Here is a 72,089-nt window from a genome sequence, read left to right on the forward strand (position 1 = left end):
TAGAACTCCCCTGTGAAACCATCCAGGACTGGACTTCTGCTTGCTGAGAATGTATTACAAATTCAATTTCACTACTAGAGGTCAGTCTGTTCAGATTGTGTATTTCTTCTTGATTCAGCCTTGGAAGATTTTATGTTTCTAGAAATTTTTCTGTGTCCCTTAGGTTGTCCAATTTACTGGCATATAACCATTTATATTACTCATTATTTTTTGTATCCTTATGATATCAATTGTTATTTCTTCTCTTTCATTTTTCATTCTTTTGTTTGGGCTTTCTTTTTTTTGGAAGAGCCTGACTAAAGATTTATTTGTCTTTTCATAAAACCAACTCTTGATTTCATTGATCTTTTCTATTTTTTATCTCTATTTATTTCCTCTCTGATCTTTATTATTCCTTTCTTCTGCTGACTTTGGACTTTGTTTGATTCTTCTAATTCCTTTACATGGTTGGTTAGGCTATCTATTTGAGAATTTTGTTTCTTGAGGTAGCCTTATATCACTATAAACTTTCCTTTTAGGACTGCTTTTAGTGCATCCCATAGATTTTGGAAAGTTGTTTCCACTTTGATCTGTCTCAAGGTATTTTCTGACTTCCTCTTTAACTTCTTCATTGACCCACTGGTTTTTCAGTAGCATGTTAGCTAGTCTACACATACTTGTGCTTTTTCGACTTTTTTCCCTGTAATTGATTTCTAGTTTTATACCACTGTGGTCAGAAAAAAACATGTCTTTTGATTGTGGCATTTAGTCCATTGACATTTAAATTGATTACTGATAGGTACACTCTTATTACCATTTTGTTACTTGTTTTCTGATTGTTTTTAGAGTTCTTCTCTGTTCTTTTCTTCTTTTTTTATTTGCTTGTAGTTTGATGATTTCCTTTAGTGTGTTTGAGTTCCTTTCTCTCTAGTTTTTGGATATCTATTGTAGGTTTTTGATTTGTAGTTACCATGGGTTCATATATGTTGACTTATAATTTATCTACTGGTTTTACACTGGTAGTTATTTAAATTGAAACACATTTTAAAAGATCTACATTTCTCCATCTCCTCTGCCACATTTTATGTTTTTGGTGTCCTATGTTACATCTTCATGTTCATCCTCTTATTATTGTAGTTACAGCTGTTTTACAAATTTCTGTCTTTTAATATTTATACTAGCTTATTCAAGTGGTTGATTCTCAGCCTTTAATATCTGCCTTTACTAGTAGGAGTTTGCTTTTCCTATAGATACTTACTTCTTGTTATAGCCTTTTCTTTTCCACTGAGAGAAGACCCTTTAACATTTCTTTTAGGGTCAGTTTAGTGTTGATGAACTAAAAGTTTTTGCTTGTCTGGGAAGTTCTTTATCTCTTCCTCAATTGTAAATGATAATTTTGCTGGGTTGAGTATCCTATGTTGCAGACTTTTCCCTTCAGCACTTTGAATATATTATGGCACTCACTTCTAGCCTGGAAGGTTTCTGCAGAAAAATCAGGCCATTGACTTACTGGGGTTCCCTTGTATATGATTCTTTCTCTTGCTGCCTTTAGAATTCTCTATCTTTAACTTTCACCTTTTTAATTACAGTATGTCTCAATGAGGTCTGTTTGGGCCCACCTTATTTGGGACTCTCTGTTTCCTTTACCTGGATATCTGTTTCCTTCTTCAAATTTGGAAGTTTTCAGCCATAATTTCATCAAGCACATTTTTTTACCTCCTTCTATTTCTCTTCTCCTATCAGGGGTCATAATACAAATGGGTACGCTTAATAATGTCCCAGAGATTTCTTTCTAATTTTTATTTGTTTTTCTTTTTGCTGCTCTGATTGGGTGATTTCTATTATCCTGTCTTCCAGATCACTTATGTGTTCTTCTGTATAACCTAGTCTGCTGTTAATTTCTTTTAGTGTGTTTTTCATTTCAGTTATTGTGTTCTTCAATTCTGACTGGATCTTTTTTAATATTTTCTATTTCCTTGTTAAGTTTCTCACTGTGTTATTACATTCTTTCCCCTAATTCAGTCAGCATTATTACTAGTAATGCTTTGAATTCTTTTTCTGGTAAATTGTTTATTTCTGTTCCATTAGATTTATTCAGGGGTTTTCACTTTCAGTTGAAATGAATTCCTCTATCATCTCATTTTGCTTCACTTTCTCTGTCTCTATGAAATTAGGAAAAACAGTTACCTGTTAGCTATAATCTATCGATTCAACTCAATCGTCATAAAAACCTAACTGGCTTTTTCCCCCTAGAAACTTATCTTTAAAAGGCTTAGAATATCAAAAGAATGTTTGAGAAAGAACAAACTTGAAGAACTTTCACTTCATTTCAAAAAACTACAAAAACCCTACAATAATCAAGATAGTGTGGTATTGTCACAAGGACACTTAATGGTAAAGAATCAAGACTCCAGAAATAAACTTACATTTGTAGTCAGTTGATTTTTGATAATCAAAATGCCAAATCCAAAAATGCCAAGACAGAGGAGGAGAACAAGATGGTGGAAGAGGAGGTAGAACTCACCTCCCCCTACGAACACATCAAAAATACATCTTCACGTGGAACAATTCTCCCTGAAAACTAACAGGAGACTGGCAGAAAGATTCTTGTACAATCAAGACTATAAGAAAGATCCATACAGAATCAGATGGGAAGGGAAAAGATATAATCAGTTTGTGATCTGTTCCCCCAGGAGGGGACTCAGAAAAGGAAGTGGATTAAATAGAGATCCTCCCTGGGGAGTGACAATTCAAGTCACAGATTGGGTGCCTTAGCCCTTGGGTCTGACATCAGAAAGATGAGTTCCCTTGGCTGGTTGGAGGGCTAATAGAACTAACAGGAGGGCTGTGGGAAGTCTAGACTTTGCTCATGAGGAATGAACCCACATTTACTCCTAAAACAGAGTGGAGAGTGCACATTGAATCTTAATGTGTCACTGGTCAGTTTTCCACCACCTCCCCGATGTGTACCCCAGCCTGAGCTGAGTGACAGCTTTATGAAGCAGCTCCACATTAGAGCAAGGGCTGCTGAAGCTGAAGATAAAGGTGGCCCATTTCAGTAGTAGCATCTGAGCAGGGTAGGGACAGCCATTACTGGTGCTTACACAGGCAGGGCATTGAAAGTGGTCAGGGTCACTGACTGTGGCCTGACCCCCCACAGCTTGCACCCCAACCTATGCCCAGCACCTGCACCAGCCTCTCTTGCTTCAGAGCTGCTTCCCCCGCCCACACCTCTGAGGTGAGGGTGCTGGTACTTGGAATAGGGAAAGCACACACTTAAAGGAAATGGAGGCATCTGGGACTTGACTCTCAGTGCTTCTACTCCAGGAACTTGAGATCCAGGCCCAACTCAGAAAGGGTAGGGATGGCAACTGAGCAGAGTAGAAACCTCAGCTTATATCTAGCTCATGTCCTAGCCCCTCCATCTCCTGCTCAATCTCCTACCAAGGTGATAACTGCCTGTGCATGCTGGGGAAAGATGTGACATCTGTTCACATCAGATCAAGTTCCCCCTTCAAAGCCACTGGGCACATGCAGATAGTATAGTGTTGCTCTGACACAAGGACACTCCTTAAAGTCTGCAATAGGTAACTGAATTCTCTAATTCTTTCTATATTTATTGGGTGGCATTCTTCTATAAAATAATTGCTGTAGTGAATACTGTGGTACTCTGCTCAGGTCTCTTTTTCAGGGCCAATACATTATCCCCCAGCTTCTGGGAAAATCAGCTATATCTCATAGCCATATCCCTCATTAGGAACTATCCTCAGCTACAGGGGACTGCCTTACTCAAAGTTATGCCTTCACCTCCCCACCTCTGCCCAGGGAGAAGGTAGTATTAAATAAGTGTCTTATGCAAGAATATAAAGGTACAGTCCTCAATTTGGAACAACTCTGAAGGGCCATCCCAGCTCCAGACCTTCCTGTTAGAATGAGTCCTCAGTTGCAGTTGCATTGAGGGTAAATTCTCCTTTTGTCAATCCTATTCTCCTTAACTTCTTACAGTTGTTTCTCCCCAACAAATCTTCTGTATGCAACTCTCCATCTCTATTAACCCAGAACCTGTACAAAGACAATGACAAAGATCTTTCTTTTCTTTTCATCTTTTTTTCATTTGTTTGTTTTTAGAGTATCACTATGAACTCATGTGTTTTTATTTATTTAATGTAGTACAACAAATTGCAGCCATTATCTTCTTGGTGCTCAAATGATCAAATGTGGCCAGTTAAGGCCCTTCATGATGCCTTCTATGTCCTTTGGATGTTAGGCTTTAGGTGTGTCTTTTCTAGCATATGAAGATAACTCATGTTTATCACATGTTCTTTCAGGTCCAGACCTAGAAAATGAAATCACTCTAAAAGTTTCTGTTTCCCTTAGTGGGAATGGTAGTTAAAGATGAAGATTTGGGCACTAAGGATAAACTGTTTTTTTTCGTGGGGTTGCACTGGGTCTTCATTGCTTTGTGTGGGTTTTCTCTAGCTGTGGTGAGCCAGGGCTACTCTTTCTTGCAGTCTACGGGCTTCTCATTGCAGGGGTTTCTCTTGTTGCGGAACGCAGGCTCTAGGTATTCAGCCTTCAGTAGTGCGCTCAGTAGTTGTGGTGTGTGGGTTCTAGGGCACGTGGGTTTCAGTAGTTGCAGCACGCAGTCTTGGCAGTTGCAGCTCATGAGCTTTTAAGTGCAGGCTTAGTAGTTGTAGCACACGGGCTTTGTTGCTCCATGGCATTTGGAATCTTCCCAGACCAGGGATCAGACCCATGTCCCCTGCATTGGCAGGTGGATTCTTATCCACTCTGCCACTGGGGAAGTCTGGGATAAACTGTTTTAATTTCATTTTCTAAATGTCTTTGCTGGTATACAGAAATACAATTATTTTTTAATATAGACATTTCTCTCTGGTCACATTAGAATTAGAACCAAGTTATTCTGAATTTCAAACTCTATTAGTTAGAAATATTTTCAGCTGCAAATAACAGGAAGCTGACTCACAATGGCCTAAGAAAACAAGATGCTTAGTTAGTGCATTTAATAAGGAGTCTGATGATAGCCAGTCTGGAACTGATGCAGTGGCTCAATTATCCTGTCAAGGATCCAGACTGTTACTATTTAACCACTTCTTAGTTTGCTCTCATGCTTCTTTCCTCCTTTTTACAAGATGACTGGGCTCCTACAAGATATTATCTATATTCTAGGCAAGGACAAAGATGAAAGATAAAGAGGTTAATGGTAAAAAAAAAAAATATTCCTCCTTCCCAGGTTTTTACTTTTTTAATTTGAGAAAGATGCCCTCTCTATGTAATTCCACTTAATCATTACTAGACAGAACTCCAGCTCTTGATAAGAGTCCAACTCTTGATATAAGATAGGTGAGAAATTTGAGGGGTTTTATTTCTTAACTTCCAATAACTGTTAAAAGCAAAGTCAGAAGGAGTCAAGAATGGATGTTGATACCTCTTGTGGTATCTGCACTAAAGTCTACATCCTTCCCACTAGATAATTCTGTTAGGTAAAGCTTTGACAAAGTGTGACAAAGCTTGATTCATGTAAAAAAATGATTCCTCTGAATAAAAAGATCTCAAAGTACTTTTATTTAACATGTGCAACTGAAGGCTACAAAAATGTGATCTTTATTCATTGGGGAAGAATTTTTATTTAGTTTTCTCAATAAAATTGAGGCATAATATTAACATCATGTAATAAGAAATTCTAGCAAAAGATTAATTACTTGTTTTGGACCAACTAGTACATGGAAAACAACTGGAAAAATTGGGGAAAACAACTGTTCGAAGGCATCATAGAACCATAGGCATTAAGACTGTACAGCTAAGACTAAGAAGCAAAATGAAGCCAAGAAAGGCTGGCCTTCCTCTCAAAGTAATAACCATTCTGCACAGTCTACAAGTGAGAGCTGTTACTCAGATTTTAGCAGTCTTAGGTGGTTGTTGAAAGTTCAGGGCATGCCAATGCAGAGATATCTTTATAACCACTCCAAGATTTTAACTGGAGTAAGTGTGAACTGAAATAGATCATTATCATTCCTAGGAATGAAGCTCCGATTTAAATTAGCTCAAAAGCCGACTGGATTAAGGTGAGAAGTCACAAATAAATTAATATTGGGAATGAAAAAGGAGTATCACCATAGACATTACAGACACAGGTGGTTTAGTCACTCAATCATGGCCGACTCTTTGCGATCCCTTGGACTTTAGCCTACCAGGCTCCCCTGTCAATGGGATTCTCCAGGCAGGAATACAGGAATGGGTTGCCATTTCCTTCTCCAGGGGATCTTCCCTACCCAGGAATCGAACCTGCATCTTCTGCATTGGCAGGCAGATTCTTTAACATTACACCACCAGAGAAGCAGAGTTTATTCCGGGAAAGCAATAAACTAAACTGGGTTTATTCTGGGAATGCAATATTTGTAAATCAATTAATGCAATATTATAATGACAGAATAAAGGAGAAAAATCACATCTCAATAGACACAGAGAAGGTATTTAATGAATTTAACATCCACTCATATTAAAGCTTCTCTGTGAACCAGGGATAGAGGGAATCTTCCTTAAACTGGCAACTGATTTTTACAGAAATTCTATAGCAAGGACTTCTTCCAAATATGACAGGTTATTGTCTCTCATAGAATTCTTTGGCTGATAGAAACTATGAAAACTAGATAAAACAAGAAAAGAGCACAGCTTTTTAAAGGTATCATAGATAAAGCAAGGAAACCAGCATGAGAGAAGTCTAAATGATTAAGTGAAGGGAAACACATTGAGGTGAGCTGCTTCTTTTTCCCTTGAGGAATTTGTCAATTCCTAAGCTGTGTGGAGCCAAGGTGAAGAGCAAAAGGTAGTGATTCAGAACTTTGAGAAATTTCATGAAATAGGACACAAAAATTGGATTTATGGTTACTAAGAAAGCCAAGACTTCAAGGTCAAGATCCAATTAAAAAAAAAAAAAAGGAACCACAGAAAATTGAGCTCCAAATTTTAAGCACAATTTCTAAACTATGTAAGACAAGATGTCGTGAAATCAAGTGGAAAGCAACAACTAAAAACCTAAAAACTTAAGCAGAGCTTTTGGAAGTCTCATAGCAATAGAGGCACAAAAACTAGAAAACTAAAGGTCAGGGTCTGCCAGGCTTTGAGGTAAAAGTTGTGAACGATTTTGTCCTAGGAGAGGCAAACCAGTTATGGATCAGCCTTCATGAAGACAAAATAGATTCTGAAATCATTTTAATCCTTGATGACTAAGATTATCTGCTCCTACTATATCTGGCCCCCAGAAGAAAAGTAAATTGTTTCTAGAGGATGAAACATCATCCAGAGAAATCTATTAAACTCTTCATATACAATTTATGGCATTAACAACAACAAAATATCACAAACATGCCATGAGTCAGAAGAAGGAAACCAAGATAAAACAGAGAAGATAACAAACCTAACAGTGATCCAAGTATTTGAGTTATCAAATATTTAATACAACTTAAAAAAAAAAAAAAAAACTACGATGACTATGCTCAAGAAATTAGAAGATAAAATTATTGACATTCAGTTCAGTAGCTCAGTCATGTCCGACTCTTTGCAACCCCAAGAATCGCAGCACACCAGGCCTCCTTGTCCATCATCAACTCCTGGAGTCTACCCAAACCCATGTCCATTGAGTCGGTGATGCCATCCAGCCATCTCATCCTCTGTCTTCCCCTTCTCCCCCTGCCCCCAATCCTTCCCAGCATCAGGGTCTTTTCCAAAGAGTCAACTCTACGCATGAGGTGGCCAAAGTATTGGAGTTTCAGCTTCAGCATCAGTCCTTCCTTCAATACCCAGGACTGATCTCCTTTAGGATGGACTGGTTGGATCTCCTTGCAGTCCAAGAGACTCTCAAGAGTCTTCTCCAACACCACAGTTCAAAAGCATCAATTTTTTGGCTCTCAGCTTTCTTCACCATCCAACTCTCACATCCATGCATGACCACTGGAAAAACCATAGCCTTGACTATATGGACCTTTGTTGGCAAAGTAATATCTCTGCTTTTTAATATGTTGTCTAGGTTGGTCATAACTTTCCTTCCAAAGAGTAAGTGTCTTTTAATTTCATGGCTGCAATCACCATCTGCAGTGATTTTGGAGCCCCCCAAAAATAAAGTCTGACACTGCTTCCACTGTTTCCCCATCTATTTGCCATGAAGTAATGGGACCAGATGCCATGATCTTAGTTTTCTGAATGTTGAGCTTTAAACCAACTTTTTCACTCTCCTCTTTCACTTTCACCAAGAGGCTTTTTAGTTCCTCTTCACTTTCTGCCATAAGGATAGTGTCATCTGAGGTTATTGATATTTCTCCCGGCAATCTTGATTCTACCTTGTGCTTCTTCCAACCCTGCGTTTCTCATGATGTACTCTGCATATAAGTTGAATAAGTATGGTAAGAATACACAGCCTTGACGTACTCCTTTTCCTATTTGGAACCAGTCTGTTGTTCCATGTCCAGTTCTAACTGTTGCTTCCTGAACTGCATATATGCATTAGAATGTGATATTTAACTTTGTCTTTCTGACTCACTTCACTCTGTATAATAAATTCTAGGTTCATCGACCTCATCAGAACTGACTCAAATGCATTTCTTTTTATGGCTGAATAATATTCCATTGTGTATATGTACCACAACCTCTTTATCCATTCATCTGTTGATGGACATCTAGGTTGCTTCCATGTTTTAGCCATTGTAAATAGTGCTGGGATGAACAATGGGATACATGGGTCTTTTTCAATTTTGTTTTCCTTGGGGTATGTGCCTAGGCATGGGATTGCTGGGTCATATGCTAGTTTTATTTCTAGTTTTTTAAGGAATCTCCATAATGTCTTACATGGTGGGTGTATCAATTTACATTCTCACCAATAGTGCAAGAGTGCTCTGTTTTCTCCACACACTCTCCAGCATTTATTGTTTGTTGACTTTTTGATGGGAGCCATTCTGAATGGGGTGAGATGGTACCTCATTGTGGTTTGATTTGCATTTTTCTGATAATGAGTGACGTTGAGCATCTTTTCATGTGTTTTTTGAAGCCATCTACATGTCTTCTTTGGAGAAATGTCTGTTTAATTCTTTGGCCTGTTTTTTGATTGGGTCATTTATTTTTCTGGTGAGCTGCATGAGCTGCTTGTATATTTTGGAGTTCAATTCTTTGTCAGCTGTTTCATTTTCTATTATTTTCTCCCATTCTGAAGGCTGTCTTTTCACCTTGCTTACAGTTTCCTTCATTGTGCAAAAGTTTTTAAATTTAACTAGGTGCCATTTGTTTATTTTTGTTTTTATTTCCATTACTCTGGGAGGTGGGTCATAGAAGATCTTGCTGTGATTTATGTCAGTGTTTTGCCTATGTTTTCCTCTAAGAGTTTTATAGTTTCTAGTCCTACAGTTGGATTTTTAATCCATTTTGAGTTTACTTTTGTATATGGTGTCAGAAAGTGTTCTAGTTTCATTCTTTTACAAGTGGTTGACCAGTTTTCCCAGAATCACTTGTTAAGGAGATTGTCTTTTCTCCATTGCATATCTTTAACTCCTTTGTCAAAGATAAGGTGTCCATAGGTGCGTGGACTTATCTCTGGGCTTTCTATTTTGTTCCATTGATCTATACTTTTTTCTTTGTGCCAGTACCATACTGTTTTGATGACTGTAGCTTTGTAGTATAGTCTGAAGTCAGGCAGGTTGATTCCTTCAGTTCCATTCTTCTTTCCACGTAAGTATGTAAGTAGGAAAGCAACTGTGTCTGAGGCATTATATATATGTATCTTTTGGTCTAATTCAGCCTATACAAGTGTTGTTCCATATATGTAGTTACTGGTAGTCCCTGGAGTTTGTGGACAGGCAACTGAGCTTAGAAATAGTGTCTGGGCATCTGAGAGGTGCCTGGGGGTCTATTTTCCCCATGGTGTTACCAGCACAGGTATGTAGACTTACAAAGAGCTATTTTGACCTTTTTCCTAGGCTCAGTACAGTCAAGTCCTCTTGGGTGGCTGAGACCTGTACAGCACGGAGGACAAGGAGGCCTGGAATGGACATCACCCCAGTGGTTCTTAAAAAGTCTTAAGTAATCCATCACTGAGCACCCATTCCTTTACTATTCTCCTCCCTCAGAAGCTCCTGTACAACAGAGGGAGGGAAGGAGTAGGGAGGAACATTGGCTGGGAAGTCAAGTAGATTAGGTCCTAGTCTCAGCCTATTAACAACTCTCTGAAGCTTCCTTTCCCTCCATGGGCTTCAGAGTCTTCAAACCCAGAAGGAAATTAGTGAGAAGCCTCAGTACTGAGATTCAGAGAGCACCCCAATCCTACCCCTCATCCCTGATTATTTGTGTCTCTCTGTGTTCCAAGCAGAAGTCATAGCTGCTAAACTAGAGGGTCTGAGAAACCTTATTTGGATTCATGGTGTATATTCTGAGGACCAGTACATTAGCACCACCTGGGAGCTCATTAGAAACACATACTCTCGGAACCCACCACAGAACTACTGAGTCAGAGTCTGCAATTTGATCCCAAGGGGACCCCTCTGTGCCTTCAAGTCTCAGATGTACTTCTCCAGAGGCCTGGGGGTAAAGACCAATGCCAGCTTGAAAATAAAGAATGGGATTTGCAGTCAGGAGACCTAGGCTCTACTTTGAGTTCTGCCCTTTACTTGCTCTACACAATTCACCAAAATATGTAACCACCCTCATCCTTATTCTTAAATGAGGTTGCTCTCATAACCACTGAATGGAGTAGAGGTTAATGATACATGTTCTGGAGCCAAACTGCCTAATCTTAATTCTTTATTTCATTTACTAGCTGTGAAGCTTTCAGTAAGTCACTTGACACGCACATCCTTCTGCTTCCTTATCTGGAAAGTATAGTATAATAACAAGGGATTCTAGTAATAATTTTAAGTTAGAAGTGAATATAAATAACATAGGACAGTGCCTGGCACAGCCTAAGTCCACAGCACATATTATTACACACTGGCTTTTTATAACATCTTTTAAGAACACAAAGAGACTTTATCCCCTATGGGGTTTGCATGGTGTACACCCTTCTCAACTGAAGGACACAATCACCCAAAGACTGAGGTTCTAACCTCTAGGCCATCAGACATCTGTGAGCTTGGATTCATGCTATTATTTTGGAGCCATCAACCAGTCCCCTGGGGTCAATTCCCATCTTGTCTATTCCAGCTCCACTCACTCCACACACTTTCCTGCCTGTGGGAAATCTGCGGGAGTAGCAGCTCAGAGAGCAATGCAGTCCACCCAGCAGACGAACACTTGAACTGACCTTCCCTTTTCCTACAGAAACTCATGCAGTTCAAAGAGCAGAATGTCATCAAGGCATTGCTCAACAGACCTGTCACCATAGTCATTGCAGGGAAGACTTCCAGGAAGAGGGAGGTACCAGGGAACTTCAGCAGAACCCTATAGCTCAGCAAGAAAACTGCTGAGCTGAAAACCTCAGCTGCCACTAGACAAACCTAGACAGCATATTAAAAAGCAGAGACATTACTTTGCTGACAAAGGTCTGTATAGTCAAAGCTATGATTTTTCCAGTAGTCATGTATGGATGTGAGAGTTGCACTATAAAGAAAGCTGAGCGCCCAAGAATTGATGCTTTTGAACTGTGGTGTTGGAGAAGACTCTTGAGAGTCCCTTGGACAGCAAGGAGATCCAACCAGTCCATCCTAAAGAAATCAGTCCTGAATATTCATTGGAAGGACTGATGCTGAAGCTGAAACTCCAATACTTTGGCCACCTGATGCGAAGAACTGACTAATTGGAAAAGACCCTGATGCTGGGAAAGAAAGAAGGCAGGAGGAGAAGGGGACGACAGAGGACGATATGTTTGGATGGCACCACCGACTCAAAGGACATGAGTTTTAACAAGCTCCAGTAAATGGTAAAGGACAGGGAAGCCTGGTGTGCTACAGTCCATGGGATCTCAAAGAGTCAGACACAACTGAGCGACTGAACAACAATAGCTGCTGCCCAATGCACATCCTCAGAACCTCTGCTCCTCAGAGGTGGGTCAATCCCAGCCTTGCTCTCTGAGTGCTGTTCCTTAGGTTGGCCATCTCCTTACAAACACCAAGCAGATGTACTGCTGAGGGCACAGTCAGACTGAGTTCACAAGCCCCACCCACTGGGATGGTTGTAACAACCAACCTAGGAATCTACAGCAACAATGTGTGCAGGATCCCCAAGGCTTGATGATTCCCTAGTATGACTCAGGACTTGGAAACACCATTATGACTTCTCAGAGTCTGGGAGTATTACTGAGTTGTTATATACATAGTTGATTTATGACAGTGAAAGTAAAATCAGCAAAGGGAAAGGCACAGGGGTGAAGTCCAACGAAAATCAGTTGTGAGATCCAGTTGTTCTCTCCCAAAGGAGTCCCATGGACAACACTTAATTCTCCCAGAAATGATCTGTGACAATGCATGCAGTGTCACCAGTCAGTCACCAGTCACAACTAGAGGTTCAGAGATTGTACTGGAGGTCAGGCATGCAGCTTTCATGTGACCACTTCAGCTACTCAGTCTACAGCCCCCAGATGTCAATTGAACACAGCATGGCCCAGGGCCTCAGACATACAAAACAGATGCTCACCATAAATCACACTGTTAGCAGGAGCTACCTGGTCAGATGAAACAGAGAGGGCTGGAATACAGAAATACCCTACTAGGCAGAACATGCCAGGGTCTTTGGGGTGGCTTCCCAGGAGTGGACAAGGACCAGTCTTCATCAGACAGACTTTTCTTTGAAATATTTCAGTAACTGGGACCTTCTGGAGTTATCATTTACAATGAATTCTAACTTATTAATAATTACAGACTTAATTGCCATGTAGAAATGTTTTCAGTTGGGTAAGAGTGGTGATCCTGGGCAAGGGTGGTGGGAAAGTGAAAGTCCACAGTGCAGGAAGGAGCAGTAATGGGGACTAGCATGCTCCCTAGTGCTGGGGAGAGGACAACAAATGCTGCCACCAATTGCCAGGTGCTTTCTGTGGGCAAAGTCCTGGGCTTGGAGTTCTAGAGATGTTCCTTCAATCATCAGAACTATTTGGATGGGTGGTCCTTAGCTATGATGTAAATGAGGCTCAAAGGGCCAGTAAGTGGTGGAGCCAAATCTTCTCTTCTATGGACAGAAAGATCCCAACAGCTGGGCAGAGTGTGGGCTAGAAGAACACCTTGGCATGTTTCCTGAATCCTGGATGCCCAAGTCACACTAAGAAAAGCTGGCAGTGCGTGAACAACCACCACACGTCCTTCACCAGCCCCTTCTTTCTCTGTGAGCACTCATTCCTGCCAAGTCAGGATATGGGGAGAGTCTGACTAGAACAAAAGACCAGGTCTTTCTGCAATTAGGGGTTTCTCTACTGTCCTCGGGACACTATCACACTAACTCTATTAAATTTCTCCTGCCTCTTGACAGTGTTGTCAGAAAAGGTTATCAGGTCACTTCTTCTGGAAATATGTTAGGATCCCCAAATCTGGCCATCATTTACAAATGCACAAAGAATTTACGGGGCTGGGGGTCCCCATTCACATGACTGACAGTAAACAGACTCTTCTCCTAGGACTCCTACACAAGATTGGGACAGAGTCACTTCCCAGGAGACCTCCAGGTTGTAGATTAAGGCTATGATTCATCCAACTACCCTGGGAGTATCAATTAACTCATAGGGGGAAAGGGAAAAAGAGGGAGAAAGCAATGTGTTCACATGGAAGAATAAATAAATGTATGCTGGATGCCATGGCTGCTTTCCTCACTTGTATCTCTCAACAGTTCCTGGCAGATATTGGCTGTAGCACAGGAGTGGGCGTCCTGAGCCCAGATTCTGCCCTGCCCAGACCAAGTTCTGCTTGCAACCAGGGAAGTGTCACAGGCACACAGAACACACTTAGCCTCTCTCTCCAAGACCCTGACAAGAAACAGAAAACTTTCCTGAAGAGACTACAGGCCTTTTTAGCAGACCACGTTGCCACAGGCTGGCATCATCAGAGAAACAGTTCTCCCCTACTTTACGCTGCATTTTCAAAATGGGCAAAGCCCAGGTTCTCCAAAGATCCCCAGGCTTCAAGAAACCAAAACTCCTCGATTTATTTCAGGACAATCAGGCATCATGGTTTCTTCATTCGTGCATTCTGGCGGTCCAGCAACCTGGCTCCCATCCGCTGCTCCAGGCGGCTTCCCAAACTGTGCCTGACCTCTGCTCTCTGATCTCTGACCTGACACCAGAGCCCGGCACGTACCGGACGGCCCCGCCTCCAAGATGGCCGCACCCGTGTAGGTTGTAGTTATCTCGGAGGCAGTAGCCACCACTACGGTTTTCTTATTCTGATGATCTAAAGAAAGAGGAGAGCGTGGCTTTGCGGGATGGAGGGATGGTAACTACCCAGGGAGCACAGCCACAAGGAGGCCCGGCGGCGCAAGAGGACAAGGAGAGCGGGCCTCGGAGGCAGCGGACCCGGCTCCGCTACGACAGTCTGCGCGGAGCCCGCTTGCCTCCTGCCGCCCGAGACGCCCCCCCCCCCCCCGCCCTCCCAGCCTTTCGTACGACTCGTCGCGGAAAATGGTCGCACTACCTTGTCGCTCCATCTAACCTCAGAGGGAGCCACGTCAGAACCAGCGTCCCTGAAAGGCGCCATGTTTCCCATTGGCCCCTCACCTCCCTTCTGCGCGTGCGCAGCACTTGGGCTCCCAGGGCAACGGGGAGCGGAAGTGTTCTGCTCACCCAGAGGGCGGTGCGAATTGGTGCTGGCTGTTTTACGCCCTCAGACCTCGGGTTCCTGGTAGTTTAGTAAGGGGAGACGAAGTTGGGGACGGGCTGGATGGGGAGGTCGGAGGAGCAGTGGGCCGTGGGTAATGAGCTCCCAACCCCTGGGGTGTTGAGTGACGGCCGTGGGGCGGAGAGGGGACTACGGAGTTAACGAGTGAATGGTTCATTAATTGATTGCTTTAGCAACTGTTTACTTGGTGGTGGTTTAGTCGCTAAGTCCTGTTCGACTCTTATGACCCCACGGACTGTAGCCCGTCTCTGTCTGTGGCAGTTTTCAGGCAAGAATACTGGAGTGGATTGTCATTTCCTTATCCGGGGGAATCTTCCTGGCCCAACTGTTTACTTAGTGCATAGTGAATACCAGACACCCTTGTTTCACGTTAGTCATCACAATAGCCCCATGGGTAGGTACTACGATTCTCTTCATTTTACAGAGAGAAAGCAAGAACAGAAAGTCTCGGACACTTGACCAAAGTCACACAGTAAACTAGGGGGATCCTTTTTCTTTTTTTCAGCATACTATCTATGCATTTCTAACTAATATACCCTGAATTTATCAACTTTATTGCTTACTGTCTCTCCCCTGCTAAGAATATGGCTCCTCAAGATGGGGGAACTCTGTTCACGTAGAATGGGCAAAGTAGGCACTCACCTCTGTTATTAACTGAAGAAAAGCAGTAGAGCAGGTGGTCAGTTTCGTTCCAGAATCCAGACTCTTAGGAAGTAAGGCAGTGCTTAGCTCTTTATCTAATGGTGGTGGTAACTGAGCTTACTAAATGTCAATTCTTAAAACTAGAGGGAGGCACTGTGCCTTCTAGTGTCAAGGGAAACATTTGGATTTTCCTCAACTTCACTCCATCATAGACGTTGCTAACTGCATCTCCTATGTGGTCATTCCCTTTCCAGGGTCAGGGTTCATAACGGCCAACAGCTCACAGCTTCAGACGCCGGCTGATCTACCATGGGCTTCCTTAGTTAGTCTACAGAAGACCCAGTCTGAGACCTTAGAAGGAGGTGAGTTTTCCTTGTCAGAGGTAGAGACATGGTCCTGAAGGGAAGGTCCTAGCAAAGGTATCTTTCTTTGTCTTTGAATCCTTGGGTCCTGCCTCCTTAGTAATAAGACAGCTCATTTGGAAAATTCCCTGATGGTCCAGTGGTTAAGACTCCATGCTTTCACTGCTGAGGGTCCAGGGTTCAATCCTTAGTAAGGGAACTAAGATCCCACAAGCTGAGCAGCCAGACCCAAAAAAAAAAAAAAAAAAAAACCCTAAAACCCAAAAAGACAGCTTCTCCGTGGGAAGTTGGAAGAAAAGCACCAGCCCAGACCTCAGGGAAGAGTGGGGAGACCCACAGAACAGACTCAGATGCTGTGGTTAGAGGGAAGTGGCTCACAGGACAGCAGGTTCTAAGTGAACTGAACCTGCAGTGCCCTCTGTCCCTTCCTTCAGCTGAGAGAGAGCAAGACTTCTAGCCACCATCAAGAGCTGTGTCATGGTGGTCAGTTGAACCCCTATTGCAGGAGAGAGATGAAAGTTATGGATGGATGGAGGGATGCTGTGCTGTGGTAGTGCTAGCAAGGACATGATCAGGCTGGAAAGATTGATTCCCTACCTCCCAGGACTTTCTCCACTCTTAACACATTTGTGCACACACATTTGTGCTCTCCTCTTGTGCTGTCGGCTATTTCAGTCAGTCCCATAGTATGAACAACCCACTTGCCTGTAGCAGAAATGCTGAATCTCCTCTACCCTGACTAAATGACCAGAGAGATGTTTTTGGTTTCTGCATGTCTGTGAAATCTCAGAGTAGTCTCTAGGTAGCCATCACCTAGCTATGCTACCCCATTTTCATGCTAGTAACTGGGTCTGGAAGCATGACTCACTAAGCTCCATCTTGCTGAACCCTATTGCCCTGATACTAAGGCAGGGATTGCTAGAGTGGCAGTGGTTAACAAAAGCTCATTGCTGAAAATTTGTTTTGAGAACTGCCAAATAAGGAAGAGCTTGGCAATCAAATGGCTATGATGGGAAATAAGGAAGAATTAGGGAGGGAACAGGGAGGTGGTGGGCCGGAAGGACCAGGGTCGGGGGGAGCAAAGTCAATGGTTTCCAGTTCTATGTGGACCTGACCAATGCCAGGCCCTTAACCTCCCTCAATCCCCCTACCTTCCGCCCTGCACCCCTTTCCCTTCCGCCCTGCACTCAGCCCTGGTTAGTCTCCTTCCTCCAAACCGCAGCAGGTTGTCCCTGTCTCCAGACTTTGCTCAGGGTTTGTCACCTCAAGGGCTCATTGTGATAATTAGGTGGTTTGTAATAATTTCTCCTTTATATTTTACTAGTAATTAATATTGTCAAAAGTGATAAAATGTGAGTAAACAAAAAAGGAAAGGTGAAATCAACCCTCAAAGGTAAGCAGGGTCAACGTTTTAATAGATGTTCTTCTTCAGTACATGCATATAGCTTAACAAAGGAGACCCCACCCACCTGCTTTCTGGTAACCTGCTTTTAAATATGTTAAGACATGAGAATAGGATTCCATTGCATTTTTAAAGCCCATATGGTATTTCCCATTTTGTGCATCTTATTTTTTTCAAACTTGAGCCACCTTTACTGGAGGTTTAGTTGCTTCCAGATTGTTGAATGGTGGAAACACCTACAGTTAACATCTTTGCAAATAAATTATGATAAATTCCCAGGCATAGAATTTTTGAGAGAAAGGAAATATCAGGTTGTTAATGGCTTCTGAGTAGAAGTTTTTAAACACAGTCATATATCTGTCCAGGAAGAGAAAATCAATTTCCATGGGATTGTGCAAAACCCACGAGATCTTAGCCAAAGGAACAGCCTGGAGCTACCAGGCCTTGTGTCCTGATCATCCTCACTGTGGTGCAGGGGTGATTGTTATTAGGCTGGTGATGGTGGTCTCAGGGCTGTGTGCACTGACCTCAACCCTCCTGATTCTGCCTTCCTAGATCTCCATCCTTGGTCTGGGCAGAGCCAGATGGCCATGTCCCAGGTGAGTTCCTAATTTACCCCTACTTTGTTTCCAGTTAATTTAAGGTAGCAATTAGGAAATTATATTGCAACCTTGAAAAAATATATGTTAGTTCCCTCAGCTTTGGCTGTTTTCTGCTCAACCTGTCATCCACCTCAGGTTTCTCCAGTCCTTCCTCTTTTCACCAAAAAGGCAACAACAACAACAAAAAAAGAACGATATAGAAAGGAAAAGACATTTTTGTCTACTTCTTACTCTTGGAACTGCGCTTCATATTTTTGCCTTCTCAAAGAAAATTGTTTAAATGCATAAACTTATCTTGCTTTTTCTATTCACTTTCACTTTCAGTGCACTTTTTGCCTTTTCATTATGTTTAAAATTGTGAAAGTAAATCCACGTCTCATGTTCTAATATGCATAAAATAAACAGTATCCAAAAGATCCCTATTTCTTCTTCTCCCAGTACCACATTCTTCCTCAGAGATGCCCACTGTTAGTAGTTTGGTGATAAAGTGCTGTAAATGCATTTACTTCAGTTTAATTAACTAAAAATAGAGGTACATGTTGGAGAAGAAAATGGCAACCCACTCCAGTGTTCTTGCCTAGAGAATCCCAGGGACGGGGGAGCCTGGTGGACTACTGTCTATGGGGTCGCACAGAGTCGGACACAACTGAAGTGACTTAGCAGCAGCAGCAGAGGTACATGTAATGTGTGTTTTTTCTCAAATGCCATCACACCCCCATACCCATCTTGCTTTTCCCACTTGATTATATTATGAGTGGTGTTCCCCATCAGTACATAGAAACTGTTTCAGTTCCTCTTTCGTGGCATGGATGTCTCATTTAACTATTTCTCTTTTCATGAATATTTGGGTTTTTTGTTTTATTTTTCTATTGTAAACAGTGCCTCATGAACTGCTTTCTATGTATCTGTTGGCCCATTAGTACAGGTATTTACGGAGAGTACACCTGGAAGAATTTTTGAACCAAAGGTATTCACACTTTAAATTTGCTTTCCCAAATCCTGGACTGATTGGTACTTTCACAAAATTTTAAATACCAGATAATTTCTGTGTTCAACTCTTCCAGGCTGTTGTTGAAAGATTAGAAGGAATCCAGTTCATGCTATGATGCCACCTAAATTCGAGGAAGATACTACAGAAAAGTAAAAAGCGAAAGAGCACTTTTATTTAAGCATATGGATGCGGAAATTCTAAAAATTTGTTCTGAATAGAGCATTAATAAATTGAATTGAGCATTTTTTAAAAAGTACTCTGTACCTATGATAAAACATTCAAACAAACACTTTGTTCAACAAAAGGTGAAAAATAATTTTCTTTCTCACCCTGTTTCCATATCTCCTTCATATTTCATGCATGCTGCCAGAAATCATGTGTGCATATTTATTTGTCTCGATGGAAGAATCCCCCTTTCTTTTATTTTCTTCCTTTTCACGTATTACAGCACATTCTAGTCCTTTCTGTGTCTGTTCCATTTCACTGTGTGTTTGATCAACCTTAACTTTTCTCACCTCAGCACTTTTGACCTTTGGGTCAGATAATGCTATGTTGTGGAGGGGTGCCATGTGCATTGGAGGATATTTAGCAACATCTCTGGCCTCTACCCTCTGGGTAGAGGGATGCCAGCGCCCTGACCCCCAACCCCCCATAGTTGTGACAGTGGGCTAAGGAAAAGTGTATTGTTGCAGGAAACATTGACCTTCAGGGATGTATTTGTGGACTTCACCCAGGAGGAGTGGCAGCAGCTGGACGCTGCTCAGAAGAACCTCCACAGGGACGTCATGCTGGAGAACTACAGCCACCTGGTCTCCGTTGGTGAGGGAACCTCCACAGGGTGACTGGAACACACCCCCTCGTGTTTCCCTCTCTGGGCTGCTGCAGCTCAAGGGTATCTGGGCCCTGAATGAGTCAGGCCTCAGGTTCCCGGTCAGGAATTCCTAATGGCGCTTGCCCCCTGCCCAGGATGGTCATTATCTCGCCTTCTCTGTGGATGGTCTGCACTGAGGGCCCACTGGCTAGGCTCACAGGGCAGTCACCAAAGCCAGACCATCCTAGCCCTGCAAGGATGGGCCTTGGTTCTGGGATGCTGCAGATGTTCATAACCAAGTCCTCTGTCATTTCCTTTCAACAGGATACCTTGTGGCCCAGCCACATGGGATCTTCAGGTTGGGACAAGAAGAAGAGGAGGCAGGGATGGCAGCTGGAGAAAGCCCACTGTGGAGCTGTCCAGGTGAGCCCATGCCAGGCCAGCTGGGCTGGGCAAGGGGACCTTCATGGGTCAGGGAGATCTTGGCCTCAGCAGCACGCCCAGGAACTTATCTCAGAAACCCCAGGCTTGGGGACACAACTCAGGGCTGATGGAACGAGCTGCTGTGATAGCTACATGATGCCCCACCTGCCATCCTCCACAGCCCCTTATTCTTGGGGTTCAGACAGAGGTGGCTGCTATTGTTCTCTAGATCCTGTCCCCACCTTCTAGCATCTCCAGTATATGGAGATGTGCCCAGGTTTGTCTCTTTCCTCTTCTCCTCCTTTCTGAAAGCTGTTAAGCCTTCTCTCTTGGGTATTCACATGTTCATCAGAAGCCAAGCCGATGGAAGGATGAAGTTTCCTCTTTATTTGGCATACTGTGGGCCCTCAAAATCTGAAATGCAGTGTCTTTAACCTCAGGGAAATTATCCTCAGGAAATTATTGATTTATTGGAGTTGGGATGGACATGAGAGCTTTGCTTAGTAACCTTCAGCTCTACCAGGCCAGGTACCACTGTGTCCTTGTCTGCTCTCACTTTGAGGCTAAACAGTGTCAACTTCACACAGGTTTCTGTTTGCTCGTTTCTCTCAGACCATTCCAAATCTGACTTGATTCCACCTGTTGTCAGATTCCTCCTCTTATCAATACTTCCCTCCCACTCAACTCTTTTGTCTTTTGTATTACCTCTATATATTAAAATAAATAAACCCGAGAGCATATTACTTCCACAGCAGCATGCTTCAGTGAACACTGTCTGCTTTCCTGTTTGTTTGTTTGTTTTTGCTCAGGGTCTCTTATGGTGACCGAGGAAGTTTCGAGACATTAGTCTTTGTCTTTTTCTTTCCCTCTCTTAGTGGCCACTCAGTGGCCCCTCCCAAAGAAGTCTGTCTAGATCACTGTTACCCTTCACTGCGCTCCATGGACCAGCAGCCTGGGCATGGCCTGGGCTCAGAGTAGAAGTGCAGATTTGGGATCCACTTCAGCTTTACTGAATCTGCATCTGCTTTTCAGCAGCTGTTCAGAGATTAGTTTCATGACTGCAGCTGTAGTCAGATGGGCAGCTGATTCCAGGTGACTCTCTAGATGGCTTCCCCAGAGCCCACTCCTGCCTGGCAGGTGCACCCTCTCACTCAGAGCCTTCCTGAACCTTCTCCCAGGGACATTTTGGCCTACAATTTACTCTTTATCAATCAATTCCATACCTGCTGCTCCATAGAGATTCATCAGAGTTTCTGGTCTGCTGATGGCCTGCTTTTTACTGCTTCCAGTGTTTCCAGGAATTGAGTCTCATTCTTATTTCAATATTAATTGTGGAAGGAGGAAGTACAGACTCAAAGGCAGCTTCCACCCTTTGAAGTCACGTTTCCCATGTTGAGTCTGAGTGTGCAGAACAGTCTGGGATATGAAGTAATCTCAGTGCATTCCCAGTCACACCTCCAAGGGCAGCTTCTTTTCAAGGTTTCTAATTCCTCTGATGAGCATCTCCAAAGGTCCAGGGAATACCTTCACATCTGCATTTCTCAGTTTTCTTTCCCTCCTATGAAAAGTAAGGATTTAGTTCAATTAACCTTGATCTTCTGCTCTGTAGCGCTTCACAATGTTCGTTAAGTTTTTATTTTTCCTTTCTTTGTTGGCTATCCTTGTAACTTTCAACAACATAGCTAAGCTTCTGTTTTTGCATTCCAGTTGGTAACTTTCTTTAAATCATAGCCAAATGCCTGTGGCTTAATTTTCTACCTGGAACACAAACCCCTAGAGGCAAGAGTCCACATCTTGTTTTCATTCATCCAGGTGTCGGGCTGTAGAGGCACTAAGTAAGTATTGCTTTGATAGTTTTGGACTGGGGCAGAGGAAGGAAGTTTGTTATTCCTCCATAGCCCAGTGGTGAAGAGCTGGGACTTCGGACCTCACAGCCTAGATTCAGATTTTAGCTTTTTCACTCACAAGCTGTCACTTTGTACACGTGGCTTAGCCATTCTTTGCCTGTTTGTAGAATGGGGCTAAATGCTAGAATTTAAAGGACTGAGAGAATTTAATGAGTTGATAAACGTCAAGCACCAAAAAAAAGTGCCTTGGAATAAAGGAAGTTCTCAATATATGTTATCACTCTTTGTATTGTTGTTATTAGCCATTTAGAATATTTGTTTAATGTAATGGTTGTCAACCAGAGGTGTATCACCTATGGAGGCCTAGTTATGTGCATTGTAACATTCCAGATAGTTCTGATATCCATGTCTAGTTCAGATTCATTGCTTCAAATGTCTGCTGACAGGAGGTTCAAAGGACTGTGAGACTTACCAAGGCCGTCACCCAGGAGCATGGGTCAGTCAGATGGGATAGTAAATAAGAGCACACAGCCTCACTACTGGTTAGCTTGGTTCTCTTCCCCCATTCCTCCATTCTTCAAACTACTTCAGGGCTTATATTCTCCTCTGGGCCCTGGATGAAATCTCTCACAAATCTCATAAATTCTCAGATTGTTCTGAGATAATAAACATCTTCTGTCAAGATCCACATATCAAGAGTAGCCTTGCTGTCATATTTATTATTTTCAATTTGTTGAGCTTTTTACAAAAGAACTTTTACCTTTGTTAATTTTCTTTATTGTGTTTTCCATTTTGTTGATTTCTCCTTTTACATTTATTTCCATTTCTAATTCTTTGGGTTTACTTTGTTGTTCTGTATCAGCGTCTTTTTCCCTTCAACATTTTATTATAAAAATTTTCAGACAAAACAAGCAAAATAATTATAGTTTGAACATCCATGTAATATCATTTAGATTCTACAATGAATGTTTTGCTGTATTTGCTTTATTGCCTATCTGTGTGCTAATTCCTCTCTTCTTCCATCAGTCTCCCTTTTTTGTGTGTGTGGAATGCATTTCAAAGTAAGTTGTGGATATCAGTACACTTCACACCTAAATACTCCCACAGGCATATCATTAACTAGAATTAAATATTTCTTAGTATTTTTTCTATCCTTAATGCTTAACAGGTGTTTTCATAAAAGGAAATGCAAAACTAGCACAATATGATAGTGGGTTGTATGTGGTAATGGTTTAATGTAATTTCCAGATGCATTTTCCATGTATTGTCATGATATATGTAACTGCAGTCTCTTCTTGAAAATGAAGTTTGGGTTATTGAGGTATAATTTATATACCATGAAGTTCACCTCTCTTAAGTATACAGTTCTATATATATTGACAAATATATAGTCATTTAAATACCATCACAGTCAAGCTATTGGACATTTTCATTCCCCTAAAACATTCCCTTGTTCCTCTTTACAATTAAACTTCTCCCCTACTCTCACATCCAATCTTGTTTCTTCTTCTAGTTTTGTTTTTTTCTAGAATGTTATATAAATGAATCTCATAGTATATAGCCTTACGCATCTTGCTTCTTTCATTTACCTTAATGCTTTTTAGGTTCATCCGTGTTGTGACATGTTTCAACAGTCTGTTCCTTTCTGTAGTCAAATGATACTCCATTTGCTTACCATAGACCAAGGTATGCACTTTTGAATTTTTTCTTTTTTTTTGGTTATTATGAAAGAAGCTGATATGAACACACTCATGTTTAGGCATTTGTGTGGGCATATGTTTTCATATTTCTGGGGTAAATATCTAGAGTGGGATTGCTTGGTCATCTGGTAAGTGTATGTTTAACTTCACAAGACACTACCAAACTGTTTTACAGTGTAACTGTACCATTTTGGATGCCTACCAGCAACATATAAGAGTTCTAGTGTTTTGCTTTCTTGCCAGCATTTGGTATTATTAGTATTGTTAGTCTTTCTAGACACTGTATAAGAGTAACTCATTGTGCTATTAATTTGCATTTCTCCAATAACTGATATTCAGCATCTTTTCATGTTCTTTTGTTTGCCATCTATATATCTTTGGTGAACTATTTCTTGTAATCTTTTGCCATTTTTGTTATTATTAAATTGTGAGAGTTCTTTATATATTCTGGATGCAAGCCCTCTATCACTGTGTGTTTTCCAAGTCTTTACTCCCATGCTGTGGCTTGTTTTTATCTTAACAGTGTCTTTCCTAAAAAAGACATTTTTAATTTTGATAAAGTCCAATTTATCAAATTGTTCTTCTACAGTTCATGCTATTATACCCTGTATAACAATTTTCTAACACAAGGTAACAGAGATTTTCTCATATTTTTATTTCAGAGGATTTATAATGTTAGCTCTTATATTTATCAGGCTTCCCTGATAGCTCAGTTGGTAAAGAATCCACCTGCGATGCAGGAGACCCCAGTTTGATTCCTGGGTCAGGAAGATCTGCTGAAAAAGAGATAGGCTACCCACTCCAGTATTCTTGGGCTTCCCTTGTCGCTCGGTTGGTAAAGAATCCGCCTGCAATGCAGGAGACCTGGGTTCGATCCCTGGGTTGGGAAGATCCCCTGGAGAAGGGAAAGGCTACCCACTCCGGTATTCTGGGCTAGAGAATTCCATGGACTGTATAGTCCATGGGGTCGCAAAGAGTCAGACATGACTGAGTGACTTTCACTTTCACTTATATTTATTTTAGGCCCATGGCCAATAATGAGATGAATATTTTTACCTGGTATGAGTTAAGGGTCATTGTTTTCCTTTTTCTTGCATATGCAAGCAGCATTTTTTAGAAGACTCTCTCTTCTCCATTGACTTACCTTGGTACCCTTATCAAAAACAGTTGAGCACATATGCATTGATCTGTCTGCCAGTACGGCACTGTCTTAATTACTGTAGCCTACATGTTCACATCAGGTACAGTGAATCTTCCAACTTTGTTCTTTTCATAATGTTTTGGTCCTTGATATTTTCGTATAAGTTTTAAAATCAGCTTGCCAATTTCTGCATGAAAGCCTACAGGGATTTTGTTTGGAATTACATTGAGTCTGTGGATCATTGAAATACTAAGAATATTGAGTCTTCCAATTCACAAACATAGTGTATCTCTCAATTTATTTAGGTCTATAAAAATTTATCTCAGTATCTAAGTAATATTTGGTAGTTTTGAGTGCATAAGTCTTGCATAGAGAATGCAACTGCAATTTAAATATTTCATTTTAAACACACTTATTTGCTTTTTGTCAGTGTCTCCTTTGTTTTTTTTTTAATTTAGTGGTTGCTCTAGCAATTAAGAGATACATGCTTTATTAACCCTTTCACCATATATATTTATATTTTAAGACTTTAAGTCATATGTAGAAAGTTTATAGCAATATAGGTCACTTCCCTTCCCTCCTTTATGTTATGCTCTAGGTTTCAAATGTATTGTATTCCCAACTGTCATACGTATCTTAAAGAATTCAAAAGGAGAAAAATAGCCTGTAGTTTTTTTTTTTTTTTTTGCAACCCCCATGGACTGTAGCCCGCCAGTCTCCTCTGTCCGTGAGATTTCCCAGGCAAGAATATTGGAGTGGGTTGCAATTTCCTTCTCCAGGGGATCTTCCCAGCCTAGAGATTGAACCTGTGTCTTCTGCAAGTCTCCTGTATTGCAGGTGGATTCTTTACTGCTGAGCTACCAGAGAAGCCCATTCTGTATATTTACCCAGATGTTTTTTTTTTTGTTATTGTTAATTAACTTAAATTGGAGGTTAATTACAATATTGTAGTGGTTTTTTCCATACATTCATATGAATCAGCCATGGATGTACAGGTGTCCCCCATCCTAAACCCTCCTCCCACCTCCCTCCCCATCCTATCCCTCAGGGTCGTCCCAGTGCACCAGCCCTGAGTACCCTGTCTCATGCATCGAACCTGGACTGGCGATATTTTTCACATATGGTAATATACATGTTTCAATGCTGTCTCTCAAATCATCCCACCCTCGCCTTCTCCCACAGAGTCCAACAGTCTGTTCTTTACATTTGTGTCTCTTTTGCTGTCTCGCATGTAGCATCATCGTTACTATCTTTCTAAATTCTATATATATGCGTTAATATACTGTATTGGTGTTTTTCTTTCTGACTTACTTCACTCTGTATAATAGGTTCCAGTTTCATCCACCTCATTAGAACTGATTCAAATACATTCTTTTTAATAGCTGAGTAATATTCCATTGTGTATATGTACCATAGCTTTCTTATCCATTCAGCTGCTGATGGACATCTAGGTTGCTTCCATGTCCTAGCTATTGTAAACAGTGCTGCGATGAACATTGGGGAACATGTATCTCTTTCAATTCTGGTTTCCTCGGTGTGTATGCCCATCAGTGGGGTTGCTGGGTCGTATGGCCGTTCTATTTCCAGTTTTTTAAGGAATCTCCACACTGTTCTCCATAGTGGTTGTACTAGTTTGCATTCCCACCAACAATGTAAGAGGGTTCCCTTTTCTCTGCACCCTCTCCAGCATTTATTATTTGTAGACTTTCTGATAGCAGCCATTCTGACCAGAGAGAGATGGTACCTCATTGTGGTTTTGATTTGCATTTCTCTGATACTGTGTGATGTTGAGCATCTTTTCATGTGTTTATTAGCCATATGTATGTCTTCTTTGGAGAAATGTCTGTTTGGTTCTTTGGCCCATTTTTTTTATTGTTACCCAGATATTTTATCATTTTTGTTGGTCTTCCCGTTCACCCTGCAGAAAATCCTGTTTCATTTCTCTTAGAAGAAATCTGATGACAAAATCTCTTTGCTTCAGTGTAGAATTCTGGGTTGACAATTTTTTGCCTTTAGTAATTTTAAGAAGTTCCAGCATCATCTGACCTTCATTGTTTCTGATGAGAACCTCACAGTCATTTGAATAATTGATTCATATGCAATGTGCTTTTTTTTTTACTAACTACATTCAAGATATTTTCTTTAACTTTGCTTTCCAGATATTTGACTGTAATATTCCTGGGTGTTTCTGTGAATTTATGTTGTTTCTACTATGCTGAGCATCTCAAATCTGTCATTTTATGTCTTTTTCCAAATTTGGGATTTTTTGGCCATTATTTCTTCAGACCTTTTCTTCTGCACTAGTCTTATTTCCTTGGAGGACTCCAGTAATGTGAATGTTGGACCTTCTGATACTGTCCCATGGATACCTGATGCTGTATTTCTTTCTTTTATTTTTCTCAGTCTTTTTGTCTCTATTCCTCATATTGGCAGGTTGGATCATTTCTGTCAGTTTAACTCCAAGTTCATTGACTCTTGCCTCTCTTGTCTCCATTCTGCTGCTCAGTTCACCCCAGGTGTTGGTTTGTTTGTCTTTCTGATTTCAGATAGTATCTTTTTTAGTTCTAAAATTTCAATTTTTAATAGTTTCTGTATCTCAGTTGAGAACTTCTTTTTATCCATTCACTTCAAGTGTGTCTGCCTCATAGAACTGTTTCCATAGCTGCTTAAAATGTCTTTGGTATTTCCAGCATCTGGTATCTGTTGATTATCTTTTCTCTTGAGAATTGGTCACATTTTGCTAGTTGTTTGTTACGTTGAATGGTTTTGGATTCTATCCTAGATAGTGGTGATTGTTTTGTTGCTTTTAATCTTTAGTTATCACTTAATAAACCTAGTTAGATTCATATCATTGGTTTTGTGTTGCCCTCTGTGGGTACTGATTCTAATCGATGTGGTGTTCAAAGCCTTTGCTTTGTGTATGCACCATTCAGGGGTTAATTTGAGACTTGAGTGATGGTTTAAGTCTTTGTGCAGTTTTCAGAACCTTTGCTGGCCTGCTTCATGGTTGTCTGAATGCATTTGTCACTCAGGTGTTAGTCTCAGACTGAGCTGTGGTTGAAATATTACTTTAGTTCAGTTCTTGAAGCTTTGGTGTGAGGCTTTTGCTTGGATGAGCTCAGGACTCAGGAGGTTTATATACCATTGGGACAGAGTCTTGTGAAAAAATAATGGGGATTAAAAAGAAATGCCCTGGTATATGGGCTGCTTCTTCACTTTTTGACTCAACCTTCAGAGTCTGCCTGCTTTTTTTTGCTTTTAACTTGTCAGAATCCTGCATAGCTGCTTTACATGTTTTGTCCCGAGTTCTTAGTTGCAATAATCAGTAGGAGAGGGGCTATAGTAGACATACTGCATTGTGCCTAGAAATGGAAACCTTAATTTAATCCATTCTTGCTTTTATCTTTATTATTTCTATTCTCCTGCTAGTTTGAATTTAATTTTCTCTTTTCCTAGTTTCATAAGGTAGAAGCTTAGATAATTCATTTGATAGCTTCCCTGTCTAATATAAGTATTGTGAATGCTATGACTGCCTCTAAGAACTGATTTAGCTGTTTCAGCCTCTCTGTATTATACCACAATATACAAGAAACATACAAGAAACTGCATGTATTTAAAGTGTATAATTTGATAAGTTTTGACATGTAAACACCCAAGAATCCATCACCTCAATCAAGATAGTGAAGTCATAGAATGGGAGAATTTGTATGAAATTGGTGTTATTTCTTCCTTGAATGTTTGATAGAATTCCCCAGTGAAGTCATCTGTGCCTGGAGTTTTCTTTATAGGAAGGCATTAAACTACAGTGTCAATTTCTTTAATAGATACTGGATTATTCAGATTATTTCTTTATGAACAAACTTTGGTAACTTGTATCTTTCAAGGAGTTTGTCCATTTCACCTAAGTTGGCAAATTTATTGGCATAAAGTTGTTCATAGTATTTCCTTATTATGCTTTTAATTTCTGAGGGTCTGTGGTAGTCTCATTTTAGTTTTAAAAAAGTAATCACGTGTAGAAGTGAAAACTATGAACTTCATTTAAAAGGAAATCTCTCCCCCCAGCTAATGCCTCTTTCAGTGCTTCAGGATGGAAGCTCTACCCCCTACTCCCCCTGCCACTCGCCGAATCACCAACTAGGCCATCTCTGGCTCCTTGGGTGAAGCAAGTGAATAAGGAGGGAGTTAGGGCAAAAATAGTTTGCCCTAACTGGTAAAGATATAATCTGATATTGACACCCTCTGCATGTGGCAGATTCTGGAGAGTGATTTCTTTCTGTCCCTGGTATGTTTGGGGCTTCCCAAGTGGCACTAGTGGTAAAGAACCTACCTGCCAATGCAGGAGACATAAGAGACACAGGTTCAATCCCTGGGCTGGGAAGATCCCCTGGAGGAGGAAATGGCACCCCCATGGCAGCCCACTCCAGTATTCTTGCCTGGAGAATCCCCATGGGCAGAGGATATTGGTGGGCTTCAGTCCATAGGGTCACAAAGAGTTGGACATGACTGAGCACACACAAACTGGTATGTTTATGGTTTCCTTGGAGATGCCCCAGCTAGGGCCCTTGATTGCAGTTCCCTCAATATAGGCTGTGCCTCTTTTCCAGCAAGTTATTTAATATATCTCCTTCTTGCCCTCACCAAACAGCACTGTCGTAGACATCCAGTCTCTTTTTGCTGAGGTCACCTTGATGCTAGAAGAAAGTCCCCTCTCCAAAGTAACCCAACCCTGTTTCTATCCAGAAGGTCCACATCTGGCTTGTGGAATGCATGTCTGTGTGATGGGGCCTTGATCTCTTCATCACCTTCCCCTGCCACCCAATGCAACCTCTTTTCTTTGGCCACAGACTGCCACAACCTGCCTGTCACCTGTAGAGTTTTCTAGTCACAAACCAGGTGCCAAGTCTCATGTGTCCCCCAGACTCTAGTGGACATATATAAAGCAGGTTGTCTCCTTGAAGTTTTCCTTACTAGATTAGGGCTGGGGCAAAAGTACTCCTCCTGCCCCTATTGTGTGAGAGAGAAAATGCCACCACTTTCCAGCAGCTCTGTCTGAAGAAGGTTTCTTCCTCAGCTTCTTAAACCTTAATACTCCTACTTTTTTTTTTACTCCTACTTGTAAGGTGTCTTACTGCAGAGGGACTCCAAGTGGCTTTGACCTACTGCTTTAAGTCCTGCAAAGGTCTCTGGACTGCGAAATCACTTGGTAGTATTTTATTACCAGCCTTTGAAATGACTAGGGTTTTTTTTTAATGTTTTTTTTTCTTGTAGTGAGAACTTTTAAGATTCACTCTCTTAACAACTTTCAAATACACAATACAGTATTATTAGCTATAGTTGGGCTTCCCAGGTGGCTCAGTGGTAAAGAATCTGCCTGCCAGTGCACGAGATGCAAGAGACGTTTGATCTCTGGGTTGGGAAGATCCCCAGAGGAGGAAATTACAACTTGCTCCAGTTTTCTTGCCTGGAAAATTCCATAAACAGGAGGAGCCTGGCAGCTAGAGTCCATGGGATCACAAAGAGTTGGACATGACTTGGTCAAGCATACACACAAAGTTATAGTCACCATGCTGTTACTGCTTCTGCAGTATTTGTTTAGAAAGCCCCAGGCTGGAATCAAACTAAGAAAAAAGTCACTGCTGTTTCCCAGTTTACAGTGGAGCTGCCTCCTCACCCCTCTCCCCAAGTTAGTATCACCTTGATCCATGTGTACAGATCATTGAATCTTGAGATGTGGGCAAGAGAAGTGGAGATTGTTGGTAAAAATAAAGGGCTCTACCAACAGTTTTTTCAAAGCAGATGGCCTGCAAAGAGCTGTATTGATACCATGTTAAGCCAGTTCCTTCAGAGCATGGGTTGCAACTGGGTGGCAGATGTAGCTTCTGAAATATCTGAAACTTCTGGTTTTGAACAGGAAGCATCAATGTAAAAATGCAAAGCTTTGTAATCTTATGCAGCCACACTGATGACACAGACAATGCATGATTTAGAGCAGTGCTGCCTAAGAGAACTTTCTACAATGATAGCACTGTTCTCTCTATTTAGAATTGTAGAATGGGCATACTCCTTGGGCTTCCCAGGTGGCACTAGTGGTAAAGAACCTGCCTGCCAGTTCAGGAGACATAAGAGATACGTGTTTGATTCCTGGGTCGGGAAGATTCCCCAGAGAAGGGCATGGCAACCCACTCCAGTATTCTTGCCTGGAGAATCCTGTGGACAGAGGAGCATGGCGGGCCATGACTAACAAAGAGTCAGACACAACTGGAGCAACTTAGCATGTATGCATACATGGGCACACTCTACATTTTGGTAATCTGTTAAGTACAAATTGGTATCTTACTGTAATTTTTGTTTCCCTGATTACAAGTAAAGGTATTTATCATTTCATATTTTGTGTGGACTGGATTTCCTCTTCTGTGGCTTACTTGTTCATATCCTTTGTGTTTTTGTTGGGGGTGTTTGTCTTTTTCACATTTATACAGATTCTATATATAGTCCCAATTCTGATTTTGTATATAGTCAGTATCTTTTTTAAAATTTTTTTCCATTTATTTTTATTAGTTGGAGGCTAATTACTTTATAATATTGTAGTGGTTTTTGCCATACATTGACATGAATCAGCCATGGATTTACATGTGTTCCCCATCCCAAACCCCCTCCCACCTCCCTCTCCATCCCATCTCTCTGGGTTTTCCTAGTGCACTAGCCCTGAGCACTTATCTCATGCATCCAACATGGGCTGGTGATCTGTTTCACCCTTGATAGTATACTTGTTTCAATGCTGTTCTTTCAGAATATCCCACCCTTACCTTCTCCCACAGAGTCTAGAAGTCTGTTCTGTACATCTGTGTCTCTTTTTCTGTTTTGCATATAGGGTTATCATACCATCTTTTTAAATTCCATATATATGCGTTAGTATACTGTATTGGTCTTTATCTTTCTGGTTACTTCACTCTGTATAATGGGCTCCAGTTTCATCCATCTCACTAGAACTGATTCAAATGAATTCTTTTTAATGGCTGAGTAATATTCCATGGTGTATATGTACCACAGCTTCTTTTTCCATTCGTCTGCTGATGGGCATCTAGGTTGCTTCCATGTCCTGACTATTATAAACACTGCTGCGATAAACATTGGGGTACACGTGTCTCTTTCAGATCTAGTTTCCTCGGTGTGTATGCCCAGGAGTGGTATTGCTGGGTCATATGGCAGTTTTATTTCCAGTTTTTTAAGGAATCTCCACACTGTTCTCCATAGTGGCTGTAGTAGTTTGCATTCCCACCAACAGTGTAAGAGGGTTCCCTTTTCTCCACACCCTCTCCAGCATTTATTGCTTGTAAACTTTTGGATAGCAGCCATTTTGACTGGCGTGTAATGGTACCTCATTGAGGTTTTAAAAATATGGAATGCTTCATGAATTTGGGTGTCATCCTTGCACAGGGGCCATGCTAATCTTCTCTGTATTGTTCCAATTTTAGTATATGTGCTGCTGAAGCGAGCACAGTATCTTTTTTAAAAATTTTTATTGGAGAGTATAGTTGATTTACAATGTTGTGTTATTTTCAGAGGTACAGCAAACTGAATCAGTTACACATATACATATGTCCACTCTTTTTAGTTAGTATTCTTTCTTCATCTTGGTTATTGCTGGTGTTTTTTGAGTAGAAGTTTTCTTTGTAATGTAATTTCTTTGTAATTGATTGATTTTTTAGTTTGTGCTTTTTGTGTAATTTCATGTAACTTTTCTCTGACGGAGCTCATAAAGATGTCATGTAATTTTCTTCCAAAAATTCAAATTTTGCATTTTACTTTCTTAAAATCTGCCTCAGTCAGTTCAGTCACTCAGTCATGTCTGACTCTGCTACACCATGGACTGCAGCATGCCAGGCTTCCCTGTCCATCACCAACTCCCAGAGTTTACTCAAACTTATGTCCATTGAGTTGGTGATGCTATCCAACCTTCTCATGCTCTGTCATCCCCTTCTCCTCCTGCCTTCAATCTTTCCCAGCATCAGAGTCTTTTCCAGTGAGTCAGTTCTTTGCATCATGTGTCCAAAGTATTGGAATTTCAGCTTCAGCGTCAGTCCTTTCAATGAATATTCAGGACTGATTTCCTTTCGGATTGACTGGTTTAATCTCCTTGCAGTCCAAGGGACTCTCAAGATTATTCTCCAACACCAGAGTTCAAAAGCATCAATTCTTTGGTGCTCAGCTTTCGTTATAGTCCAACTCTCACATCCATACATGACTACTGGAAGAACCATAGCTTTGATTAGATGAACCTTTGTTGGCAAAGTAATGTCTGTGCTTTTTAATATGCTGTCTAGGTTAGTCATAGCTTTTCTTCCAAGGAGCGAGCATCTTTTAATTTCATGGCTGCAGTCACCATCTGCAGTGATTTTGGAGCCCCTAAAAATAGTCTCACTGTTTCTGTTGTTTCCCCATCTATTTGCCATGAAGTGATGGGCCAGATGCCATGATCTTAGTTTTCTGAATGTTGAGCTTTAAGCCAACTTTTTCACTCTCCTCTTTCACTTTCATCAAGAGGCTCTTTAGTTCTTCTTTGCTTTCTGCCATATATATAGGCATATATAAAATCTGCCTAGACTTTACATAATTCATGAAGAAGGGAACTATTAGTTGACCCTTTTTCCCCATGTGGACATTCACTTGTACCATGCCACATACTGAACCCTTTCAACAGTGGTGTGGGATACCCCTTCAGCTAGAGGTCAAGTTCCATATCTGTGTGGGGCTGTTCCAAGGCTCTCTATTTAGTTCCATTGGTCTGTTTGTCCCTTTGCTATTTGCATATTTTTCTAACTTTATAATGAATTAAAATATATACAGCACTTAAAAGTGCCTAATGAATGCTATATAAATGTCAACTGTTATATCATTCTTACTGTTGTTGATGTTGTTAACAGCTGGTAGGATGATTCTCCTTATCTCTTTGGACCCTTTGGTCTTCAAAAAGGAACCTAAGGATTAGTTTGTCAAGTTCCATGGAAAACTATTGGGGATTTCAATTCCAATTGAACTGTGTTTGGAGATGAGTTGGAAGTAGGCTGGGGTTTGGTATCTTTACTCTATTGAGTTTTACCATCAGTGAACTCTTATTCAACCTGTCCTTTCTGCCATTTAGTAATATTTTGAACTTGTCTTCAGTACAGGCTTGCGCATCTTTTGTTACACTTGTTCCTAGATACCTCCTAGCTATTATTGCAATTGTGATTCGGATTTTATTTTCATAATATGGTTCCTAATTGGTTAATACTAATGTATGACAATGAGTTGGTATCTATACATTCAATTTGTGTACAGAAACCTCTCTGAATGCTTTTATTAATACTAATAGCTTTTAGATTCTCTTGGGTCTTCTATGTAAACAATTATCTTCTTAAAAGCAGTTTTGGATTTCCAATTATCAGTTCAGTTCAGTCGCTCAGTTGTGTTCAACTCCTTGCAACTCCATGGACTGCAGCACACCAGGCCTCCCTTTCCATCACCAGCTCCCGAAGCTTGCTCATACTCATGTCCATCGAGTCAGTGATGCCATCCAACCATCTTATCTTCCGTCTTCCCCTTCTCCTCCTGCCTTCAATCTTTCCCAGCGTCAGGGTCTTTTCCAATTATACATTTTCTTTTTCATTTCCCATTCTATTAGTCAGGGCCTGTAATACAGTGTCTAATAGATATAATGATAGTGAATTCCTTATTTGTTTCTGATTTTAATGGAAATAATGGTGAGGACAATGATAGAAATGTAATGATAGTCAGTGTGTAAGCGTGTGCTGTGTCCCACAAATGCAGTACTCTGTCTGCTTTATATACATTACAGAGTTTAATCCTCTAAATGATCTTGTAAAGGAAACTGGTTATTATTTTATAGATGAGAAACTGAGGCACAGAGAGAGTATGTGATTTCTAAAACGTTCACCATTAAGTATATTTGCTGTGGTTTTTTGAAAAAATACCTTTCATCAAAAGCTTTTATGTCCCTGGTTTACTGAGACATTTAAAAAAATCATGAATGTGTGGTATTTTCTTGAATGCTTATTTTCTGCATCTATTGAGAAGATACTTTTTATTCCTTTAATCTATTAATGTGGTAGATTATATTAACATTTTTCTGATGTTGTACTGTTCTTGCATTCGTGCACTAAACTCTTAATTAGTTTTAAAGCATTTTTAATTGATCGAATTCAGTTTTCTCATGTTTAAGAGTTTTCCATTAATGTTCAGAGTGAGACAGATCTTAGATTTTCTTCTCTTGTGCTGTTCTCTTATTCTGGTATCCAAGGTTATCCTCACTGCATAAAAAAGGCTGTGTACTTTTCCCTTTTTTTTTCTAGTTTCTGAAACTACATTGACTGAATTATACCTGTTCTTAAGAGTTTGATAACAGTCATCTACAACAGCATCTGGATAGGAAACCTTTTTTAGGCAAAACTTTCAAGTACAGAGTACTTGAAATTTATAGAGTAAAATTTACAGAGTAAAATTTATAGTTTTTTTAAAAACAGTTCCTGATTTACTCATGTTTTCTCCATCTTCTATCAGTTCTGGTCATTTTTTAAGATAATCATGTTTCATCTGAGATTTCAGATTTACTGACCTAGGCAATATTCTCTTTTGATTAAAAAAACTTTAATTTTTATCAAATTAAATTATGTCCATTGTTTAAAGAATAAAATAAAGTGATAAAACTATAATGAATGTCAAGGGCATGATACTGTACTTGGTCTTAGCTAACAAGCTGAGAAACAGGGCATGACAAATATAAAATTCAGGGTAGTGATTATCTGAGAAGAATGAAATGAGCACATGAAGAACGTCAAAGGTAAAAATAACTTTTTTAATGAGTGGTGGATATGCAGATAATTTTTGGCATCTCTGTTCTTTATAATTTACATATTTCTTACAGAAATTACTTAAAATTTTCTGCTATGGAAGATGAAGATTTTGCTCACTTCATTGTTTTTGCCATTCACACACACGCACACAAAGACTTCTTTTTTGAATATCAAATTTTTTTCTTTTTTTGAAGTATAGTTGATTTATAATACTGTGTTAATTTCAGGTATACAACACAGTGATTTGATATTTTTATAAATTATACTCCATTTAAAGTTATTCTAAAATATTGGCTATATTCCCTGTGTCTGGTTTTTATTTTATACCTAGTAATTTTTATATTTTAAAAAATATTTATTTGGCTGAGCCAAGTCTTAGTTACAGCATGTGGGATCTTTAGTTGTGGCATGTGGGACCTAGTTCCCTGATCAGGGATCAAATTCAGGCCACCTGCATTGGAAGCACATAGTCTTAGCCACTGGACCACTAGGGAAGTCCCAGTTTTTAATCTCTTAATCCCCTTCTCCTATTTTGCCCCTCCCCTTTCCCTCTCCCAACTGGTAACAGCTAAATTGTTCTCAGTATCTGTAAGTCTGTTTCTCTTTTGTTACATTCATTTGTTTTATTTTTTTAGATTCCACATAAAAGCGAAAACATACAGTATTTGTCTTTCTCTGACTTATTTCATTAAGCAAGACTCAATGGACATGAGTTTGAGCAAACTTCAGGAAATAGTGAAGGACAGGGAAGCCTGGTGTACTGCAGTCCATGGGGTTGCAAAGAGTCAGACATGACTTAGCAACTGAACAAATATACCCTCCAGGTCTATCCATGTTCTTACAGATGGCAGAATTACATTCCATTTTATGGTTAAGTAATATTCCATTGCATGTATGTGTTTGTGTATGTGTGTTTCTTCGTTATCCATACATCTGTTGATGGGCACTTAGATTGCTTCCATATCTTGGCTTTTTAAAATAACGCTGTTTTGAACATTGAGATGCACATGTCTTTTCAAATTAGTGTTTTTGTTTTCTTCGGCTGTATAACTAGGAGTAAAATTACTGGATCATATGGTAGTTTTGTTTTTAACTTCCTGAGGGACTTCATAGTGTTTTCCATAGTGACTGCACCAGTTTGCATTCCCACCAAGAGTGTGGAAGGATTCCCTTTTCTCCACATCTCTGCCAACGTTGGTTGTGGTCTTTTTCATAGTAATTATACTGACAGGTGTGAGGTGATAGCTCACTGTGATTTTGATTTGCATTTCCCTGATGGTTAGTGATGTTGAATATCTTTTCATGTACCTATTGGCCATCTGTATATTTTCCTTGCAACACAAACACTTCTTGTTTGCCCATGTTCCCAGTATGATTATACCATAAATTTGCTTTCCATCAATATTATTGTTTATATAATGACTATATGAACAAAATGACTATATGAACACTATAGACAGCTTAGCCATGTAGTAACCTATGATTAATTTATGTTTTCTGTATAACTTTTAGTTTCCTCTGGTTAATAATTGCCTTATCTCTTTCATTTGCTTCTTTCTCTGAGTCCTTCTCGCTAGTTCAGCTTAAATACTTCATGACCCATGATCCAGAGTGATTTTAAATGTTTACAGAGCTAAAAGTGCTCCAGCAATGTCATATCCCTTAGTGTGTCTGGGGCCCTCTGACCACTCCCTTCTGGGTGGATTATCTTCATTCCTGTTTTGTGCAGCCACCATCCTGACGTCTCTCTTCACCATCATTCTGGGAATTCCCTTCACATTCTCATTGTTGGGAGTCATCATTTGCTTTAATGCCATGCCTTCTTCCACATTTCACTGGAGCTCATGCTTCCAGTGCTTTTCTAAGAAAGAATGTAGGTCCATGGGAGGTAAATTTTTTTTTAGATTTTTGAATATCTGAAAGCGTTTGTTGAAACCTCATCCAAGATGGGGAGTTAAGCTTGGAGTAGAGTTCTAGGATGGACATTTCTTTCCCTTAGACTTATGAAGGCATTGTTCCATTGTCTTCTGACTGAAATTTTCCTTTTGAGAACTCTGAAGCTTCTAAGACTTTTTCCCCCTTTATTTCCTGCTTTCTGACATTTTTTCATGTGTCCCAATAGGGTTCATTTCCACCCATATTGCTGGGCACTTGGTAGGAGACAAATCCCTACAGGGATAGTTGCCCCTTTCTCATGCAAAGCCAAGATGCCGCAGGGCTAGATAGCTGCAGTTCAAGTCCAAGTGGGAAATAAGACTTTTTAGAAAGCCCTTTTCACTTTGTGGGAGATTCTCAGTTGACCCACTAAATAAAAATAGGCACATCCAGGCATCTAAACACCCAGGAGAAAATCAGGTATTCAGTGCCCCAGGTAGGCTAAAATAATCAAAATAGGGAACATTCCACAATATGCATTCCCAAGGAGCCAAGCCTGCCACGTTAACACCTTGTGGGACATTACCTTTACTGGTGCTCTCTATTTTTTCATGGGGATTGTAGTTACTTATACTGTTTGGAACCAAGTTCCAAGTTAGGTCAAGGTAGTAACAAAACTCTGGAGATGGGGCTTTTAGTGGAGCTCCCTTCAGTCACTGTGAGGATGCCAGTTTTCATTCCTTCTGGACCACAGAGTTGAGGAGCCAGGGATCTAGGGTGGAGGTGGGGGTGGGGAGAAGTAACACCAAGTAAAACCACATACTTGGCTGTTCTCAGTGAGGTTCACTGGTGGTTCTTGAATAAATGCTGTTTAACGTGGTGTATGCCTTTGGTTAAGTTTCAAAGTCCTGAAATGATAGATTTTTATAATTTTGCCAATATTTTCATTGCTTTTAAGGGGAAGATAATTTACTAAGGTCCTAACTCCACTGTTCCAGAAGCCCTACTTTAAGGCATTTCTCTTAAAACTGCACAAAAGTATAGAAAGTCATAGTCATAAGAAATACTGTTGTAGTTACCTTCCAATAATAGCAAATGCTAAGATTTTGTCGTTTGGTGGGGATGTTTTTTTGTTTATAAAAGAAAGAGGTTTACAATAAAGGTGAAGCCTTCCTTTTCCCCTCCTGAGTCCTGTTGCCTTCATTCCCTCCATAGGCAAATGGTATCATGAATTTGGTGAGTATACTTCTAACCCATGTTTTTATTTGCACCGGTAATCAATAAATTTGCACTGGTAATCAATATAGCATTCTTTTTGTAAATTTACCAGATTAGTGCCCTCAAAACCAAAGGAGGTCTTTCTACAACTAATTTTCTGTATTCAGTATTCACCTTTGAGTTTACCTGTGTTAGATTTAGTTCATTTGTTTTAACTTCTGTATAGCATTCCAACATCTCAGTATCAAAGTCCACCAATCTAAGCCTCTATTGGTGGGCATTTAGTTGTTTCTAATATCTTGCTGCCATTCTTTTACATGTACATATTTGCAGAATTTCTCTGTGGTGCAACTGTAAGTAGAATACATAGTAGAATATATACATTTTCAACATTATTCAGATGTCTAACCTTTTTTCTCTCATAAATAGAATCAATTTGTCATGTATATTTAAGAGTTTTGCATCTATGTAACTGAAATTGCTTTATAATATTCTCATATTCTGTCCTTATTTGCTTTTGGCATTCAGGTCATTCTGTTTTGTATAACATAAGCATTGTTTTACCAATTTTCTTTTTTTATTAAGTGCCAGGTGTGTCTGTCTATGATCTTAACATTTCCCATTTTGTTGTAATTGTCTTTTAAAAACACGTGGCTGATTTTTAAAAGCACAATTTAATATGGTTGGCCTGTATTTAATGGGGTTAATATGTATTTATTGCTCTATTACTGTATTTGTATTTCTTCTTTTAGAGGAAATTGTATTTTCTAAAGATCCTGCTTTTCCTTTACCTCTTTTCATGCCTTTGCTGGATTTTCTTTACCTTCCCCCCATACCTTTTTCCCCTTTACTCATTGTCCTCCTAAATAATTCAAGTACAAAGCATTATTCTTAGCAGTCTTTGTGTGTGGCAAATTCTCTGTCTTTTCTTGTCCAAAAGCATCTTTATTTTGTCATCTTCCATTGCAATAATTTAGCTGGGGATAGAGATATCTAAGGTTGTCTAAGGTGACAGCTTCTCTCAGGACTCTGAAAATATTCTTTTGGCTTATTTTTTAGCTGATAAAATCTGTTGTTGATCTAATTGTTTCTTTATAGGTGATTTTTAAATTTCTTCATGGTAGCTTACAATACTTACTTTCTTAAAGTCTTACAGTTACACAGAACTGTGTCTCACCACACTCAGGACTCTGGATATTCAAGGGTAGGATATAGGGGATATATGTATACCTATGGATGATTCATGTTGAGGTTTGACAGAAAACAACGAAATTCTGTAAAGCAATTATCCTTCAATTGAAAAATAAATAAATTTTAAAAAAGGGTAAGATACATGACAGAAAATTCTCATTCATTATCTCTTCAAATGCTGCCTAGATTGGGGGTCCCCCAAGACCATTGCCCCATTTGGAGATTCTTGAGAGGGACTCCCAGGCCTCGGCATCTAGCTGTATATACAGCTAAGATTATTACAGCTATGTAGTAAGGATATACAGGCTTCCCCGGTGGCTCAGCAGGTAAAGAATCTGCCTGCAATATAGGAGACACAGGAGATGCAAGCTCAGGCCCTTGGTCAGGCAGATTCCTTGGAGGAGGAAATGGCAACCCACTCCAGTATTCTTGCCTGGAAATTCCATGGACAGAGGAGCCTGGCAGGCTATAATCCATAGGGTCTCAAAGAGACAGACACGACTTAGCGACTGAGCAGTAACAAATAAGGATATACAACTAGAGCCTAAGGGGAGAAGGCAGGAGCAGAGTCTGGAGGACTCCATGTAGAGTTCCTTATGTTCTCTCCCTCCCATCTAGGGTCACACAGCACACACTTCTCCCAGCATTGAAAAGGCAGCAACATGTGTGTGTTTGTGCACAAAGAAACCCAATAGAGACTCAGCATCTATACATACACCAACTGCCCTGCACATACCAACATTCCGGACTCCCAGAAGGAAAGCAGATCACCTTGTTTGTATAAGCAGCCTTATCAGTTAGCGAATGGTGGGGACATTCCTGAACTCTAAATTCCCAAATGGCAGCCAAGGGTCAGCCTTGCAAGTTGGACTTTCTAAGTATAGCAGTCTCAGTGTTGCTCTAATAACCCATTTCTTGGCATATTGCCTCTCCCTTTTTCTCTAGTCCTCTATTTGGATTAGCTGTTAAACCTATTCTGGAAATTATCATTTCTCTTACCATATTTCCATTGTTAGCTCTTCATGCTACATTCTGGGTGATCTCAAGGTCTGTCACCTAATTTGTTACATCTGTCTTTATCTGTGACTAGATAGAAAGTAGGTAGAGTTCTTCCCTTATTTCTTTGAACAGTTGAAATATATTTATCTTGAAGTCCACATGGTTTTACTAGCTGTAGTTCTAGAAATGGGGGTATCTTTAGATATATCTGCTGCTTCTCTTTCATAGTAGGTAATTTCCTTGTGAGGTTGTTAATTTTTTACTGTTAACTCTTCAGTGATAATTGGTATTCCATAGACATCCTGTGAGCCCTAAGCTATAAAAATATAAAAAATATATCTTTTGGAAGGTGTGCCACCACTGGGAACCTGCTAATACAGGACCAATTTTTAGTCTAATTTTTTAGCTTAGGGGTCTCTCTACTACACTTATAATCATTTGGATTGAGTTACAGAACTAGGCTTTTGGTTTTTTTATGTTATTAGTGTATAATTGACTTACAATGTTGCCTTACACTCTGCTGTATAACTGAGTCAAAGTGACTCAGTTATACATACATATATTCTTTTTTATATTTTTTTCCATTATGGTTTATCACAGAATATTAGATATAGTTCCCTGTACTATACAGTAGGACCTTATTCATTCATTCTATACATACTAGTTTGCATCTCCTAATCCTAAACTCCCAATCCAACTCTCCCCCACCCCCCCTCCCCCCTGGCAACCACAAGTCTGTTCTCTATGCCTGTGAATCTGTTTCTGTTTCATATATAGGTTCATTTGTATCATATTTTGGGAGAAGGCAATGGCAACCCACTCCAGTACTCTTGCTTGGAAAATCCCATGGATGGAGGAGCCTGGTAGGCTGCAGTCCATGGGGTCGCTAAGAGTTGGACACGACTGAGCGACTTCACTTTCACTTTTCACTTTCATGCATTGGAGAAGGAAACGGCATTCCACTCCAGTGTTCTTGCCTGGAGAATCCCAGGGACGGGGGAGCCTGGTTGGCTGCCGTCTATGGGGTCGCACAGAGTTGGACATGACTGAAGTGACTTAGAAGCAGCAGCAGCAGTATCATATTTTAGATTCCCCATATAAGTGATTTCATATGGTATTTGTCTTTCTCTGACTTCACTTAGTATGTTAATCTCTAGGTCCATCCATGTTCCTTCAAATGGCATTATGTCATTCTTTTATGGCTGAATAATATTCCACTTTGGGATATATATCTTTTTTACCCATTCATCTGTCAGTGGACATTTAGGTTGTTTTCATGTCTTGGCTATTATAAATAGTGCTGCTATGAACATAGGGTGTATGTATTTCTTCGAATCAGTGATTATGTCCAGATATATGCCCAGAAGTGGGATTGCTGGATCATATGGCAACTCTTTTTAGTTTTTAGAAGAACCTCCATACTATTTTCCATAGTGGCTGCACCAATTCACATTCCCACCAACATTATAGGAGGATTCCCTTTGCTCCACACCCTCTCCAGTATTTATTTGTAGACCTTTTAATGATGGACATTCTGACCTGTATAAGGTGGTATTTTGTTGTAGTTTTCATTTGCATTTTTCTGATAATTAGCGATGTTGAGCATTTTTTTCATCTACCTCTTGGCCATTTGTATGTCTTCTTTGCAGAAATGTCTATGTCTTGTGCCCATTTTTTTTTGTTCAGGAAAAATTTTTTATTGCCATATAATTGCTTTACAATGTTATGTTAGTTTCTGCTGTACAACAGAGTGAATCAGCCATATGTATACACATATCTCCTCCCTCTTGAGTCTTCCTCCTCCCCTCCCCATTCCATTCTTCTAGGTCAAAACAGAGCACCCAAGCTGAGCTTCCTGTGTTATACAGCAGCTTCCCACTAGATATCTGTTTCACACATGCTAGTGTATGTATGCCAGTGCTATTCTCAATTTTTCCCACCCTCTCCTTTGCCCCTTTGTCCAGAAGTCCATTCTGTACATCCACACCTCTTTTCCTGCCCTAAAAATAGGTTCACCAGTATCATTTTTCTAGATTCCAGATGTATGCATTACTGTATGATATTTTTCTGACTTACTTCACTCTGTATGACAGACTCCAAGTCCATTCACATCTTTATAAAATAACTCAAATTCATTCTTTATAGCTAAGTAATATTCCATTTTATATATATATGTACCATATCTTTATCCCTTTATCTGTTGATGGACATTTAGGTTGCTTCCATGTCCTGGCTATTGTAAAGAGTGCTGCTTTGAACATGGGGTGCATGTGTCTTTTTTGATTTTTAAATTGGAACTCTAAAAATTTATTTGTGCATGTGTGCTCAGTCATATCCAATTCTTTGTGATCCCATGGACTGTAGCCCACCAGGCTCCTCTGTCCATTTTTCCCAGGCAAGAATACTGGAGTAGGGTGTCATATCCTTCTCCAGGGATCTTCCCATCCCAACGATCAAACGTGTTTCTGGCATCTCCTGCACTTGCAGGCAGGTTCTTTACCACTGTGCCACCTGGAGAGCCCCCAAAATGAAATGTGTTAGTTGCTCAGTTGTGTCTGACTCTATGTCATCCCATGGACTGTAGCCCACCAGGCTCCTCTGTCCATGGGGATTCTCCAGGCAAGAATACTGGAGTGGGCAGCCATTCCCTTCTCCAGGGGATCTTCCTGACCCAGGGATCGAACCCAGTCTCCTGCATTGCAGGAGGTCTCCACCGTCGAGCCACCAGGGAAGCGCCCCCCCAATTTATTTGTCCATTTATTTGTTAATGGATGTCCTGGGTCTTTGTTTCTGTATGCAGGCTTTCTCTAGTTGCAGCGAGCAGGGGCTACTCTAGTTGCCGTGCAGTGGCTTCTCTTATCATGGAGCTCAGGCTCTAAGCCCATGGACTTTAGTAGTTGCAGCATGCAACTTCAGTAGTGAAGGCACATGGGCCCTGGAGTGTTCAGGCTTCAGTAGTTGCAGTGCACAGGCTTAGTCGCTCCACAGCATGTGGGATCTTCCCAGACCAGGGATTGAACCCATGTCCCCTGCTTTGGCAGGTGAATTCTTAACCACTGGACCACCAGGGATACCCAAAATACACTTTCTTCTTACCTGAGAACAGTTTTTTGAACACTCAGTTACCAGCCTTTCTGTGTCTATCCTTTTTTCAGGAAGGCAGAAAGGATCCTTAGAAACAACACCTCCTTGCATCCCAGGGCCCTCCCTTGACACAGTACTCACCAAGGACAACCTGAACCACAAGATGACCAGCATGACCCTTAGGCCCATTTTTTGATTAGGTTGTTTTCTTGTTATTGAGTTGTGTGAGCTGTTTGTATATTTTGGAAATATACAAATATAGTTTGTATATTTAAGCCCTTGTCAGTCTCATCATTTGCAAATATTTTTTCCCAGTCCATAAGTTGTCTTTTCATGTTGTTTATGGTTTTGTTTGCTGTGCAAAAGCTGGTGGCTGAGATGGTAAAGCATCAGCCTGCAATGCAGGAGACCTGGGTTCAATCCCTGGATTAAGAAGATCCCCTGGTGGAGGGCATGGCAACCCACTCCAGTATTCTTGTCTGGATAATCCCCATGGACAGAGGAGCCTGGTGGGCTACAGTCCATGGGGTCACAAAGAGTTGGATACAACTGAGTGACTAAGCACACATGATTTCATTTGCTGTGCAAAAGCTTATAAGTTTCAGTAGGTCCCATTTGTTTATTTCTGCTTTTATATCTATTGCCTTGGTAAACTGACCTAAGAAAACATGGGTACGATTGTCAGAGAATGTTTTGCCTATGTTCTCTTCTAGGAGTTTTATGGTATCCTGTCTTATATTTAAGTCTTTAAGCCATTTTGAGTTTATTTTTGTGCATGGTCTGAGAGTGTGTTCTAACTACATTGATTTACATGTCATAGGTAATTTGATAGGTATTGCATTAAATCTGTAAATTCCTTTGGGTAGTATGACCATTTAAACATATTAATTTTTCCAATCAAAGAGGATGGGAGTTTTTTTCCTTCAGACCATCTTCAGTTTCCTTTATCAATGTTTTGTGGTTCTCAGCATATAAAGTCTTTCACCTCTTCGGTCAAGTTTATTCCTAAATATTTTATTTTTTGATGTGATTTTAAAAGGGATTTTTTTTTACTTTTCTGATATTTCACTGTTAGTATAAAGAAACATAACCAGTTTCTGTGTTAATCTTGTATCCTGCTACCATGCTGAATTTATCAGTTCTAGTAGTTTTGTGTGGAGTATTCAGGGTTTTCTATATATAGTATCATATCAAACTTTTAATTTCTTATATATAATATCATTCTTTCCAGTTTCCTTGACCAGTGGGGAGTCTTTCTAGTTCATGTTTAACAAGCATGGATACCCTTTGTGGTTCCTACTTTAAGTGAAAATTACATTCCAGTTTCCTGAACATTTGTGCCCTGTGGTTTGGATTCCCCAGTAAATCCTCAAGTTTCAGTTTCTGTTTACCCCATCACCTTAAATTCCCATTTCACTTTTGATGTCTAAAATTTATATTTTCTTGGTCTTGAGCTTGACTGGGAATTAAATTATTTTTGTTAAATATAGGCCAGCATTTCTTTGTATTTACAGTTGAGGGAAGTGGTGGAGTATAGGGAGGGTGGTGGAATATAGGGAGGGTTCATTCACATCAGCTCAGGTCCATTAATAGGAGTTCACAGCAGGGCATTTATGAATGAATTTTGTCCCATAACATTATCATAGAAATACTTACAAGTTTGATGAATCATTGCATTTTTCCCTAGAATTCTGGAAAGTTAATGACCAGACAGATAACCACAAGGAAAGCCAAGACAAACCTCTATGGCAAGCTGCATCCATAGATAAGGAAACACTGAAGGATAAAAGTGGCCAAGAATTTGGAACATATGGAGAAATCATTTATCCAAGCACAGGCTTTGTTTCTGTAGGACAAAGACTCACTAAATATTATTCATGGGGAGAGTGTTCAAAACATAATTTCATTTTTCTTAGTCAAAGTAGAAGCTGTGTAAGAAAGAATGGTAATGAATGTAAGGCATATTGGAAATTATGCTTCCATTCTAATCTTGATAAAGCTCAATCTGGAGAGAAATTCTTTGAGCCTAATGAACATGGAAAAGCCCTCCACCATAAGCAAGCTCTTAATAAAAGTCCAAGAATTCAAAATGGGGAGAAACTCTATCAATGTTCTGAATGTGGAAAAGTGTTTATCCAGAAAGCAAACCTTGTTGTCCATCATAGAACTCACACAGGAGAAAAACCTTATGAATGCCGAAGGTGTGGGAAAGCGCTTGGTGAGAAGTCAACCCTTATTGTACATCAGAGAACTCGTACAGGAGAAAAACCCTATAAATGCAACGAATGTGGGAAAGCTTTCAGTGAAAAGTCACCACTGATTAAACATCAGAGAATTCATACAGGAGAGAGACCCTATGAGTGCAGTGAATGTAGGAAAGCATTCAGTAGGAAGTCAACTCTCATTAAACATCAGAGAATTCATACAGGAGAAAAACCTTATGAATGCAGTGAATGTGGGAAAGCTTTCAGTGTGAAATTAACTCTCATTGTACATCACAGAACGCATACAGGAGAGAAACCTTATGAATGCAGAGAGTGTGATAAAGCCTTCAGTGGGAAGTCAACTCTCATTAAACATCAGAAAAGTCACACAGGAGTTAAAACCTATTAATATACTTATTAATAACCTATAATATATAATAACCTATTATGATAACCTATTAATTTATAACCTATTAATATATTAATATAGAGATAATTTCACTAGTTATACCTCATTATATTATATATCAATTCATCCTGGGGAGTAACCTTATAAACATCAAGAATGTAAAAAACTTCATATACTATTTAATGTTCATTTAACTTAAGAAAGAGCACAAAAGCATAATTCCAGAAGCATCTGATAAATGTGACCAATTTTTCATCCAGAATTCTTACACGAGTGGAGAATTATATATCAGAGAATTCAAAAGTGACAAAACTGTGAATATATTGATGTAGAAAAGAATTTAGAAAGCATTTAAATATCATTGACTATCAGAGTATGCTGAAAAGAAACTAAGAATTTAAAATGTAGAAAACTGTTAGAAATTATGAGAGAAATATGTTCCATATTTTATACCACACATTTTGTGGGAAAGGTCTAGAGGTTCCAAACAAGCACGTAGTAATTAAGACATGTTCACTGTGGAGTAAGTATGACATTTTTGAAAGAAAAATATAAAGTATAAAATTATGAATCCTAGCTATGGCAAACTACGTTCACTTCTTAAACAAATAGGAGAGGAGGGAACTAAGATGGCAGAGGAACAGGACAGGGAGACCACTTTCTCCCCTACAAATTCATTGAAAGAACATTTGAACGCTGAGCAAACTCCACAAAACAACTTCTGATTGCTAGCAGAGGACATCAGACACCCAGAAAAGCAGTCCATTGTCTTCGAAAGGAGGTAGGACAAAATATAAAAGATAAAATGAGAGACAATAGAGTTAGGGACAGAGATCCGTCCCGAGAAGGGAGTCTTAATAGAGGAAGTTTCAAGACATCAGGAAACCCTCTCACTGGCCGGTCTGGGGGAAGTTTTCGAATCTTGGAGGGCAACCTAACTGGGAGGAAAAATAAATAAAACCCACAGATTACATTCCTAAAAGCAACTCCCAGCAGAAAAGTACCCCAGATGCTCGCATCCACCACCAGCAAGTCGGGGTAGAACAGAGGAGTGGGCGGCAGTGCTTAGGGTAAGGACCGGGCCCGAATGCCCTGAGGGCAATCGGAGGGAGCTAACTGAGATAGCAACTTAAACTGTGGGATAGCAAGAAAGAGAGAATTAAGTTGGGAAAAGCCCTAAACTTAGGCACTACCCACCGGTTCCCAGAACGAAGGACTGAGCAAATACCAGAGAAGAGCTAGCCGACTGCAGACCGGCCCATCCCCCGCTGGAGGCAGGAGGCAGGGGGGAGGGGAAAGGGGCAAACTCAGCCCCAGAGACGGCACCCCCTACCAAACTGCAAACAGGCTTCCAGCTTCTAACCAAAGACTTCCTTGAGATTCTGGATGGTTGAAATCCGCCAGGAGGATCGCAGTTAGAGTCCAGCTCCCCAGAACTGACACAAGGCGCACCCGAACGGCGCGCACGGAAACTGAGGCTGGGATGCTGGAGAGGAGATGGCGCCCTGCACCCGGGGAGAGTGTGCTCATCAAGCTCCTGGCTACCTGAGCTGCTCTGACCGGGGAAGGCACAAAACACAGACCCAACTGAGTCTGTGCTATTGTGAAATACCCGAAAACCTGAATCTGAGCAGCTTAGGCCTGGGAAGTCCACGCAACGCAGGGCCCGCTCCCTGGAGAGCAGCCTGGAGCCTGAGCAGTGTAGACAGGGAAAGCACACACACCCGCCCCGAGTGGGGGCAAACCCAGTGTGGCCAGAATACTGCGAGTGCTCCCCACACATGCCAGTGATATTTGTCTGCAGGGCCCCTCCCTCCCCACAGCACCACTGAACAAGCAAACCTAAACAAGAGACCACCTCTGCCTGCCTGTGTCAGGGTGGAAATTAGATACTGAATAGACCTGCAAACAGAAGCCAAATAAACAAAGGGAACCACTTCAGAAGTGACAGGTGCAACAGATTAAAATCCCTGTAGTTAACACTGACTACACTGGAAGGGGCCTATAGATAGAGAGAAGTGTAAGCTTGAACAAGGAGCTATCTGAAACTGAACTGAACCCACACTGCCTGCAACAGCTCCAGAGAAATTCCTAGATATATTTTTACTACTATTTTTTTAATTTTAATTTAAAAATTTTTTTCTTTCTTTTTTTACTTTTTCTTTTTTTTAAAGTCCTCTATTACTCCTTAATTTTCATTTTTATAACCCATTATAATCTGGCAAAGAAAAAACGGACCCTATTTTTAAAGCGAACTCCATATATATTTCTTAAATTTTTTTGTGTTTTTGTGGTTTTTTACTATTGTATTTTTAAGAGTCTAACCTCTATTCTAGATTTTTAATCTTTGTTTTTCAGTATTTTATATCAATTTTGGACATTTAAGAATCCAAACCTCAGTACCCATTTTTACTCAGGAGTGTGATTACTGGTTTGATCACTCTCTCCCCCTTTTGATTCTCCTTTTTCTCCCCCAGATCACCCCTATTTCCTCCCCCCCCCCTTTTCAATCCAATTCTGTGAATCTCTGTGGGTATTCTGAGCTGCGGAGAACACTTCGGGAACAGAGTACAACCTAGATCTGTCTCTCCTCTCTTGAATCTGCCTTTTTCTCCTCCTGCTCACCTCTATCTCCTTCCTCCCTCTCCTCTTCTTCATGTAACTCTGTGAACCTCTCTGGGCGTCCCTCACTGTGGAGAATCCTTTCACCATTAACCTAGAAGTTTTATCAGTGCTGTATGGAGGGAGAAGTCTTGAGGCTACTGAAAGAATAAGACTGAAATCCAGAGGCAGGAGGCTTAAGCCCAAACCTGAGAACACCAGAGAACTCCTGACTATAGGGAACATTAATTAATAAGAGATCATCCAAAAGCCTCCATACCTACACTGAAACCAACCACCACCCAAGAGCCAATAAGTTCCAGAGCAAGACATACCACACAAATTCTGCAGCAACACAGGAACATAGCCCTGAGCATCAACACACAGGCTTCCCAAAGTCACAAAAAACCCAAAGACCCATCTCAAAACTCACTACTGGAAACTCCATTGCACTTGAGAGAGAAGAAATCCAGCTCCACCCACCAGAACACAGACACAAGCTTCTCTAACCAGCAAACCTCGACAAGCCAAACACCCAGCCCCACCCACTGGGAGAAACCTCCAAAATAAAAAGGAACCACAGACTACAAGAATACAAAAAGGCCACCCCAAACCCAGCAATCTAAATAAGATGAAAAGGCATAGAAATACCCAGCAGGTAAAGGAACATGAAAAATGCCGACCAAGCAAAACAAAAGAGGAGGCGATAGGGAATCTACCTGAAAAAGAATTTAGAATAATGATAATAAAAATGATCCAAAATCTTGAAAACAAAATAGAGTTACAGAAAAATAACCTGGAGACAAGGATTGAGAAGATGCAAGAAATGTTTAACAAGGACCTAGAAGAAATAAAAAAGAATCAATTAAAAATGAATAATACAATAAATGAGATCAAAAACATTCTGGAGGGAACCAACAGTAGAATAACGGACGCAGAAGATAGGATAAGTGAGGTAGAAGATAAAATGGTGGAAATAAATGAAGCAGAGAGGAAAAAAGAATTAAAAGAAATGAGGACAACCTCAGGGACCTCTGGGACAATGTAAAAGGCCCCAACATTCGAATCATAGGAGTCCCAGAAGAAGAAGACAAAAAGAAAGGCCATGAGAAGATACTTGAGGAGATAATAGCTGAAAACTTCCCCAAAATGTGGAAGGAAATAGCCACCCAAGTCCAAGAAACCCAGAGTCCCAAACAGGATAAACCCAAGGCGAAACACCCCAAGACACATATTAGTCAAATTAACAAAGATCAAACACAAAGAACAAATATTAAAAGCAGCAAGAGAGAAACAACAAATAACACACAAGGGGATTCCCATAAGGATAACAGCTGATCTTTCAATAGAAACTCTTCAGGCCAGAAGGGAATGGCAGGACATACTTAAAGTTATAAAAGAGAATAACCTACAACCCAGATTACTGTACCCAGCAAGGACCTCATTCAGATATGAAGGAGAATTTAAAAGCTTTACAGACAAGCAAAAGCTGAGAGAATTCAGCACCACCAAACCAGCTCTTCAACAAATGCTAAAGGATCTTCTCTAGACAGGAAACACAGAAAGGGTGTATGAATGTGAACCCCAAACAACAAACCAAATGGCAACGGGACCATTCTTAGCAATAATTACCTTAAATGTAAATGGGTTGAATGTCCCAACCAAAAGACAAAGACTGGCTGAATGGATACAAAAGCAAGACCCCTATATATGCTGTCTATAAGAGACTCACCTCAAAGACTGAAAGTGAAGGGCTGGAAAAAAATATTCCATGCAAATGGAGACCAAAAGAAAGCAAGAGTCGCAATACTTATATCGGATAAAATAGACTTCAAAATAAAGGCTGTGAAAAGAGACAAAGAAGGACACTACATAATGATCAAAGGATCAATCCAAGAAGAAGATATAAGAATTATAAATATATATGCACCCAACATAGGAGCACCACAATATGTAAGGCAAATGCTAACAAGAATGAAGGGGAAAATTAACAATAACACAATAATAGTGGGAGACTTTAATACCCCACTCACACCTATGGACAGATCAACTAAACAGAAAATTAGAAGGAAACACAAACTTTAAATGACACAATGGTCCAGCTAGACCTAATTGATATCTACAGGACATTTCACCCCAAAACAATCAATTTCACCTTTTTCTCCAGTGCACATGGAACCTTCTCCAGAATAAATTACATCCTGGGCCATAAATCTAGCCTTGGTAAATTCAAAAAAATTGAAATCATTCCAGTCATCTTTTCTGACCACAATGCAGTAAGATTAGATCTCAATTACAGGAAAAAAAACTATTAAAATTTCCAACATATGGAGGCTAAATAACACACTTCTGAATAACCAACAAATCACAGAAGAAATCAAAAAATAAATCAAAATATGCATAGAAACGAATGAAAATGAAAACACAACAACCCAAAACCTATGGGACACTGTAAAAGCAGTGCTAAGGGGAAGGTTCATAGCAATACAGGCTTACCTCAAGAAACAAGAAAAAAGTCAAATAAATAACCTAACTCTACACCTAAAGCAACTAGAGAAGGGAGAAATGAAGAACTGCAGGGTTAGTAGAAGGAAAGAAATCTTAAAAATTAGGGCAGAAATAAATGCAAAAGAAACAAGAGACCATAGCAAAAATCAAAAAAGCTAAAAGTTGGTTTTTTGAAAAGGAAAATAAAATTGACAAGCTGTGAGCCAGACTCATCAAGAAACAAAGGGAGAAGAACCAAATCAACAAAATTAGAAATGAAAATGGAGAGATCACAAGAGACAACTCTGAAATACAAAGGATCATAAGAGACTACTACCAGCAGCTCTATGCCAATAAAATGGACAACTTGGAAGAAATGGACAAATTCTTAGAAAAGTATAACTTTCTAAAACTGAAGCAGGAAGAAATCAAAGATCTTAACAGACCCGTCACAAGCATGGAAATCGAAACTGTAATCAGAAATCTTCCAGCAAACAAAAACCCAGGACCAGATGGCTTCGCAGCTGAATTCTACCAAAAATTTAGAGAAAAGCTTACACCTATCTTACTCAAACTCTTCCAGAAAATTGCAGAAGGCAAACTTCCAAACTAGTTCTATGAGGCCACCATCACCCTAATACCAAAACCAGACAAGGATGCCACAAAAAAAGAAAACTACAGGCCAATATCACTGATGAACATACATGCAAAAACCCTTAACAAAATTCTAGCAAACAGAATCCAACAACATATTATAAAGATCATACATCATGACAAAGTGGGCTTTATCCCAGCAATGTAAGGATTCTTTAATATCCGCAAATCAATCCATGTAATACACCACATTAACAAATTGAAAGATAAAAACCATATGATTATCTCAATACATGCAGAAAAAGCCTTTGACAAAATTCAACATCCATTTATGATAAAAAAAAAAAACTCTCCAGAAAGCAGGCATAGAAGGAACATACCTCAACATAATAAAAGCTATATATACAAACCCACAGCAAACGTTATCCTCAATGGTGAAAAATTGAAAGCATTTCCCTTAAAGTCAGGAACAAGACAAGGGTGTCCACTCTCACCACTACTATTCAATATAGTTTTGGAAGTGTTGGCCACAGCAATCAGAGCAGAAAAAGAAATAAAAGGAATCCAGATAGGAAAAGAAGAAGTAAAACTCTCGCTGTTTGCAGATGTCATGATCCTCTACATAGAAAACCCTAAAGACTCTACTGGAAAATTACTACAACTAATCAATGAATACAGTAATGTTGCAGGATATAAAATTAACACACAGAAATCCCTTGCATTCCTATACGCTAACAATGAGAAAACTGAAAGAGAAATTAAGGAAACAATACCATTCACCATTGCAACATAAAGAATAAAATACTTAGGAATATATCTACCTAAAGAAACAAAAGACCTATATATAGAAAACTATAAAACACTGATGAAAGAAATCAAAGAGGACACAAACAGATGGAGAAATATACCGTGTTCATGGATTGGAAGACTCTATATAGTGAAAATGGCTATACTACCCAAAACAATCTATAGATTCAATGCAATCCCTATCAAGCTACCAATGGTATTTTTCACATAACTAGAACAAATAATTTCACAATTTGTATGGAAATACAAAAACCTTGAATAGCCAAAGCAATCTTGAAAAAGAAGAATGGAACTGGAGGAATCAGCCTGCATGACTTCAGGCTCTACTACAAAGCCACAGTCATCAAGACAGTATGGCACTGGCACAAAGGCAGAAATATAGATCAATGGAACAGAATTGAAAGCCCAGAGATAAATCCACGAACCTATGGACACCTTATCTTCGACAAAGGAGGCAAGGATATACAATGGAAAAAAAGACAACCTCTTTAACAAGTGGAGCTGGGAAAACTGGTCAACCACTTGTAAAAGAATGAAACTAGAACACTTTCTAACACCATACACAAAAATAAACTCAAAATGGATTAAAGATCTAAATATAAGACCAGAAACTAGAAAACTCCTAGAGGAGAACATCGGCAAAACACTCTCCAACATAAATCACAGCAGGATCCTCTGATCCACCTCCCAGAATATTGGAAATAAAAGCAAAAATAAACAAATGGGACCTAATTAAAATTAAAAGCTTTTGCACAACAAAGGAAACTAAAGCAAGGTGAAAAGACAGCCCTCAGAATGGGAGAAAAAATAGCAAATGAAGCAACAAAGGATTAATCTCAAAAATATACAATCAGCTCCTGCAGCTCAATTCCAGAAAAATAAATGACCCAATCATAAAATGAGCCAAAGAACTAAACAGACATTTCTCCAAAGAAGACATACAGATGGCTAACAAACACATGAAAAGATGCTCAACATCACTCATTATCAGAGAAATGCAAATCAAAACCACAATGAGGTACCATTACACGCCAGTCAGGATGGCTGCTATCCAAAAGTCTACAAGCAATAAATGCTGGAGAGGGTGTGGAGAAAAGGGAACCCTCTTACACTGTTGGTGGGAATCCAAACTAGTACAGCCGCTATGGAGAACAGTGTGGAGATTCCTTAAAAAAACTGGAAATAGAACTGCCATATGACCCAGCAATACCACTCCTGGGCATGCACACTGAGGAAACTAGATCTTAAAGAGACACATGCACCCCAATGTTCATCGCAGCAGTGTTTATAATAGCCAGGACATGGAAGCAACCTAGATGCCCATCAGCTGACGAATGGATAAGAAAGCTGTGGTACATATACACTATGGAATATTACTCAGTCATTAAAAAGAATTCATTTGAATCAGTTCTAGTGAGATGGATGAAACTGGGGCCCATTATACACAGTGAAGTAAGCCAAAAAGATGAAGACCAATACAGTATACTAACACATATATGTGGAATTTAAAAAGATGGTATCGATAACTCAATATGCAAAACAGAAAAAGAGACACAGATGTACAGAACAGACTTTGGGACTCTGTGGGAGAAGGCGAGGGTGGGATGTTCTGAGAGAATAGCATTGAAACAAGTATACTATCAAGGGTGAAACAGACCACCAGCCCATGTTGGATGCATGAGACAAGTGCTCAGGGCTGGTGCCCTGTGAAGACCCAGAGGGATGGGATGCAGAGGGAGGTGGGAGTGGGGATCAGGATGGGGAACACATGTAAATCCATGGCTGATTCATGTCAATGTATGGCAAAAACCACTACAATATTGTAAAGTAATTAGCCTCCAACTAATAAAAAGAAATTAAAAAAAAACAAATAGGAAAATTCCTCCCTTAAGTCGTCATGATCCCTGAAACAAGCACTCAAACAGGAGATCTTACACATGTTCATCAGCACTTTCAGTGCAAAATACAAACCCCTTTCAGAAAAGGCATACAGTAAGCTTTAACACACCTCACTTAGGAACATTGCTTACAACTTAATATTTAAGGGTAACCATTTTATGCTTACATTTTATGCCTCTTTAATTTTCAGATTATCTCCCTTAACACAATATTATTTAAAATAGGACCTTAAGGGAGATGAGTCATCATGATCCCTGAAACAAGCACTCAAACAGGAGATCTTACACATGTTCATCAGCACTTTCAGTGCAAAATACAAACCCCTTTCAGAAAAGGCATACAGTAAGCTTTAACACACCTCACTTAGGAACATTGCTTACAACTTAATATTTAAGGGTAACCATTTTATGCTTACATTTTGTGCCTCTTTTAATTTTCAGATTATCTCCCTTAACACAATATTATTTAAAATAGGAAAAAAATTGGCTATCTAATAGTCAATTGACTCAAAATTGACATATCAGTAAGATAGAATAGTATGCACTAATTAAAAGTGTTCTTGCTGCTGCTGCTGCTGCTGCTAAGTCGCTTCAGTCGTGTCTGACTCTGTGCGACCCCAATGATGGCAGCCCACCAGGCTCCTCCGTCCCTGGGATTCTCCAGGCAGAAATACTGGAGTGGGTTGCCATTTCCTTCTCCAAAAGTGTTCTTATGTTTGAGGATTTAGGGAAATGTTCATGATAATTGGCTAAGTGAAAAAAATTTTAAAATGTACCACATGATTTACATTGTAAAAATGCATTGAGAATGGATACACAGCATTATATCAGTGATTGTGGGTGGCAGAAAAATAGTTTTATATTGAGTAAAATTATATGCACATATATGTATATATATGTATACAAATATATTTGTTTTATATTTGTATGTGTTTTAGAGTATATAGGTGGACACAGAACAAAATGCTTAGAAGGAAATATACCAAATTATTAAGCAGATTATCCAGATTATTATTTGGGTGTTAGGACTGTTGATTTTTTAATTTTTAAATGTAGTCTCCAGAAACTACCAGTAAAATAAATTGTTTAATTTGTGCATGCTTGATTCTGTCTTTCCATCCATAGTTTAATGTATGACATCATTGTTTTCTTAAAATGACCCCATTTTCACATATGTGTATATATTCCTTATTCCTTTTTCATGTGGTTATCTGAGTGTATGGTTTTGAGTATGTTTTGCATCTTGACAATGAATATCCTGCAATTTTAATATCTGTGTGATTTTTTTGGATAAAAATAAGTGTCTCCATAGTTCTTTACTCTGTGACCACCAAACCTCATTACATAAATTATTAGCTAACAAACTTTACAGGTGAGGAGAGAGGTAGTAGTAAATTGGTCAAAGGTACAAGTAATGAGACAAAGCTGACTTCTGACACCAAATAGAAATCTCTTCAACTGTGATACTTGTGAATGTTCCTATTCCCTCTTTTCTCCTTGTCCTGTTGTCAGCAGTTGTATCAGGCACATCCTAGGTGACTCCAATGATTTTTGCCCTATATAATCCTCTCTGCTTAAGTGTAGGCAGAACTGAGTCTTGCTGTCAGCCAATAGTTTATGGCAGAAGTATAGGATGCCACTCCCATGACTATATTATGTTATATAACACTTCATCTTAGGAGACCAGAGAGAAATTTTTCTTGCTGGCCTGATGAAGTAAGCAGCCATGTTGAGGAAATACATGTGACAAGGAACTGCAGCTGGTTTCTAGGGCCTGAAGGAGCCCTGAGCTAAGACAGTGGGACTTGGGTGGCAAGGTCATGCAGGCAAGAAAAGTAGCAACAGACAGCTGCTTTTTCCCCACAAGGAGCTCGCTGATTGGTAAATGGCATAGGGCAGATTCAGAGATGTATAGCAGCCAAGAACCTTATGTGCTAAGGTGATCAACTTGGAGATCAGACCCCACTAGTGATTATGGGCCCAGGCAATTATCATAGTTTCAATTGGAACCTCTGAAGAACTTAGGAGGAAATTCATAAGAAAATACAAATTAATCCCAATAATTATTTACTTTTTTGCTTAGTTTTTTATTTTTCTGGAGTTTCTAACAGTGCTTTTTAAAATTTTCTTGTTTATTTTTCCAGGGTCATAAAACATACAATTGTATCTGTGGAATTCTCCTCTGTTATTAGAATTCAGGATAGTTAATAACTTTGAGGGGGAGGACTTGGAAAGGGCAAAGGGAAGATCATCAATTAGGGCCAACAGCAGGCTAGAATTTTTTTTTTCTCTGAAGAATACCTGTCTGCAGAAGATGGCATTGCTATGCTCCAAAACCCTCGTAGACTGTACTGTGATTGACATAGAGGGACCTTCCAAAATTTCCATACATCATGTCCATCTGCCACAGACACTTCATATGCTAGGTCATTTGGTAATCCACACCTATTGCAAAGTCTATTCTTGCTCTAGGCCACACTGAAAATTGGCTGTTTTCTGGGTTGTTCAGTAAATGGAGCAGAGCAGCAGGATAGAAGGAGGTTTATTGTGCCTAGTGCTCCTCATGAGTTATGGGACCCTGCTATCTCAAAAGTAGTATAATTCTCTGACACATATTTCATGGTCATACTCAAAAATCCAAGGGGCTTGTTTTTCACTCTGCATCTTTTCCCACCACTGACACCTTCAGCCCCTTAAGGCAGCCAGACCATATGGTGCAAGCAACAAGGCTGTTGGCACTAGAGCCTGGGCTAACTGCAGAGTCTTTCCTGCCCTAGGCCCCAGCCAAAGCTGGCAGCCTTTTATGTCACCTGGAATATGGGCCAGACAAGTATTTCTAGGTGTAAAATGTGTCACCTCGGATCCCAAAGAGGACCTTAAGGTGCTATATTTCTCTTTTGTGAAGTTGAACTTGGTGTGATTGAGCTTGCGGTAGTTTAAACTTATTCTCTGGGATCCAGCTGGTTTCTTCAGGGGCCAGAAAGATGAAATAAACAGAACTGTGGTAAGGACCATCACCCCTTAACCCCTGACCTGGCATGGGCTTACCTGGACAGCTCCACAGTGGGCTTTCTCCAGCTGCTATCCCGGCGCCTCTTCTCCTTGTCCCAACCTGAAGATCCCATGTGGCTGGGTCACAAGGTATCCTGTTAAGGGAAAATGACAAAAGACTTGGTTATGAATACCTGCAGCATTCTGGAACCGAGGCCTGTCCCTGCAGGGTGGGGATGGTCTGGCCATGAACCCATTCAGTGGGCCCTCAGTGCAGACCATCCACAGAGAAGGTGAGAGCATAAGCATGCTGGGCAGGGGGCAAACACCATTAGGAATTCCTGACCAGGAGCCTGAGGCCCGACTCATTCAGGGCCCAGATGCCCCTGAGCTGCAGCAGCCCAGAGAGGAAGACACGAGGGGGTGTGTTCCAGTCACCCTGTGGAGGGTCCCTCACCCATGGAGACGAGGTGGCTGTAGTTCTCTAGCATGACATCCCTGTGGAGGTTCTTCTGAGCAGTGTCCAGCTGCTGCCACTCCTGGGTGAAGTCCACAAACATGTCCTTGAAGGTCAATGTTTCCTACAACAACACACTACTCCTTAGCCCAGTGATTAGCTTGCAGATGGAGATAGTACGTCACATCAAGTGCCCACTCTGTGCCCATCCTATGTCCTTCATATGTAGAAAGATTTCAGCCCTCCCCACCACCCAGGAGAACCCTGACAGATGCAGACAGGAAGGTTCATAGAGTGCAAGGTCACCTGCCCCAGGTCACACAGGTAGGAACTAGGAATCAAAATCCATGCGGTCTGGTCTCTGCGCACACACTTTTAGACACTGCATTGCCTTTCTCTATGTAATTGTTGTTATACTGTTCATCATCCACAATTTGACATAGTATAGTATATAGGCTGCTTATGTAACTAAAATTACTTTAAACTATGGGAAAAGAGATGAAGTGTTAGAAATATCTCATGCTGGAAGTTCATTCTTCGAACACATATTTATTGACTAGAGACCAAGCTAATAAGTTCTGAGGATTTAGAGATTAATAAAAAAACACCTCCTGAGTTGAAGTTACATACATTCTAGTAGAGGGAGAAAAACACCACTTACAAACACATTAAAGGGCAGGAGGAAAGAAGGCAATGGCAGAGGTAGGGCAGGGAATCCAAAAGAGGAAGAACTCAGTTCTGCTTGGGACTGATAGAAGGCTTTGAAAGGGATGTAGATCTAGAACAAACAGTTCAAAACATAGCCACTCAGTCATGACCAACAGCACTGTTGGTCCGGTCAATCACCAGTCAAAGAACAGGACAGTATCTGGCCTGGTCAGCAGATTTAGGTAATAAAGAAAAGGTCTATATTTGATCTTATCACCACCAAACAAGGATTCACTTCTCTAACTGCCTGGAGAGCAATAACCCAGCCATTTCCATTCTGGATCCCATCCTGTCCCACCCACCCTCAGTGGCCTTAAATTCAAGAAGACATGTTGCAGCCACAAGGCCCCCATGGGCCATGTGTGGCACCAGTTTACTCAGCTTTGCAGAGGGAGACAGGAAACAGTGGGCCAAAAGGTAGTGACAGGCCTGTGTCGCCAGTAGGAGGACTTCGTACAATCCAGTAGCTTAACCTGCCCCTGCCACTCCCCCCTGCCATGTGATAGTTGAGGTGCCCAGGAACAAGGCCACGCTGTCAAACAGCCAGCATTTGGCCTAGAAGCCAAAAGCTGTTCCATACACCAGTACCTCTTGTAACAGACCCCCATGCACACGTTTTGCCAAAAGTTTTACTTTCATTTTAGGTTCAAACGATTAGCAAAAGAAACCACTTGTTACTCACACAACAATTTGAATATTTAATAGAGGATTATCTGACTTATTTTCAATATACAGTCATTAAAAGAAAAGAAGTAGAAGCAACAGAGAAGTAACAGCATATACATCACCAAATTGTATATGCCAATTCTGGATGTAGGGCCAACACCTACATCCAGAATTTAACAGCACTGGGACGTCCCAAGTAACAGCAATCTGGAGTCCCAATTGGGAGAGGGTCCTGGGCAGTGCCTCCACCCCACTGGTGAGATCAAATTGCAGCTCTGGGGGCTCCTGCTTATAATCCCAGGCCACAAATTGATACCATCATCAGTTTGTGAACAAAAATGCAACTCTGGTTTTTGTTTAAACTTTGACAGTGCTGTTTATTCCATCTTATGAGTCACTAGATTTTCCAGACCCCAGAGGCTGGCCAGGCCTCCAAGAGCTCAAGAAAATTCCAAGACCCATTCCTTCTCTTATCTAAAGAGCTGCTTGATAGCTGGTAACAATCTGCATGGTCATGGGCAGGCATGTAGCTCAGGGAGCGTCCAGGCAGGTCAGAAGCAGGTCAGAGACCTGCTCCCCTGCCTCTGAAGCCTGAACAAGACTACCTCCATTTTAATTTCCCTAACAGCATATTTTCCAGGGTCCTGGCAAAGGACATGCTAAGTTATGAGAGTTACCCTGGACCCAGGAAAACCCAAATCAATGGCTTCCTACCAGCTATTTTCAGTTATTCACGGGCCTCCCAGTCCAGGTGCAGTTTGTTTACCAATCAAGGGTCATATTGATCCTAAGTAACAATGCCTGGTAATACAGCTGTTATTCCACAATTATTGGGTTTCCAGAGATACAAAGCTAAAGCCAGGTTATCTCAGATTTCTGTGATGAGGAGAAAGAGTTTTATTCATACTACACTCAGTGTTATGCTTTAATAATGACAATGAAGAAATTTAAAAACTACTAACAGATCCTACACATACAGGGTCAGAATTTAGTTCAGAACGAAAGCATCTCAAATTGCTGCAGAAAAGAGGTTATTAGCAAAATCTGGCTATGTATTTATGCAGGGAAAACACATACCATAAAACTGCATTAGCTACCCCACTCCAAATTCCAAAATAAATTACAGATGAATTAGAGATTTAAATGTGTGCAGGATAACCATAAAATTACTAGTTAAAAGTTTTTATAAATGCAAAGTAGCGAAAGTCTTTCTAAGCCATCCCCAAATTTAGAAGACATATAGCTAAAGACTGGCAAACTTGATTACCTAGACCTTAGAAATATCTAAATTGAAGAAAAAAATTTTTTTTAATTCTCAAACATCAATATCAAAGTGGTAATGATATTTGTTTATTATATGACAATGATCTAATTTCCTTCATACACTAAAATTCTAACATCTTTAAGAAAAGAACCACAACCTCCTCCAGTATAACTGGAGGAATGTGAAATAAGTTTATAGTAGTATACCATTTATCACTCTTCAGATTCTTTTTCTTATTGAGATATAATTGACATGTAACACTGTGTAAAGTCTGGATTTCCCTGGTGGCTCAGCGGTAAAGAATCAGCCTGCAATGTGGGAGACTCAGGTTCGATCCCTGGGTTGGGAAGATCCCCTGGAAAAGGAAATGGCAACTCACTCCAGTATTCTTGCCTGGAGAATCCCATGGACAGAGAAGCCTAGTGGGTTGCAGTCCATAGGGTCACGAAGAGTAAGACACTGAGGAACTGAGCACAACACATACAACATATTGACTTGATACATTTATATTTTGTAATATGATTACCACCAACAGCATTAGCTAACACCTCTATCATGTCACACAATTATAATTTCTTTTTTTTGTAGTGAGAACAATTAAAATCTAGTCTCTTGGCAACTTTGAAGTTTATAATACAGTATCATTGACTATAATCACTATGCTGGGCATTAGATCTCTAGTAATTCTTTATATTCTTCAGCTTCTTAAACATTAAACAGTGCAATCAAGTGTGTAGAAAAACAACAAAAAAGTTATAAATAATTTAAAGCATTGGTATGGGTGGAGCAACTGGTTAATATACATCAAAATGTATATTACAAATACTCTTTAATGCAGCAGTGCCATTTCTAGGATTTTACTCTAGAGTTTTTGATAAGTCAGTTAAGAAAAGACAACAGAATGGATAAAATGTTCATACCAACAGAAATAATTAGTTGAATAAAAATTTCATTTGGGTTTTTCTGTAAGATGGTATGGAAAAACCTGAATGAACTTTTTGGCCAACCCAATATAAGCAGCTGCTAAAGATACAAATAGATTATAAATTGCAATAAAGTTCAAATATATGCTAATTAAATAGTAAGATACTCTTTTTTTTTTTTACCTATAAGGTTAGTAAACATTCAAAAGATAGAGAAGAGCCACTGTTCATGAAGGTATAGGAACATGAGTACTCTTAGTGTGGCAGTAACATTTTTTTCTCATATTTTAACCAGGACTCTATCCTACTGACTTCCCTGGTGGCTCAGATAGTAAACAATCTTGCCTGCAATGCAGGAGACCCAGGTTCGATACCTGGGTCAGGAAGATCCCCTGGAGAAGGAAATGGCAACCCACTCCAGTATTCTTGCCTGGAGAATTCCATGGACAGAGGAGGCTGGCAGGCTACAGTCCATAGAGTCACAAAGAGTCAGACTCCACTGAGTGACTAACTCTTTCTATCCTACTGGAATATTTATATGGTCATAAGATCTGATAGACAGAGTGCCTGATGAACTATGGATGGAGGTTCGTGACATTGTACAGGAGACAGGAATCAAGACCATCCCCAAGAAAAAGAAACACAAAAAAGCAAAATGGCTGTCTGAGGAGGCCTTACAAATAGCTGTGAAAAGAAGAGAAACGAAAAGCAAAGGAGAAAAGAAAAGATACACCCATTTGAATGGGTCCGTCTAGTCAAGGCTATGGTTTTTCCAGTGGTCATATATGGATGTGAGAGTTGGACTATAAAGAAAGCTGAGCACCGAAGAATTGATGCTTTTGAATTGTGGTGTTGGAGAAGACTCTTGAGTGTCCCTTGGACTGCAAGGAGATCCAACCAGTCCATCCTAAAGGAGATCAGTCCTGGGTGTTCATTGGAAGGACTGATGCTGAAGCTGAAACTCCAATACTTTGGCCACCTCATGCAAAGAGTTGATTCATTGGAAAAGACCCTGATGCTGGTAGGGATTGGGGGCAGGAGGAGAAAGGGATGACAAAGGATGAGATGGCTGGATAGCATCACTTTCTTAATGGACATGAGTTTGAGTAAACTCCGGGAGTTTGTGATGGACAGGGAGGCCTGGCGTGCTGTGATTCATAGGGTCGCAAAGAGTCAGACACGACTGAGCGACTGAACTGAACTGATGCGTGCAGGGATCTGGGCCTTTGGACCGCCACCTAGCGCTGGATTTGGCCGTTGCCACTGTAGCCACCTACCTGGGCCTGTGCACTGATGTTGAAGAAGACTCTTGAGAGATAAAGCCAGTCAATCCTAAAAGAAATCAGTCCAAAATGTTCATTGGAAGGACTGATGCTGAAGCTCCAATACTTTGGCCACCTGATGTGAAGAGTTGACTCATTGGAAAAAACCCTGATGATGGGAAAGACTGAGGGCAGGAGGAAAAGGGGATGACAGAGGATGAGATGGATGGATGGCATCACCGACTCGATGGACATGAGTTTGAGCAAGCTCCAGGAGTTGGTGATGGACAGGGAAACCTGGCGTGCTGCAGTCCATGGGGTTGCAAAGTTGGACACGACTGAGTAACTCAACTGAAGTGAAGAGCTCAATTATCAGCAGACAATGAGTTACAACTGCTTTACTTCGTTGAGAGACCAGTCTCTGAAATCAAACGCCTCTGCAGGTTTCACTCATTCAATATAAGAGGTGAGTGCCTACTATGTATTTATTCTATGTGTTGGATATACAAGAGTTCCTTGATCGTGTGGAGCTATACTCTAGCAGAGGAGAGAGAGTAAGCAACAAACTTGATAAATAAATTTAGGGTATGTTAGTTAGAAAGGCATAAGTGCTATGTGGGGAAAAAAGTGCTACCTGTAAGTCTTTTGCATCCTGCTCAGGCCCTAGTCTGGCTAAGGCTCTCTGCCCCTGTTGGGGAGGGTTCTTTTTCCATTCCAGTTTGAGCAGCTAATAATGAAATGGAAGTTGATGTGGACACAGCACAAGCTTTATTCAGTGGCCAAAGAATGGAGAAGCAAGGACTAAGTTCACAGAGGAACTTCTCCTCACCCACCTGCAGCAGTGATTTAATTATAAACAGTGAAGACAAAAGGGGGAGGAGTGAGGCTAAAGATGGGGACGCATATGTATTAGTCTACTGGGGAAAAGATGGTGCTTTTTCAAGGGGTGTGGTGTTACCCCCTTTTATCCTTTTTTTTTTTTTTTTTTTGGCCTTTAATCTCTGGTCATGGCCACCGGTAAGTGTGTTATCTAATATGCTAATATAATAAAATCAGCATATATTGAGACCCAGGGTCTGTTGGAGGTCTGAAGAGTGAGCATCTTGGGCCCAGCTGGTTTGTAGTTTCCTTTCTAATCTGTGGGTCCTTTAACCATAAGATTTCAGTTAATTCCTGCTAAAGGTGGGGGTTGGCATGTTTTGAGTAAAGTTGAAGCAGCCCTGGCAACAAAAGGATCCCTCGGGTTTACTGTATGATTTTGGCTAGGTTTCCAAGCCCTTCCGTCTTGTTTTCTCCCTATAAAATGAACAGAAAGGTAGTATCAAAGTACATACAGGGCAACTATGAAGACAAATGTGAAAAACAGTGCCAGGCATTTAGTAGACACTGAGTAAACAGTCGCTGAATTAATCAATTAATGAAGCAATCACTCGCTGACCTCCGGAGCCCGCCCCTCTCCCACCACCGAGGCTCGGTTACTCAACACCGCCCCCCACCCAGGGACTGGAGCTCTTTAACCATGGCCCCTCCTCCGACCTTTCTGTGTGGCCAATCCCCAACTCCGCCTCCCCTTAATCCGCCACCAAGAACGCGAGATCTCGGGGCGGGTAACACCAACCACCAGCAACTTGCACCTCCCTGGGGTCAGCAGAGGACTTCCGTTCCCGTTTCTCGGGGAGCCTGAGTGCTGCGCACGCGCAGAGAGGGTTGAAGGGGCGGAGGGCAACACAGCCAATGGGTAACATGGTACCTTTGGGGACAATGCTTCTGGCGTGGCTCCCTCTGAGGTTAAATGGAGCGACAAGAGTGCGACCATTTTCCGCGACAAGTAGTACAAAAGGCTGGGGAGACGTCTCGGGTGGGGGGAGGTGAGCGGGCTCCAAGCGGACTGTCATTGCGACCCGGTTCCACCGCCTCCGATGCCGGCTTCTCCGGTCCTCCTGCGCCGCTGGGCCTCCTTGTGGCTATGCTCCCTGGAGAGTTCCCGCCGCTCCATTCCTCAAAGCTATGCTCTCTTTCTCAGAAAAAGAGCCCGCAGTGGTCACCAACTGCACATGGTTGCGGCCATCTTGGGGGCGGGGCCGGCCCATTAAAGAGGGGTTATGGCCTCAGGTCAGTGGTCAGTCCAGAATTGGCCTAGAGGAGGGGCTGGGCAAGGTTATATTTTAAAAGGTTATAGTCCATTTAGTTATAAAATACTGACCGTATTATCTGTGTTGTACCATATGTCCGTGTCGGTTATTTTATACATAATAATGTGTACCTCTTAATCTTCTACCCCTATATTGCACCTTTTCCCCCTTCCCTCTCCCCACTGGTAACCACTAGTTCTATCTGTGAGTCTGCTTCTTTTTTGTCATATGCACTAATTTGTTGTATTTTTTAGATTCCACTTGTAACTGATATATGGTATTTGTCTGTCTTACATTTTATTTAGCATAATAGCCTTTAAGTCCATCCATGTTGTCACAGAGGGCAAAATTTTACTTTTTATGGCTGAGTAGCTTTCCTGTGTGTTTGTGTGTGTTCGTGTGTGTTCGTGTGTGCATGTGTGCATGTATGTGTGTAGTCACATGTTTATCATTCATTTGTTGATAGGAATTTCAGTTGCTTCCTTATCTTGACTATTGTAAATAATGCTGCTATGAATATTGGGGTCCGTGTTTCTTTTTGAATTACTGTTTGTTTGTTTTTTCAGATATGTAGCCAGGAATGGAATTACTGGGTCACATTGGAGTTGTATCTTTAGTTTTTTGAGAAAACTCTGTACTGTTTTCCACAGTGATTGCAGCAGTTTACATTCCTACCAGTGGCGTACAAGGTTTCTCTTTTCTCCATACCGTTGCCATCATTTGCTTGTGTTCTCGCTCTGTCTCTTTCCTGATTTTTTGGCCACACCATGTGGCTTGTGGGATTTTAGTTCCCTAACAAGGGATTGAACCCACACCCTCAGCAGTGAAAGTGCATTACAGATGTATTCTTTACCACTGAGCTACCAGGAAAGGGCAAACTGTCTTAAATATGTAACCTTTAAAATTAATCTAGTTTTAAACAAACAGTGCCTTAATACTCTTCTCATTGCATAAATCTCATTGCAGCCTTATAAGAGAGGGGTGACACGGTCTAATTCAGGGTCATAACTGTTCAGAGAGCTTTTTAGCTGAAAATAAGAGAAAAGTAGCAAAACTCATCATCTTTAAAAAATTTCTAAGTGGACTATCCCCACGTTCCTACTGTGTTAATACTTGCTATGGGTTTCCCATTTTCTTGGCTGGAAGCCAGAAGGCTAGGGAGCCTGGAGAATGCAGAGAACAACATCCTGGGACACACAGCAGGATAGAGAGGGGTGGTGAGTGAATTGGTAGAAGAAAAGGGGGATATTTGGCACAGACATGAGGGGATAAAATTTTGGTTAGTAGAGTTGTTAAGATTTGGAACCGAATGTTAATTGGTGAGTTGTATTAAGTCTTTATGGAGTTGGAAAAGTCCTTCAGTGTTATCCCTAGTTAAAGCAAAGGTGCCAGGCCTTGAACCACACATCTCCCAGTTGTTGGATGTGGAGGTGGGGCATGACTTTCCATTAGATGACTTTCTTGAGAGAGTCTCAGTTGAGAGTTATTGGCTGTTAAATCTCTAAGCTGCTGAGAGAATGAGTAACTTAGTCCTGAAGAGGGAGACATCTGAGAGGCACACTACTGCATGCACTACAATTTATTACATTTCTTATCAAGGCCATGTGATGCTTCTGAGATGGAAGGAGCAGGTGATGGTTGGAAGTAATGAAACTGAAGCTTGAATGAGGGCCAAGGGATGATGGAAAAGGAAGACAAGGATAATTAAAAGCTAAACAACAAGTGATGGTTCTTTAAATTTCCAGTGATTGAAGAGATCTTTCCCTTACAGTGGCCTCCTATGAATGAAAATGGTGTGACTTCGTATCCTCCACTGGAGTACATGGCCTTTACTGGAGCCCAGATAGGCAGACAAGAAGACAAGCCTGTCAAATGAATCTGAAAGAGAAACATTTTCCTAGGCAGATTTTGTTTGACTTTGTTTTGTTCTCATCAGTCTGTATCATATCATTGTCAGATGTCTATTTTGGCTAACAACAGTTAAGCCCTGGTCGAAAGGATGAATTCCTAGTTTGCTAAGGATTTTTATCACAAATGACTGTCAAATAATTTTCAAATTTGCTTTGTTATCAGTTGATCTTATCAGGTCATTTTTTCCTTTAAATTGTTAATTTGATGCATTACATTGATAGATTTTCAAATATCAAACCTTTTATCCCTGGAATAAACCCACATAGTCATGGTAAATTATTATTTTTTTATATATTGATGGATTTGTTAATACTATGTTAGGGATTTTTGCATCCCTTACTCATGAGAGATATTGGTGTATATTTTTCTTTATTTCTAGTTAATTTAGTTGCCTGGGTTAGAGCACTCAAGTCTTACATTTCCTTTCCAGGAGTTTCCAATGTCCTTATGTCTAATCTCAAAGAGACTGCATGTCTCTGGCCCAGTTCTCTTATATCAACACAATGTACTTTAAATAAAATTAACCTTGGATCTTCCCTGCTGGTCCAGTGGTTAAGAATCCATGTTCCAATGCAGGGGATGTGGATTTGATCCCTGATCAGAGAACTAAGATCCCCAATGCAGTGATTGGCAAGTAGAGAGCCCATGCACTCTAGAGCTTATGCACCGTAACAAGAAAAGCCCACATGTCACAACTAGAGAAGTCCTCATGCTCTGCTATTAGAGATACCCCATGGACCACAATGAAGTCCCAGTGTAGCCAAAATAAATAAGTAAATAAAATTAACTTAAAAAAAGTTAACCTGCTGACATAAACCAAATTGAAATAGAATAGAGTCCAGAAATAAACGTTCACATTTATGGTCAATTGATTGTCAATAAGGATACCAAGTCAAGTCATTGGGGAAAGTAAAGTATTCCCAACAAATGGTGTTGAGAAAACTGGACATCCACATACAAAAGAATGAAATTGGAATCATAGAAACAAAAATTAACTCAAAGTGAATCAAAGACCTAAGTATAAGTGCTAAAACTATAAAATTCTTAGAGGAAAACATAAGGGGAAACCTTCATGACGTTGGATTTGGCAGTTATTTTGGGATGCGACATCAAAAGCACGGGCAGCAAAAGAAAAAATAGATTAATTGGAGTACATAATTTCCTTTTTAAACTTTGTGCATCAAAGGACTCTATTGGCAGAGAAAAAAAAGGCAATCCACAGAATGAAAGAAAATCTTTGCATATAAACACAAAAAGAAATCTTGTACTGTTTAGCTGTCACTCTCCCAAAACTCCACTGCCCTCCCCCAGCTCTAGGCAACAACTAATCTGCTTTATGTCTTTATTGATTTGCCAATTCTGGAGATTTCAGAAAAATTAATAATATAATATATGATCTTTTGACTGGCTTCTTTCACTTAGCATTATTTTTTTAAAATTCATCATGTTGTAGCAGGTATCAACCATCTTTCTTTTTATGGCTGAGTAATATTCCATTGTATGGATACACCATATTTGTCCATTCATCAGTTGATGGACATTTGTTTCCACTTTGGGCTAGTATGAATATTGCTGACATATGAATATTCATGTACAAGTTTTTGTGTTGACGTGTGTCTTTATTTCTCTTGGATATATGCTTAAAGTTGGGATTGCTGAGTCAAATGTTAAGTCTGTGTTTAACTTTTTAAGTTCAATTAGGTCCCATTTGTTTATTTTTGTTTATATTTCCATTACTCTAGGAGGTAGAACAAAGAGGATCTTGCTGCAATTTAGGTCAAAGAGTGTTCTGCCTATGTTTACCTCTAGGAGTTTGACTCTTTCTGGCCTTAACATTTATGTCTTTACTTGTGTTTAGCTTTTTGAGTAAAGACCAGAATGTTTTCCAAAGTGGCCACATGTAACTTCTGATTTCTGCATATCCTTGCCAACACTTGTTTCTATCTGAGTTTGATAATGGCCACCCTAGCTGGGGTGAACTGATATCTCATTGTGATTTTTATTTGCATTTCCCTGAAGGATAATGATCTTGAACATCTTTTCATGTACTTATGGGACATCTCTATACCTTCTTTGGAGAAATGTCTATTCAGATCCTTTACCCTTTGTCTTTATTTTTGAAAGATGGTTTTGCAGGATGTAAACTTTTGGCTAATTTTTTTTCTTCTGCCACTTTATTTATTATTTTGGTTTCACCACATAGCATGTGGAATCCTAGCTTTCCTTGACCAGGGATTGAACCTGCACCCCCTGCTTTGGACGCATAGAGTCCTAACCACTGGACCACTAGGGAAGTCTCTCTTCTGCTCCTTTAAATAAATCATGTCACCACCCTCTGGCCTTCATTATTGCTGATGAGAAGTCACCGTGATTCTGTTATATATGATGTGGTTCCCTTGTCCCTGATAAGTCATTTCTCTCTTGTGGTTTTCAGGATTTTCTCTTAACTTTCAATAGTTTGAATATGATATGTTTAGGTATAGAGTTCTTTGTGTTTATCCTATGGAGAATCCATTGAAATTATCATATGTGTAGATTAATGTTTTTCATCAAGTTTGGGATGGTTTAGCCATTATTTCTAAAATGATTTTTCTGCACTTTTCTTTCCTTCTGTCCAGTTTCAACAGTCCTGAAGGAGTTGGTGGGACATTTTTTGTTTGGTTGGCTTTGTTTTTTTTTGCAATTTTGTCAGTCTTAGCATTGTTTTTTGAGGAACAGATTTGTTAAGCTTCTCACTAACTCATTTTGGAAGTCCCACCTCTACAGTAGCTCATTTTAATACCTAATACTTCCATGTCAAGTGCTAACAGCAAACAATACTTTGGCCACCTGATGCAAAGAACTGACTCATTGGAAAAGACCCTGACGCTGGGAAAGATAGAAGGCAGAAGGAGAAGGGGACAACAGAGGATGAGATGGTTGGATGGCATCACTGACTCGATGGATGTGAGTTTGAGCAAGCTCTGGGAGTTGGTGATGGACAGGGAAGCCTGGCATGCTGCAGTCCATAGGGTTGTAAATAGTCAGACATGACTGAGTGACTGGACTGAACTGAACAGCAAACAGCTGAAAACAGAAGGCAAGTGTTCCTGAGAAATAGATGCTTGTTAAAACATTTTAAAGGGTACTTGAACTGAATTGCCCACTGAAGAAAACCTATCCTCAAACAAATCAGAGTGGTAAGGAATATTTACTTGTATAATGTGGAAATTCACCAGCTGAACTAGTGTAATCATCTTACTCAAAGTCCTGTAGTTCTAAGTTGTTCATCATGTTGACTATAAATAACACTTGGCACAACAAAGTTGAATCGCACATATTTTCTTCCTCCAGCAGATGGCGACATTTTATAGATTATGGATAAATTGTCCAGAAGAAACAGCAAGCTAAGTGACTAAAGTAGACTTGTGTCTATTTCCTTTCTTCTTTACATGTGTCTTGAATTCATTTACAAACAGCATTCATCAAGAAGTGACATATGTAAAAGTAGTCTAAGAACAATAAAAAATCATAAAAATACATATAGTATAAATTTTCAACTTCTTCAATGCTGATGTTTCATAGTGTTTTTAATCATTTTAAATGAGATATTTTCTCATTTGACACCAGGGCACATCTGCCTGCCTATATACAAAAATAGAATAACAGGGACAGTGTTCAAGTGGATAATTTGTGTTTAAATAATGTCCACCTCTGACTTATATTTGTTTCTTTCTTCCATGCAGGTCCTTCATTCCTCTCTGACAAATTAGTTCTTTAGAATCACTTCTCCCTTCCTTTAAACTAAATACATTAATGTTTGCTTCTCTAGTTTATAATCTACAGTATAGTATCTAATTGAAATTCATTCTTAGGTGTATATAATTTATTATTGTTGTGTCTGACTCTTTTGCAACCGCCTGGACTATAGAGCCCGCCAGGCTCCTCTGTCCATGGGATTGCCCAGGCAAGAATACTGGAGTGGGTGGCTATTTCCTTCTCCAGGGGCTCTTCCTAACCCAGGAACCAAACCCACTTCTCCTGCATTGGCAGGCAGATTCTTTACTACTGAGCCATTGGCAGCCCACATAATAAGTAGTTTCAACTTAATGTACTAACTATACTAGGGACAGTAAATTCACTAGTTCAAGCCGAACATCAATTGAACATATATTCCAAGTTTTCTTGTGGAGTTCAGAGTCCATCTAGTAAAGGAAAAAACAAACCTCAAACAGTTGGTAAGAGTTGTTTTAGTGCATGTGTGCACAAGATTCCATGGGAACCCAGAAAGTGAGTCATTAATTCTGTTGGAGGAAATTTGTATGTGAACTTCAAATCTGAGTGTGATATCATAGACTGAGATGTGGGCAAAGGACACTTTCGGGCAGAGAGAACAACTTTAGCTCAGTTTTAGAAGCATCAAACTGCTTGGCATTTTTGCTAAACCTAGAATAGTCTGGTTCTAATACACAGCATAAAACACAGTGGGCCAGCAGAACTGGAATGGAGACTGGGAGAGGAAGAGGAAAGAAGTGGTGGAAAGGGAGACTGTAGAGATTGGTTTTAGCTAGACTGTGAAACCTTCAGAGGGCATGCTAAAGAGTAATGACCGCTCTATGAAAAAAATTATGAGGTGTGCTGAGGAGTGTGGACTTGATCTTGTGAGCCTCAGAGAGCTGTGTTTTAAAGGTGCTGAGATAGAGAGGGATGGAAGCAGAGATCAACTGCGAAGCAATGAATTGCACAAAATCTGAGAGGAAAAACAGTGTGGATTAATGAGTGGTGGAATCTTGCAGGGAAATAGGTCAATGATGAAGGTCTTGGTACACTTCTGGGCTGAGGCGAATAGCTGGATGTTGTGAT

The 72,089-nt window shown here is 40.2% G+C and overlaps 1 protein-coding gene and 1 non-coding gene across 7 annotated transcripts; one reads left to right on the forward strand and one right to left on the reverse strand.

The window, feature by feature from the left end:
• The first annotated feature begins 14,277 nt into the window (after window positions 1–14,277).
• Window positions 14,278–56,129, forward strand: ZNF674 (zinc finger protein 674). 6 transcript variants are annotated; one of them, XM_065914950.1, is made up of 7 exons: window positions 14,278–14,289; window positions 15,689–15,796; window positions 17,754–17,797; window positions 19,484–19,610; window positions 19,927–20,025; window positions 38,657–38,677; window positions 45,621–56,129. In XM_065914950.1, exons 3-7 carry the CDS (start codon window positions 17,783–17,785, stop codon window positions 46,544–46,546), a joined length of 1,188 nt encoding a protein of 395 aa, XP_065771022.1. In that variant the 5' UTR covers window positions 14,278–14,289; window positions 15,689–15,796; window positions 17,754–17,782; the 3' UTR covers window positions 46,547–56,129. The 6 variants fall into 6 exon arrangements, with proteins under 6 accessions (XP_065771022.1, XP_065771020.1, XP_065771021.1 ...); XM_065914948.1 differs by lacking the exon at window positions 14,278–14,289 and adding an exon at window positions 14,619–14,803; XM_065914949.1 differs by lacking the exon at window positions 14,278–14,289 and adding an exon at window positions 14,619–14,795.
• Window positions 32,106–32,212, reverse strand: LOC136154843 (U6 spliceosomal RNA). The gene has a single exon (XR_010660551.1). It is a non-coding gene; the product is annotated as a U6 spliceosomal RNA (small nuclear RNA).
• Window positions 56,130–72,089: the final 15,960 nt, after the last annotated feature.

Source organism: Muntiacus reevesi, chromosome X (genome assembly GCF_963930625.1).
Source record: "Muntiacus reevesi chromosome X, mMunRee1.1, whole genome shotgun sequence".
In the NCBI taxonomy this organism is placed as follows: Eukaryota; Metazoa; Chordata; class Mammalia; order Artiodactyla; family Cervidae; genus Muntiacus; species Muntiacus reevesi.

Coding starts and splice junctions, on each gene's coding strand:
- ZNF674 (XM_065914946.1), top strand. CDS start 15,015: ATGACCCCACGGACTGTAGCCCGTCTCTGTCTGTGGCAGTTTTCAGGC. Junction 15,187..15,688: donor TCATCACAATAGCCCCATGG/GTAGGTACTACG, acceptor TTCCCTTTCCAG/GGTCAGGGTTCATAACGGCC. Junction 19,611..19,926: donor CAGCCACCTGGTCTCCGTTG/GTGAGGGAACCT, acceptor TCCTTTCAACAG/GATACCTTGTGGCCCAGCCA.